Genomic DNA, 70,658 nt, shown 5'->3' on the forward strand with positions numbered 1-70,658 from the left:
AGAAATGGGAACAGTGCTACATAATATAAGACGTCAAGTGTGAAATGAAGGTGCTCCCTGGCCTGTTCTCACACATGGCTGTGAAATCTTACTTATGGGGAGATTTAGCTGTATTTTGGGGACAGCACATATGGCAATTTCTTTCTCCCCGGTGAATATATCTGGTGTCTGTTTTTGTGAGAATAGATGTAAGAAACGTTACTTAGGGAAATGCCTATAATGAGGCAAGTGTAATTCACAGTTCTTTTCTTCCAGCGTAAAACAACTTCTGGGTGGTCAGATAAGAGGAACAGATCTGTGGGTGAGATTTGTCTCACCTCCATTATGGGTCTACTTTACTATACCTGAATGAACCACACTGGTCACCCCATATAATCAGTGGATGCATTTTCAGGATGCAATTCATTCGATCTACAGCTATTTCAGGATGAGATGAATCACATCATAAGAGTGTCTGCTTTCCCCACTGATGGAGCCGAGCCAAAGGGTCCAACCAAGCTGCTGGACCACCACCATTAGCACTACCCTTTCTGGTGACAACCACAAACAGCAATAATGTGACCCGTGTGCATCCCTACCCCTGTACCTCACGGTGTGGTGCTCTCCATCCAGCATCCAACCACTGCTGGTGCCCTGGGGTTGCTACTTGGCTGGGCAGGTCCTTCCCCTCACGCCCTGTGCTCTGCCTTGCAGGGTTTCAATGTGAACCTGGTGACGACAGATCGGGTCTCGGCTCTCCACGAAGCCTGCCTGGGTGGCCATGTGGCCTGTGCAAAGCTGCTGCTGGAGAACGGTGCTCAGGTGAGTCTTGGGGCTGCTGGAGGTCTGGGTAAAATGGCTTATCCCTTGATTTTCTCTGTAACGATCATTGGAATTGCCTCCAGTCTTCCATGGAGTAGTTTGTGAGTCTCATATAAGTAAAAACAGACGTGCTTAAATCAATGTCACAATTCGTCTGTTAATAAAATACCATTTTGTCCAGCTGGAACTAGGGTAGAATACACATTAAAAATGGAGATACAGGGATAGGATGAGATATATGAGAACATATTTCATTTGACTGAGTTACAAGCTTTTCAAGCACAATTTACATGGCAAGAAACTGTGAAACACCAAAACAGGCAATCAAGCTATCCCTTGCAGAAGAAAATCCATTTATTAACTTCCCATACTGTGACATATTTCAGTCCTTTTGAAAGATGGGAGAAAAATAAAATAAAATTCTGTGCAGTTTTGGTATACAAACGGTGTTATCTTTTTTATAATTTACGGGATCACATCTGAACTACCTGTTGCTTACCTAAGAAAACAGCCTGTTCCTGATATAATATATATAGTCCCAGAATTTTGTTTTGTTTTTCCTTTCCCCTCCCTCTCTGTTCATAAATAAAACCAGCAAGCTGTTGTCTGACGTCTGGAAGAAAATGTTCTGTTTTGCTGCTCACCTTTATTGCTGTGCTCCTATTTTATTTATTTATTCATTTATTTTTTAACGTAACTATTTACTCCACAACAGATGTTTTATCCATCTTTCCTCTTTTACCAGTTAAACCAATGCCCAGTGGAGAGGGAAACCAAAGAAGTATGTTCTCTTCTTCAGTTATCTCCTTGCTTACCATTGCTATCAGCTTGCTTGAATCTCTGGCCCCGCTGTAAAACGATGCCAATGGACCTCCAGTGCCCCAGCAGCTCTAGCCAGACCTGCCCCATGAGAGTTTGGGGGGGCGCAGTGTAGTAGCAAGAGATCTGTCTGAAATATGGATACCCCAAAATACATCCATTCCTTTCCTTCTGCTGTTTTTGAAGCTGTGTAGGATGGGGGATTGCTTAGCTTGACAACGAGCAAGAGAGAAGGAAGATTGAGCAAGGGGATGGGATTTGCAGTGATAGTGCTGTTGAAACAGTCTTGGCCAGAGCCCTGCCATTTCACGAAGAGCAAGATGCATTTTGGGGCTCCAGAATCTGAGCAGACAGACAGACATCCTCATGCTGCAGTGCCTGGCCTTTTCCCCTGCTCTGGAGGAGGCACTGAAGGGTAGGGGCTGCCTTCTGTGCTGCTGCAGCTGCCCCAGGAGGAGCGTGACCTCCTGCCGGCTGCTGTGCTCTTGGGGTTTGCAGGAAATGGCCAGGGCTGAAGCACTGAAAGGGGCAAGGATGGGCCTGTGACTGTGGGAAACACACCTTGTAAGAAAAAGGGTTAACTTGTAAGGTGTCGTATACAATTCAGTAGGGCAAATGAACAAGGAAAAATAATATTTAGAAAGGTCTCAACTGCCTATGGTCCACTGCTGAATTACCCAAATAACTCAATAGTTTTTTAAACATCACTGCCTTTCTCCACTTTACAGGCAAAATATTTTGCAAACTGAGTATTTCTCCCCTGGTTCTTCCACCCTCTTGTGATGCTGCTCCTGTTCTTTGGCTGGTAGCAAACTTTGGCTTCTTTAGTGGCCCAGGACTTCTCCAGCTCTTTCTCTCCTATCTTTTTCCTCTTCTCACTGATTTGGAAACCACACAAACTGCCATGAGCTTGCACGATTCATTGTACTTTCTCAGTTTGCCACAAAATTAAAGGCATGCAGATTTGCTGCATAAATTGCCTCTGAGGGCCTGCTAGGCAGCCAAACCTGGCAGCTACAGCGCTGTGCACGGGCCTGGGCACTGTGCTCTCCCGGTGGAGAATGACGGATGGTGGCTCTTGCCAGGTATCTATGTCAGAGGTCAAGGACAGAAATTCTTTCTGTCTTACACACAAACACACACACTCACATGAACACAAACCCTTTTGGCCTCCTTTTCTGTTTGGGATTAAGACTGTTTTCGTGAATGTGTCATCTGCTGGAAATGTGTTTTCAGGTGAAAGTATTAAACATGAACTATATTTTCATTTAAAAAGCAAAGTCATCTGAGTGTATAATGGATATATGTTAGTGCAAAATAGATAGTCATAAAAACACTCAAGTTCTCCATGTAAAAAAGAAATAATCTGCGTTTTCTGAGCAACTCCCAGCAGGCAGTGTTGCTGCCTTACGGCACTAGCTGTCTGTGAGAGAGGGCAGAGCTCAAAGTAGAATGTTATATGTGCTGTCCCATAACGAATGACTCTGAAAATTGCAAACAAAATCAATTCTGAAATTAAACAAGGCAAGCATCTTGTTCTGGTGCATTTTCGTTGAGCACATGATGCACACCGTAAGGGCGTTCCTCCTATATTATTATTCTGAGCGTGTCCTGCTGTTTCAGGTCAACGCAGCCACTATTGATGGGATCACTCCTCTGTTTAATGCCTGCTGCAGTGGCAGCGTGGCTTGTGTCAACATGCTGCTTGAATTTGGAGCCAAGCCACAGCTCGGGAACCACCTTGCTTCACCCATTTACGAGGCAGTCAAGAGAGGTAATGTTCAGGGTGGGAGTGAAGCTAACAGCAACCCAATGAGGAATGCATCTCTTATTGACTTTAAAACATTCTCTCCTCCACACCCTCCCCCCCCCAAAAAAAAAAAAAAACAAGAAAAAAAAAAACCTACAGCATGGATAAATATGCTTGGCTTATTCCCATCTCTTCTTCCTCACTGATTGTATCTGGGTGTATTCTGCTCTGCAGCGCTGAAATTAAGTGGTGGCTCTTTTTCACCACACAGGTCACCGAGAGTGCATGGAGGTCCTTCTGGCCCACGAGGTTGACATTGACCAAGAAGACCTGCAGCACGGGACCCCGCTCTACGTGGCTTGCACGTACCAGAGGACAGACTGTGTCAAGAAGCTGCTGGAGCTCGGTATGCTTGCAGATAGGGGCTGGGAGAGAGCTGGGGTGGTGTGAGCCAACACAGCTTATCACCCTGGGTTGCCTCTCCAACACAAACATTACAGAGATTTCTGCAAGAGATATTTGGACAGCCTGAATCTGTGAGACAATTGAAATTTCACCTTTATTCATGAAAAACTTAGGATTTCCTTACTGGAAAACTATAGTTACAGAGACCTACCCGAGACCATCTGAATATGAAAGTAAAGCAGAGTTTGTTTTTTAGAATGATGTCAGGAAGCATAGAAAGTATTGGCCAATATTGATGACCAAAATCAAGTCTTCTGATTATGAAAAAATTAACTGCCTTGCTAAGCATTGACTTCATCTGCTTCTCAGCTGATGATGAAGATAGTAGTAAAGATGCTTGAAAGTATAATCCCTGTAGGGCCAGGCACAATTTAAGAGCCAGAGTACATTTTTGCTGTCAGTGTACATTTGCTGATTGACACCTGCTGGAAGCATGACCCTGCTGTGAATGGCAAAACCTAGGGCATGCATTTTGTTTGCTGTACTCCCAAAATTATTCCAATCAGATATGTAAAGAGTTTTTCCTCCCTTGCCTCTCCCTCACCCATCTCCCTGTAACTAAATTATAATATAACCTATGTTAGATTGTGTGATATTAACAAATTTACACAGCATGTGATAGCTTTTGATCATCTACTGGGTTGAAAGTCTAAGAATTTCAATGGTTGCTCAGCCCTACCTGCTGCAGACTCAGTAGACATTTGTAAAGCAGGTATTTGTTCTGATGAGTTCTGAACTGATGGTCCTGAGAGAAATTAGGAAGGGCTGGGTGACACTGATGTCCTTCAATTATTGAGGCTACTGGTGGAAGCCAACCTGTGTGATGCAGGGTCAGAAGGCTCCTGCCTCCTCCCAGTGCCAACCACACACTCTTGTTTTCCCAAGGAGCCAACGTGAATGCGGGGAAGCGATTAGACTCCCCTCTCCATGCGGCGGCAACAAAATCCAGCGTGGAGATAGTTGTCTTGCTGGCAGACTATGGTGCTAACCTGAAAGGCAGAAATGCAGATTTCAAATGTGCCCTGGACCTTGCTGTACCCAACAGCAAAATAGAGCAGGCACTCCTACTTCGGGAAGGTAAAGGTTTCCTTTCTTCTTCTTCTCTCACTCTCTCTCTTTTTATTTTAATAGAGCAGTATTTATTTCTTTTACCTAAGTACTTTTAATAACCGTTTAAAAAAGTAATCCGCTATGTAAGTTCTCTACTGATTTGAAGCTTGTAGCACAGGCCTACTATGCAGAAATAAGCAATACCTCTTTTGTTGCTACATCTGCTGCACAATATTAGTTTTAGTAAGTAAATTGATCGGTTATTCTGTGCTTTTCTTTCCAATATATGGAAGGAAAGTTATTTTTATTTACTAATCAGGACTCTAAGGACTGAGGATTGAAAATTGCTGGGAGAGTTTATTTACTGATATCAACACAGCTATTTTAGTAGCACCATCTTGAGTTCAGTCAAGCACTCTGACTCAACATTCAGATTCCTGAAGAAAAAGGTGCAATGAATGAACGTTTGTGGGGCTGCAGTCCAAGCACAAACCTGCAAGCAAGTGCAGCAAGGCTACAAGTAAGCTGCAGTGCCCTTTGTAGCTTACTTGCAGCCTCCCTACAATATTTGTATTTATCTCCCAGTCTACTGAAAGCAACCTCTGAGCAGAAATGAATCTAGCTCCTCTTGCGCCATTTTCACCTGTGCCACATATAGCCAAAACTTGGTGCATCCAATAGTAATATTCCCGCAATATGGACATGCTGGATTAATTCCTCTCCAACCATTTTTCCAGCTTGTTCATGCCCACTTAGTTGGCCTGTGCTCCTCGGGCTCTGCCTTTCCAGACACAGCTAGACACAGACACAGTGCAGACATGTATGTGGCATTTTCAGTATTTGCTCAAGAAAAAAGTCCAGAAAAAAACTATCTATGGATGCAGAAAAAAGTTTTTAGTGCTCAAAAGTTTAAAGTTGCTGAAACAGTTTAGACTTAATAAGTCAATAATAGTTTGATTATAGTAGATCTCTTTAACATCAACGAGTTGTTGTGTAGTGCTTGATCTGATTTTCAAATCTTGCTGCTGTTTGTTGCCTCTTGACTTATACTGGGGGTGGGGGAGCTTGTTCTTGCTTTTATTTTATTTTATTTTTTCCAGGTCCTGCCAGCCTTGCCCAGCTGTGCCGGTTGTGTATCAGAAAACATCTGGGTCGGTCGTGCTTATATGCAGTCCCTAAGCTGCACCTGCCTGAGCCACTTGAGAACTTTCTTCTATACCGATAAGTTTGTGACTATATTTACACTGGAAAAGAAAGAGGAACAAATGGTTGTTTACTCCAAAATATTATATCAAAGGAAAAAAAATAATCAAAGACATCATTTACTGTCTACTCTGGGTACCAAACATTGCTGCTGAATGTGTAAATTGAAGCCAATGGAAAACACCTTTTCACAGACACTGAATGGTATTATGGATTCAGTTCCCCCACAGTTTATTACCAAACCCATTTATTGCAGACTGAGAAATAATACATGAACAGCTCACTTGACGTGTGTTTGTAGATGTACATGCAGACATCCAGCCAGCCACAGACACATGCAGAGATTTCCCCTGCATTTAGTGTTATCTAATGATTATGTCTTGTTTTGTTTTTTGTTTGTTTTTCCTGTAATATCCGTGCAGCTTCTTCCTCTTTTCTCTCCAATCTCACCGTCAAAATCAAGGTAGTGGCTGTTACTCTTCCACTAGTGTGGGAATGAAAACCTTCAGCACTTAATGTCAAATGTATTTATATACTTGGCATCATTTGTCCTCTCTGACTTTGCTTCCTGTCACCTCTTTCCCGTGTCCTAGTGGAGTAGTAGTGACTTACAGCAGGCTCCATCTGTCCAGCTGCCTCATATCTCATCACCCTGGGCCCAGCTGTCCTCAGTGCTAACACATCTTTTCCTTCAAGGTGAGAGTGACATTACCAAGTCAAGTGCCGGGGCTTGGAGTAAACCCACAAAAATATTTGTAAGTCTGAAAAAAAACACTTGTCTCTTCTAAAAAATCCTTCTAAGCTATCTCACCTGAGATTAGGCTCTGTTTGTTATACAAATAATTTTTCTTAGCTTAAAATGAGGGCAGAACTGCAGGTGGTTTCGTAGCCACAGTAGGCCAGCTTTCAATGTCTGTCCTTTGCAAAGTTTAAGGAAAAGCAAAGGAATGAGTTGCTTCTCTCCTTTTTGGCTTTGAATGCTCTGACATTCCTCAAGATAAGTCCTCAGACCGCAGAACAATAGAGAAGCAGGGTCCCTAAGGATGGTTGTTCATCACTCAAATGTTCTCTTTGTTGGTTATTGTCCACCAGGAGAAGAAGTTGGCAAGCTTGTCTGCTCCCTCATCACTTACTCTGGAGTCTTTCATCACCTCCCTGGCAGAAGGGAATTTTAAACAGCGATTCTGACCACTGTGTTTAAATGGTTTAAATATTGTCAGGGTTTGTAGCTTGGACGCAGCAGAGCTAAAACCACAGACTTCTCTGAGGTGAGATACTTGGGATCCAGTGACTGGTGCAATGCCTGAGTGGTTCTGTAAAGGTTTGTTTATTTTTCATGTGGAGGTTGTTCTGAGGGCAGAAATGTTTCTGCACACCTGAGTTTTGGTGAAATGAAATGGGCAATGGCGTTTCACCAGCTTTAGTAAAATAGGACATAGAGGTTAAAGGAGAGTCTGCCTACAAATAGCTCAGCTATGTGTTGAGCCAAGAGGCCCGTAATTTTTCAGGCTATGAGACACAGTGGTTTTATTATGAGCTATGCATGCTAGTACCAGTTTTCACTGCCCATACATGAAGTCAGGGGAAATGAGCCTGCAGGAGATGGTATAGGAGACTGGCTTCCAGCAGGCGCTGAGCTGCTGTCCCAGCTCCAGCAGCATCAGCCTCTGGTCCGGTGCTAATCCCTTAATTTCACCGTGACAGTTTCCCTCTTGAGGCAGAGGACTAACCTTTCCTGTAATTTCTCACGAATCATTCAGCACAAGTAAGACAAATTGTGCTCCCAGCAGTTCATGAGACTATACCTGCAGTGTTATAACTGAAAATGAATGTAGTCTTCAGCCTGTGAAGTAGCCTGTGTTTGCACATATTGAATGCTATCTGACAGCAAGAACTATTGCCCATTAAGTCTTCTGTGACATGAATGACCTTGTATAGTACAGCATATCATGAATCTCAGAGATTTGAACTCTAAATTCTCAAGAGCCTCTGAAAATCAAATGCTATCAAGAAAGAAATGTCTATGTTAATTTAATGTCAGCAAATCTCTCTCAGTCTTATCTTTACTGCCAGCTCACCTACTCTGTTTATAAGGCGGCAGTCAGAATACCATCTGCTATCCAAATAGAGAGACAGAGCCTCAGCTGTGTGGGTTGTCAGGCTTGTATTGCAATCAAGGAGCGAAGACAATTTATGGGATCTATTTCCCATGTGTAATAATGTGTAATACCGAATTGATTTCCTACTGCGATCATCAATGAAAACAGTATTTCACTTGCATAGGATTTTAAATTGAAAAAATGTATCTTCATTAAGGAAATGCAAAGCCCATTCAGCCTCTCGGAGAGGTTTATGTTATGAAGTAGCAGAAGCTGCCCTATTTTATTGCTGATATTAGCTTTCCATCAAAAAATCACCTCACCTTTGCATCCTCCCAGAGACATCATTCTTCCTGAAATTCCATATGTCAGAGATTCCGGGGGAACAGAACTTTAATAAATCAGGAGTGAAGTTTAGAAGTCTTGATGTTAAGCAGTTTCATTGGAAACTTTACCTAAGCTTTCTTGTTCTTATCACAAGTGTGGTTCAGACTAAAAACTACACATTTAATTTTCATTGGCTATACTTTGTGTTGTAACAATGCACAGAAATATTACCATGGAAACAGTTGGAGGTTGTATTTTTTTTTTTTCAAATACACCATCTCATGTGAGGATAGGGAAACACTGGTTTAATTTACTAGGAGATTACTGAACCTTGTTGGTGATTTTTCCAAATGAGTTGGGAAAACATCTGTTAGGTGTAGATACAGCTTCTCTTTCCTAGGCAGAAGATGGCTGACTATCCTCACAAGGTCTGTTTTCTTTAAAATGGGTGACATCTTCCATGCCATTCTATGATCATTGACAGAAACCAGTTATTTTGGAGAAATACGTCTTTCCTGGGAATGTAAACATTTTTTCTGTGTTGCAATGTCCATTGCTATACCACATGCATATGACTTTACCCTCAACGACTGCCAGTACTATCTGCTTCAGTGAAGCATATCTCAACAGGAATTATTACACAATATCCTGGCTAGAGGAAAAGTTTTTTTGCAAACCACAAGCATTTGGTCGTTCTAAGTATGGACTCTGACTTGCAGCTTTGCAGCATGAGCTTGGGGTATGAATGCTCAGCAGCCGTAAAGTCCTTAGTCCCGAGTGTATTTTGCAGAAATGTCTTGAAAACGTTACTGATGAGCAGTATTAACCCCAAGGATTTCCTTTTATTCTTCTCAGTCTGTTGGACCACTTTCCAGTTTTATTATCCATATCTTATGAGTGAGCAAGTGTGGACTCAGAAATGCTGATGACGTGCACCTCACAGATCTCAGACTGATCAGATGTTGGCTGCAAGCTGTCACTCATAACCTAGTATGCCTGTCATTGGTTGTGATCCAAAGCAAAACAGAGTTAACTGGGCTTTGTATCAGCCCTGTATTTATCTTTACTCTAAAATAAGCCTTCATATCTATGTTCTTTCTAGGAAAAGATGCATTTCCATTTCACATACTCTAAGTATCTTTACAGTCTTTTTTCCTCACTGTATCTTTTCTCATACTACCAATCTCTTGTTCGTAAGCATATCTTTCCTCATCAGCTTCCTCCTGGATTCATGTCTTTCTCCTCTGCCTGTAAGAAAATGTTTTTTTTTCCTCCTTGAGCAACACGCCTCTTCATCAGCAGACATTTTAGCGAGGGTCAGCCTGTTTCCTTGTCGGATGTGTTATTTCTCTCACTCACCAAGCTGCTGTCTTTGGGTTCCCCACTCCACCCCTGCACACCTCAGCCCTCCCTTGCTCTGGGGATGGCACTGGTGTTTGGAGAGATGTCACCCCCTTGTCACATTGCTCTTCAGCTGCCATGTCCCTGTGGGAACATGACTGCATTAGCCACCCTCTTCAAGCAGAGCTGGAGCACGTCATTTTGCCATGCTGAGTGCTGTCTGGACTAACTCCAGGCATGGCACCACTATTTGCTTGCATGCTGGCTGCACATAACTGGTTTTCACCACGTCTGGTCACAGCAGGAGAAAATCTGCAGATGTTTGCAGTTTGCACTGGCTTGTGAAGGTGGTTGTGGGGATGCTCTTCTTGTTCCCCACCTTGTTGCTATTTCAGCACCTTGGCCCAAGACCTGGTTCCAGGCTGCCTTGTAGATTGAGAGCACTTTTTTCCAGAATCATCTGCAAGCAGTCTGGCTAATGAGCCACCCACCTCCCAAGGGACATATGGCAGTGAAAATAAATAGACCAACACATTCTGAAATGGTTTAATAAACGCTATTTATCATGGTAGGCAGGAAAATAAATATTACATTCTAATTTGGTCCATAAAAGATCCACATTCTGGTCTCCTGACCAAGCTGTGGAGTTCAAGCAACTCCCAGAAAATCCTCTCTAGGTCTCAGCTCTTCATAACAACTGTGCCAGTCCCTGATTTTCTGTCTATCCAACTGAATCTCCCACTCTCAAAGTGAAATTAAAAAGGGAGGAAAACGTTAAGCTGCTGCAATCGGTGGCCACCCCATAGGAGCTGAAACTCCCCACATATGCCTTGAGGTGCAGACACCCCCCTGCCTGGGCACATGCAAGACTCAGAGGTTGTCTGTCCCTCCCTCCTCTTGTGATGGGACATGCTTGTGCCCCTTTGGATGGTGGTACCAGGGGCTCATATCCCCCCAGCCTTGTCTTCCACCAGGGAACTGCAGCCTGGTCAACATCCACCTCATGGTATGTAGTCTTCTGTTTGCCTCTGATGTTAGATATTTGTGTTGTGCCAACAATGTCCAAATCTTTGTGAAGGCTGTCCAACACATTTCCATCCCAAATCTCACCTGTCTCCTCCAGAACAACTCTGCTGTTGGCACTTAACAACCCTCCAGTCCTCACTGGGTGAAAAACATCAGCGGTGTGTCCCAGCAGGGCGTTAGGGCAAGGCTGGCTATTTGGCCCCATTCTAATGAAAATAAAACACATTCACTGACTCTTTGCTGAAAGATTTGGCTGACCTGTATGCTGTACTGACAGTTTATGATGCCTTTGTATATTTTTTTCTGGAAATTAACTTTTTTTGCACAAGCCAATTGCTCCTCATTGTGATTTTTTTTTTTTTTTTAATTTTCTGCAAGAGATATATACTATGTTAATGTCAAATACAGATTATTCCAAACAGACCTTCTGTCTAATTTGCTTTGTATTTCTTGAAAATCTCTTTATCCTTGAAATTCATACCATTTGCAGAAACTCGTGATATGCATTGCAAACAAACGGAAAACTACACCCGTTTTGGAATTGAAAACTGTTCAATAAAAGGTATCAGGAATTGTGGAAGAAAACATAATTTACATATTCAGCTTATGTGTATATATATTTACCAACAGTGGATGAAGTCTCATGTGTGGGAGATTCCCTTTTCTTCTTATTTTTCAGTTGATTAGACTTATGTGTGCAGAACTTTCTATCATGTTAATTTGAGCAACACTATTGCATTGTAAATGTCAAAACTTAGCACATAGTCAATGTAACAATTTTTGTCATTACACACCTAGTTGGTGACATTGTCTTCTGCAAGTATGGGTTTCCAAAATCACAGACACATACTTGGCTCACTCTCATTCAAGCACAAAACTGAGGTCTGAGAAATACAATTAAGTTCCAGCTATGCTAAAAAAAAAAAAGAAAAAAAAGAAAAAAAAAGAAAAAGGAAAGAAAGCAGATATTTGGTATAGAAGCATGGAATATCCCAAGTTGGAAGTGACCCACAAGGCTCATCAAGTTCAGCTCCTGGATTTAATGTTTTTAGCTGTAAGATGTACCAGGCTTTATGGTGACTCGGAATAGGGGAAAAATGAGACTCCTAAGCCAGTCTTTGAGGGCAAGAGAGGGCATGAATAGGGTTTAAACACATGCTTTCCTGAAATACTCTAATGGACTAATACACAGGGCTCTTTAGTTTCATCTTTTCTCCCAGATGTAGGGATTCAGCGGAAAATATCTGAAGACACAAAGAGAAGAAGAAATATTCCATCCTGTATTGCCTTTTCAGGCCTGGAGGCCGTGGCTATTTCATCTGAACTCCTCCGCAATGCAAGCTGCAGAACCTCACCCACCAATTGCGATAACCCAGACTGTACCCTGGGCTACGGTGCGCTTTACAAAACCTGTAGGCATAGCAAGCTTCCTTGCCTCACCAGCCTCCCAGGGAGCCGTGCCACTGCTGATGCCTCCCCAGGCCAGGGGAGGATGAGGATGGGAGGCTGCCTCCTCCTTCACGTGCATTTGCTCTTGCCCAGAGCTGGAGATGCTGACAGCTGTGTGAGGCAGTGCTGGAGGTGCTGCATGGACAAAGCCAGATGAGTTTGTGTCTCAGATTCTGATAACCCAAACCTTTAGAAAAGAAGAGGACACATTAGGTGAGTAATGACAGAAACTGTCATACCGAGTGTTGGTTCGGGGCATTTGGTAGGTGAATTTTGCTGCATCCTGACTTTATTCAGATGTATGTTACCTGGGACTTGCTGGCAGTACATTTTTTGTAGTGGATGGTTCATTTTTCTGCCAGGTCTAGCTGCTGGTTATAAAGGTTAATGTGCTGTAACAACATAGAAAATAGACAGGATGGGAAGAAAGGGAGATTTAGAGATTTCCAGAGAAAACTTGTTCTAACATTTGTTTTATGGTCTAGGAGTCTTTGTGAGTAAAATATGTTTGTTTGTTTGTTTGTTTTCTCCTAGTAAGAGCAGAATTAAAGGCTCCCCGGGCCTTATGACTTATTCATTTTGTGATGCCTATGTCACGTTCCACCAACTTCACAAGCATTAATCCCATCTTTTTTTTTTTTTTTTTTTTTTTTTTTTTTTTTTTTTTTTCCCTATGATGGTGAGGAATATTCATTTTGCTTTGTATTTGGAAAGTGGTAATGTATGAACTAAGTCCCAGATAAAGTTAGTTTAGAGCTAGGATGCTGAACATTGTTGTTTGTTGCATTTTTCTTGCATCAGATGCTGACTAAACATTTGTTTTACCCCAGTCACAAGGAACAAATGGGTATAGGTGGTGACAATGGCCCGATTTACTTGAAGGAAGGTGTAGCAATGCCCATGAGGGTGTTAGCTCTCCATAGCAGGGTTTTCAACAGTGGAAACACAACATACTTCTTCATATTTAATGAATTCATCAAAAAAGTAATGACTATTTATGTCAACTGTGAGCAAAGTACTAAATGAAGAATACTAATAGCAGCGTAACACTGAGGACAGGGCACATGATGTGGGCATGTCCAGCATTTTACAGCATTTTCAAATATTAAATCAGGGTACAACTCTTCCAAAATCTGTTTATATTCATATGTCCATGTGGACCTTTGGGAATTGCTGTTGTTTAAAGATCGTGTAAACAGAGCTGCTACTGTTCCCTGTTTATGCTGTCTCCACCATAATGTAAGCTGAAATACTTTAAGGATACTGCCCAGAGGCACATTCTTTGCTTATTGTTTGTATCTCATTATCTTTCAGGGAGACTCTTGCTTTTAACTGTTTCAAAAGGTTAGCTCCTGCTGCCTGTAGCCTGAGGTGTGTGTAAAGAAACTTTGACTTTGTCCCAGGAGCTTTGTGCCTTCCATCACTGAGCACTTGTCAAAGTCCAATCAACCCCGAATATCCGAGCTGGCTCCTAATTAATGAGAAAGATAATTTAGATTTGCTATTTGTGCTTTCAGTGTCACTACAGATCTACAGCAAGGCATATGTATGTGACATGGGGTCCTGAATAACGACAGTTACTGAGGAATATATTTTTGGGTCAGGGTTTGCCGAGGTTTCAGTGAAAAGTTTCCGCTGAAACAACATCAACTAGTAATGCCAGCTTATTTCCAAAAGCAGGTTCCCATGGGCTGTTGGCTTAGATAGGACAAGAAATTCCACTCTGAGCCTAGTGGTGTATTTTTTTTATTTGTATTTTGTTTTATCTGTATTTTTTTTTTCCTATAAATTAATGTTTTCCAGTTCTGCCCCTGAAGCTCTCCCCTTCCACCCACCATGGGGGCAGGCATGGCAGGAAGGCACCACAGCTGCTCTGTGGGGTGTCCATGGGGACAGCAGTTTGTTTGACATTTATTAAAGCATTTGTGCTGAAATGACTCGTTCTGTGCAGAATTTTTCCCTGTCTGCTACTCTGCCATTGTACATGGGTGAGAAATACCTAGGCTTTTCTTGCCTGCAGCAACTTGGGAACAAGTATATTTTGCTACTGACCATGAAGTCACATGAGGGTTTTTTATTTATTTATTTGGGGGGGTAGGGGGGTGGAGGAGAAGGGTGTCTCAGGTATTGCAGCTAAAAAGGCTCATCCCTGAGCTATTTTAACAAGACAATTCTCTTCACCAGTGTAAAACTCAGGCAAACTCAAGTTTGTTATCAGAAGAAACAGCAAGGTGAGGAATGAGGAGGTACTCATCTTCAGATGTCTGCCCCAGTGCTGTTACAAGGAGAGAGGATGAGAAAACAAAATTTGGGTGTAACATGCCCTAACATGCCCACTTTTTCAAAATGGAGAATGATCTGGACAACTCTTCTTTTGTGGTCTGCAGCTGAAGATAACCTCCAGGTCTGCTCTGAAGATGCTGCATGCATGGAGATCTGTCCCATGTAAGTGGCCTGAGGGAACGCAGAAGCACATGGGTCTGGCCTCTGCCACCCCCCTGCATCAAGTCCTCTCACCAGGATGGGAGCTGGGTGCATACCTTTTCTGTCCTGCCACCAGACAAAGGGCAGGCAGGGTCCTGGGGAGGCTCTGCCATTCCCGGTCATGGACACAGGGGACAATTCCTGGTCTTTATGCTTCAGCTTTGGGTAAGCCTTGCAACTGGTATGTCAGTTTCCAGAGGTGATTTCCCTTCTGTCACAGTATCAGACGTTCAGATAAGTGGCCAAGCTGGATGGGCAGTAACTAGGAAATGCCTGCACACTTGTCACTGTACTCAGGTCATAGTCTGTTAGGAAGGGATACAATATCTACAATATTCTACAATATTCTACAATATCAGCTTTGTGAATCTGCATTCACTAGCTCTTTCAGAGGATCTGCAGCCTCGTGCAAAACAAAAGCGAAGATGTGTTTGGGGACAGCAAAGGAAACATCTACCAAGGCACACTACTGTTGTGGATATTTGCTTATTATAGTCCTGGATTTACATTTTTATCTTTCAAGGCGGAGAATATGGATAGCTCCTGATCTGATCACCTAACCTGTCAGTGCCAAGCCATATGGATTTCTTTGGACTGAAGACAGTGTTGGGAACAGTTCAGATACTAAGGGTTTGACAGGCTATTCCACAAGGCCTCCTTTTCCACAGCACCACATGCTGTCTTCCAGGAGAGGTGCAGGGAGACAAGTGTGGTATTTGGGAGAGTTTAGTAATTTCACGCACCTTAGTAATTTGCTAGTAACCTTTGCGAAAAGAAAATGGCAGCACCTGCTAGGTGAGTGGGATGCTAAAGGGAACAGAACCGCATGAAATGTCCAGGGACATTTTTCCTCTCTGCTGTCATTGTCCAAGCATTTGAGCTGACAGCATAGCTTTCTGCAGGCCATTTTTGGAGGCCAACAGAAGTCACAGTTCAGGACATGCACTGAGGGATCACAGGATGTTTTTTTTTTGTGCAAGCTCATGAATTGTGTTTTTCAGTAGTGACAAGACGTTGGTAACTTTGGGATGCCATGGAGAAGTCCTGGGAGGCCATGTGTGAGAACAGCTGGGGCATACTGGCTGTTCCCATCACAGGCAGAAGTGTGGGGACATATGTCACATAAGGGAAATTTCTAGAGGTAACCTCTAACAAGGTCCAGAAAACTGCCTGTGACTGTGGGTGGAAGAGCTTATTGCAATGTAATGTGCAAGATGGGCAGTGAACATCTAACCCCAAGGAGGCTGGGGAGGAGAAGCACTAGAGCAGAGGTGCTCTGAATTAGAATCTAAATGCCCTGAATCAGATACCTCCAACCCATAAGCTCTTGTCACCTTCTTATCAGCCTTTTTGTTAGTCCTCAGCTGTTACTGCTATTGCATCCTGGTATGGCATAGGTAGTGGGAAGAGAGAGCAACTGGGTGGAGATATAGAACATCACTTGATTTGGTAAGACCAACTGTGGGCCTTTGGGCCTGGAAAGGCAAGATGTTGGCTGGCAGTCAGTGCACTGAGGAATATGCCCACGCAGGTCTGAATGGGGCCTGGCACCATGAGGACTGCTATACAGGACCAAATCTGCTAATCTAATCAGTGGGAGTGGTGGAAAACTGTCTTTTTTTTTTTTTTTTTTTTTTTTTTTTTTTAATGGAAATTGTTCAACAGTTGTTGGGACAAAGCTAATGTCTTTGTGGGAATTGTTCAGCTTTCTTCAGGAATGGTTATGTCTCACTGGAAAGTCTGGGAACCAAAAAGATTTACCAGCAAAACGATGAATTCCCACTTTTTTTGTTTGTTTGTTTTTTTCAAAATTAATAAAGAGAATTTAGAAAAGAGGAGAGAGAAATTGAAACCTGCTTTATGCCTGGATTTGGATTTCACTTAAATTTGGTATTGCACAAAACCACCTTACAGTTCATCACATTCTAGGAGACTGTGGTAAAAACAAACAAACACACACACAAAAAAAACCACCACCACCACAGCTCTCAAGTACTAGGTTGAGGTTTTTGCTGCAATTGCACCTACCATCTGCTTACTGGTGTGTACTTGCTACATGAGATCATTTCATCATATTAGAAATATAGTGGTGTTGATAAACTCTGGTTACAACCCAGAAGACAAGCCAAAAAATCCTAAAAAAGGCTTGGAATCATGGTGATTTAAAAAAAAAGAAAGTTTCAGGGTTTGAATTCTTTTTGCATGGTCTGTAGTGCAGAAGTTTTAAAGCCAGTTCAGCAAACAGTGCCAAGATTTATTTCTCAGCATACAAAAAAAAAAAAAAAAAAAAAAAAAAAAAGCAGGTGTTCACTGAGAGATGTTTGGCACCAGATGATGAAACATGGAGTGTTACTGCTCACCTCTCCATGGGGGAGATGCTTGAATCCCCTCTTTGCCACAAAGAAAATACAAGAAACTCATGTGCAAACTCATGCTAAGTTTGTCCTGCTCCCTAGGAAATCACGATACTTCTGTACATCCACAATAAGTTAACACACAAACCCAGGTGCTACTGACACCAAGACGTGTTTGCTACTTCTCTCAGAGTTTGTTGGCTTTGATTTAGATGGTGGTTTGTGAGACTCTTGTTAAGTAAAACCGCCAACCTGCATAAGAGGAACAAAAATTCCTTGCAGAAGTCTATTTGGTCCTCAATCAAGCCGATGGCATGTTTGCAAATGGAAGTTTCTGTGAGAGTGAGAGGAAGGGAATATGAAAGCTTTGCATACTCAGAACAATAGTAAGAAAAGGAAAGCCTCTGGAAGAGAGACTACATTTGAGGAAAGGAAAGTAGGGATACAAGAACTGGACAATATTATGAATTTCTTCAAGGAAGGATCTCTTCACTCTTTGTCCACTAGGAAATTTTGCAGCAGCTTTGCAGAGAACACTCAGGTACCGCTGGAGATGGCACTGGTGATTTAGTACTCTTGAGAAGAAGCTCTGGCAGATTTAACTGCTGTGGTTTAAAACATGACTGTCCCAAATGTTTGCCTTGCTCATCAGTTGGAAATTACTTCCCTGGGGGAGAGGCAGCAGAATATGATATATATTAGTGTCTCTGGGCTCAAGTTTACATGCTGGAATAGAAAACTGCTTTAGTTGGGTGTTGAGCTACCATAACAGACTATATACAGGCAGCTGAGGTCTCAATTTTTGGACAGTGCTTCCATCCCTTTTAAGGTCACAGATAACCCCTGCTGAAAATGGGGAACAGGGCAGGCAGAAACAGATTAGACTATTGCAGCTAAATCTGTATACCTGTTTGTCAAAATCCTCCTCCTTGAGGTGCAGGTACCATAAAGTCAAGGTCTGTGGGCTCAGGCATGGGACAACATGGACTTCTGCTGGAGGACTCAGCTTGGAGAGGATGTGCTTCCCACTGCACATTGCCATACTTACTCCCGGTGCTCACTTAGGACTGGGGGAATCCCTGGGGGTATGTGTGTGAGGGGGTGCATTTCGCTTCTTTAAATGATCCTTCCATTTTAAGAAGCAAAGACTTCATCCTGAGCTGTTGCAGCAGAGGTTGTATGGTACAGAGGGCACAGCAGTGCTGATGTGCAGAGTTGGGTCATTTGGCTGTGAATTTAGCCAGGCTTATAAGGTGGGTTTCAGCTGATTACATGCACACACCTACACCTCAGCTTGTTGTTTAGACTCAGCAAAGGCAGGCTCAGTTCATGCCCTCTCAAAGCAGAAATCTAACCTATGCCAGATGAATCACGATCTCAAAATGCATATTTCTCTTCATTAGCTCTAAAGCAAACCTAGCGATGTCTGGCTTAGATTCTGAAGTTAAATTGAAAAAAATCTCATGTTTTGTGTCCAATTTTCCGAATATTTTCTGTAATTCTGTGGTTTGTATCCTTAGAAATCAAAACTGAATTTGTATACCAATACAGATTTAGCAGCAGTCTATTTCACTGTTGTAGCAAATATTTCCTCTAACAATACAAAAAAAAAAAAAAAAAGGCATTATATTTGCCCAGAATAGTAAATAATAATAAAGTCTTTTCTTCAATGAATAATTAATATGCACAGTTTAAAAACTGATTAGCAAGTAGGAGAACAATCAAGATAGAAGAATATTTCATTGAACTGCTAACAACAATTTACATCTTTGAAAGAGAAAAAACCACAAGTGATTCGGTTTATGAGACATTCTGTAAACAGAAAAAGTAATATTGAATGTCATAGTCTCAGCTTTACTGTGCACTTTTATCCATGCAGGATGGTTGCATTTGAATAACGATGAAGTGATTTCTGTAGCTAGCTTTGTTTATGTAGAACTTAGAGTTTTAGGTGCTATTTAAATGGAAAATAGTATTGTAATGACTAAAAGCTCTGTGTTGTGTAAGCTGTTTCAGGTCTGTATTTGAAGTTGTGTTCTGTTTATCTTGAGATCCAGGCTGATGTTAAAACATGTTCCTTTGTTGTTGGAGAATTTTCTGCTTGCATCCAAAAAGATTTGCAGCTGAGGTAGCTAATTGAGTCAAAACTTTCTTTCATATTCTTGGTTCCCAGCAAGGTTGTATAGGCCCCATAGAAATCCCCTGACTTTGGGATATTTTAGTTATTTTATACATTTAGCTTGATGATGCCATTTGGACCAAAGTGATAATAGAAAATAAGTGGCCCTAGATGGTAAAATATTTTTATTTGTTATACCAGGCCAAAGATAACACACCACCTCTGTAGGCAAATCTGAGCTATTAGCTGAAACAAAAGCCCAAGAGACAATTAACATCTATCCAATTCTTGATTTATGTATTTTCTGGGTATTCTTTTCTGTAATCTGGCTGCACATCAGCATAAGGGCATCTACAGTATAATCTGGAGGAGCACAATTCTTGGTCAGCAGAGAAGGTGGCTACACTCTGAGCATGCCTCACACATCCAAATGTAATGAAGGAGAGCCTGAGCTCCCAATACAGCAGAATTTCAGGGCTTGAACCTTCCCTCTGAAACTCTCCAGAGCTCCAGTGACCCATGCATGGTTGCCAACATAAGCATAATCAATATGGCTTCAATGTTGGGAGATAATGGTATGTCTTATAAGTGTCTTTTTAGGAACCTCACATGCTGATTTCCTGGTTGCCCATACAATGGTGGAGAACACCACAGCAAAGGGAAAGGAATGCAGTTTTGCAATTGGGAAGAAAAACAGTGTTTCTTTGTTTTTCACTCTGTTCTCTGTGTTGCTAATTCATTATGCCTCTATTACAAACTCGTTTAGCAGAATTCAAAACTAGACTCCTCACAAGTGTAAAAAGTACCAGCCTTCTTAATGTATGTGACACAGAAAATCTGGCCAAACAGAAACTAATACTCTGGGGAGAAGGTGTGCATGTGCTGGAGAGAGACTGTGGTGAGACACCACACGGGACAGGGTGTGGAGAGTCAGGAATTTGCATTTTCACAGAAAGAAAAGTATTAATGGACCTGTGCTGCGCTACCCTTGAACTGCCCTAACTCCACTAAGATCCACTAACTGAGTCCTGATCACGTGGTTTTGCCCAGGTCTCTGCCTCTTTGGTGCTGTCAGAAGACCAGTGTGATCAAACCAGGAGCTCCTTTTGTGATGCCTGTGACTTTCTACTCCATGAGATACAAATACATATGGACCAGGACACCAACAGACTAGAGTAAAGTGTCTGTGGACTACCAGCCTGTTGTGGCAATCTCAGGGGCCTCCCTTTCAGAGAGGGTGATGGAGACAGGAATAGTTAGAGGCTTCCCACCATCGTGGGGAAAGTTGTAGAGTGTTAGATGCTCTCTGCAACATTATCGGCTTCAAGAAAGAGCAGTCTGCAGCTCCTCTGTCGAGACATATATAACAAAACATGACCAAAATATGTGCAATTAATACCATATAATTCAAATGATTACCCTAACAGTCAGCAGGTCTCTTGATCAAAGGATCAAATGGCCAGTCTCCCTGTCCATGGATGACTAGCGACTAAGAGATTTCTGTCTTGTAGGCCCCTTCTTACTAGTGTTGAATTTAAAGATCTTAGATAATGCTTCTTCATTTACAAGTCACATCATTGCATATTTGGACATAAATGCTGATCCATTTTAGCAGTAGCATTGCTGACATGTTTGCGAATACTGCTAAATAAATGATTAAACATAAGATACAGCAATCTAGCCACTACACTTAAGCAGTACTAAAGAGAAAAATTGTTTTTCCATTCCTCATTTAACATATTAATCATCAAACCCTACATATAAAAAAATTTTCCACTTAGATATATGCATTTTTTTCCAACAAGATTTTAATGCTGTGATTTCAATGGCTGACATAAATTTAATTTCCAGTCAACCCAAAGTGTAAGTTTGCATCCAGAATGTGTTGCCAAACTCAGATGCCAGGAGGGCATCCGGCAGGAACAGCCCTGGAAGGGGCAAACCTTTCCCCTATCCATGTTTTATCAGCAGTTCTGTACCAGCATGTGTCCAGGTTGCCTTCACAGCCTCCCTGCTGGCAGGGTTTGTGGGTGAACTTCAGCTGCTCTTTGTGTCTTTAAATAAAACTATTTTTTTTTAAGGTATGGGGGAAAAGAAAGAATCCAAATCTCTTGCATGGGTTGAAAATGAAACCCTGCTGTTTGGGATCAGCCTAGTTAGGATTTGGATTAGCAGCTCTGTATCTCCAAATACACACATGCAAACTCTGCTCTAGTGGACAATTTTTATTTACATGGGTGAGATTTTTATGTGGAAATTCTGCCTACTTGCTTTTATGCATGAATGAACAGATATTCAGGGACAGCAAAAGGAGTTTGCACTTGTAACTTATACTCACTGGGAAAGAAAAAAGTATGCAGAGATAATCTGCGAGGTCAGGATTTTTGCAGACAGACCTAGAGAAACGAGGTGGAGGTGCTCTGGAAAATCTGCTGCTATTTGTTCATGACTAGGTTTACAATTTTGGTTTTAGACTGAGAAATAGCTTAAAAATAAAAGGACAGTGCTTGGATATGAAACTCCTGGTGTGACTGTAACCAGATTGAAACAGGGGGAAGGAAATCAGCCCGCTCAGTGCTGCACTCTCCATGCCATGGAGACAATAAAGGGCTTCCAGTGGAAAGCGCAGCCCCGCGAACATGTGGTTTCAATATCCGTACAGCATGCGTCGACCACCGCCGCGTGGAAGGAATTCAGTGCCTCGCTCCTTGCTCAAGCAGGGCGGTGGGCTGCTGCGACAGGAGGGTGGGCTCACACACCACGGGGCAGCCTGCAGAGAGGAGCGAGGCACGGCTGCCTGCAAGCCGCTCGCTTGGGAGTGGTGCGGATCTCACCAGTGTCTCTCTGGGTTTTCTTTGCAAATCCCCCGCAGGCAGAGTTTGCTCAACTAGTTGAACTGGCTCTTTCTCTCTTGTTTTTTTGGCAAACCAAGGATTTCCTTCCTGATAAAAACAGCCGGCCAGCGCCCCGATTGGGTGCAGGGTTGTGGAGGATATGACATCAGGCACATCTCTCGCTTCATGCAGTGTGGTCTGCCTGATTGCTGGCTGCCTACCAGTGGAGCCGGGGAGGTGTTTCCCTAAACCCCATCCCAGGTACTTGAGTTTCTGCACAAAGTGGTGCTGCACCGAGTCCCAGCCCGCTGCGAGGTTTGTTGGAGTGGTGCACAAGCAGTCTGCTCGACAGATCACTCACGTGTGCAGGGGCTCGCCGAGGACGATGGAATTTGAACCCTCAAGAGCAACACTGAAGTGAGAAAACAGAAACTGGGCAGACAAGGCTGAGATGGATGATGAGGGAATGAGTCAAAATGCCAGTAAATCACAAGGAGTCGGGGGCCAGGTGTCTGCAACGTCTCCATCATTGCTGCTGATGAGGGGTAAGTAACGCTCCTGCCTCACCACTTGCCCTTGCCTCTGCCAGCAGACGGAGAGGACAGGGTCAGGCTGTGGCTGTGTGCTCCTCCTGATGTCCCGCTTCCAGCACAGGTCCACAGCCTGTCCCACATAATGCCCTTTTACTTCAGAAGGGATTTTCATAAGCTATTCATATTTGGCACTGATTTTTATTTTTCCCCCTGTGCATCATGTAAAAGAGTGTCTGATTCTGTAGTGCAGTTTGTGCAAGCGGAAACAAATGCAGTATTTGAACTACAGCAAACTGAAAAAGGAGTTGTAATGTGGCATGTTGAATTTAGATTGCTGCTGGCTGGAAGCTCAGCTTTGGCTCAGTTCCTCTTTTCTTTTTATTTCCTTTCCTTTCCTTTTTATTTATCTTTTTTTCTTCTTCACTTCGTCCTACCTTCCCTCCTTCACTTCTGCCTCTTCTTTTCATTTTTCTTAATTTTTCTTTTACTTTCTTTTTCCTTCTTTTTTTTTTTAATTTTTTATTTTTAATTTTCTTTCTTTCTTTCTTCACCTCTGCCTCCTCCCCCCTTTATTCTTTCCAATGTGCAGACCCAAGTTCTGTTGCACAGGCCCGGCCACCATTCCTAGTGGATTCTTCCACTACTGCCAGGGCATTGTGGTCAGCTGTGACCAATGTTGTTGTGGTCACTAGTGAGCTGTTATTCAGTTATTTATTATCAAATGGCCTCACTCTGATCATTGCTCTGTTGTCTGGCCCAGGGCCATTGAAAATATGACACGGTGACAAAAGACAAGTAATTTAACCTCACATAACAGTTTAGCTGGATGTGTTCCCTGTAGCCCTGTTTTCTGAGACACTTCTCCTTCAGTTCACGGGCAAAGAAGAAGGAGTAGGGAGATAAATTAATATAATACAACTTCGTACCATCCATCTTCTTTTCCTGGGCTATTCAAGACACTTCCATTCTTACCAAATAGAAAAACAGGACACTAAAAAATATACAGAGGCAAGCTATGATACAAAAATGATCAGTATGTTGGCTGTGTTGTCTGATGCTCCTCGTGTTTGTGTGTATACACACTGAGGCTGGGTGGGACGGAAGGGATGGCAATGTTGTTAACAGTGTGAACCAAACCCGGTCTGCACTGGAGGTGAGCTCTGCCAAAATGGAGGCTGGGTGGAGGCAGCCCACAGACAGCACTGTTGCACATGGGTGGCTCAGTCCCTTGGATGCTGGAGCTTGGTGTGTTCCTCTTGTGCTTGCCTGGTCCTTAGCAGCATCAATAAGCTCTGCTGGTGACTTACAGCAGGATTGTATTTGGCAACATGTATCACAAACATTAGGTGAAAGCTTTTTAATATGAAAAATACCATTTGTGGTACTGTTATACATAATGCCATAGGCTTATGTGTATGCAAGAGCATACCTCAGCTGAAAGGATTTCAGAGCCCCTTGTGAGCTGCACTGTGTGAGTGCACCATGAAAGGGAACCAGCCTTGGGATGGGCACTGAGTGCATGACACCCTCCTCATGATCAGAGGCTGTAGAAAGATACTTTCAGCCACCATCAGAAATGAATGCTCTCCTAGAAGGCTGCTGTGAAGGCTCTGTTGTCCCTAGGCTGCAGTCAGGGCTTGGATGTTCATGTGCTTACGGGTAAAAGGCTCCCCCTATACACACTCCGCCAGCTCAGGGGCCCAGGTGGAGGCAGCGCAATCAAGGAAGACCAGAGGTGTCATGTAACCTCTGGGTTGCCCGGGGTTTTCAGTGGTGAAAGGGGAACTGGATGGCCCAATGCCAAGGAAAACCAGTGGGTTTTGGATGTCTAGAGGCTGAAAGCCTTAAGGCCTGACTCAGCTTGCCTGTGGATTAAGGTGTGGGTACATTTCAAATTTGGATAAACAGGCTCATTCCTCCATGAGAGAGCAGCTGTATGCATTTTTGGCAATCAGAAATCCACATTGCTGTGGTGGTACATGCAGCGAACACTTCACCACCTGTGTACAATGGTCTTGTTCCTCCATGGACAGCTTGGTAGGCAAAATATTTTGAGTACTTTCCTAAACAATGTTATCTGAGGATTTAAGAAGTCCATGGTCAGTTCACTTTGGCACTTCCTAAGGCTTTAATCAGATGCCTATATGTGGTGAAAATAGCAATCATTTATATTACTGATGCTGTACTTACTATGCCAGGCACCCTACAGGCCCTTAGACCCCCTCTGCCCAATGTATCCAAGACTGGCTTAAAGCTACTTGAGGCCTTCATTTCCATTTACGATAAGGGCCTCAGCCCCTCTCAGAGGCTTAGGACGTCTTTGCACATACCTCTTTTTATTTTTCACTGACGCTTATCTTTGACATTCTTCTAGTCACTCTTCTAATCTGATGTTAAGAGTTCATAAAATGACAAGCTAATGGCCAGTTCATGGATGACTATGGTCTGGTCTAGCTCTGGTTTAGAGTCTCAGTGGAAACCTGCCTTTTCTCAAGAAAGCACTGAATGAATAAAGGCTGCATGTGGATATGGTGACATGACCATCCACCTCCTTTGTTGTCATCAAAATACTGGCATGTTGATATATCATCTTGGTAGTTCATAAAAAATTCTGCCTGTATTTTTTTGGCCAAAAAGTGATCAAGCACAGCTCAGAAAACTTGTTCTTCAATCTAGATTTTTAGCATAACTTGTAAACACGGTTTCCTTGCAACCCATGAAGACCTGGCAATGGTGTTGGTTACACAATGGCACTGGCTACACATCCAGTGGTAACAGTGGCAGGATCAATAAGAAAGACAGCATGACAAAGGCAATACCACCGGAGTGGATGCCTGTTAGAACTGAGCTTGGTTCAACATACTGGGAGCAAGATGAAGGTTTGAAGGTGTACTACTACCCTCATTTCAAAAAGCTTCACAGAATCAAGGGTCTTTACTTAGTGATGTTTCTGGGGGCTGGCTTTCACTCGCTCTTATCAATGCTGATTTGGGTCTTCTCACAGGACTGCTTAAAACAGCATGGTGAGGGTTGTTGTCAAAGCACAGGGAAATGTGGGACAGTAATCTCAGTGCACCACAATGCACTGTGCCTGCCATTCCTGAGGTGGACAATGAAAACAAACAGAGATGCTTTACAGCTTTGCACCCTAGAAAAAATAAATATTTAACTTTACACAGTTGAATGTAATTTAACAAGTATCATTTGATACTCACCACTTTCAAATAAAAGCTATTTTAGTCAATTAATAATACTGTGCTTTAATAATTGTACCATGGTTTGGCTATCCTTAGGAGATGACATATCCTTATGAGAACAGAACCATAGCTTCTGGAAATAGCTGTCCATTTGTTAAAGTCAAAAAATGTTTGTAAGCTTACTGCAAACACATGGTTATTGTGGAACACAGCCCATGGGATGTAGAAGGAGGCTGGAAGCGCTCAAATGATGACATTGACAAAGAATATAACTCTCTTTGAAAGCTAATTAATATACAGTACCTAGACTTCCAGGTCATTCCTCTGTTCATTTCATGCTCTTAGTACTGCTTGTAAAGATGTATTGGGGTTACATCTCTTCCTTTGGCTTCCTAATATTGAGGATCCTCACAGTATGGATCACAACTGAGTTGCTGAATCTGTGCCCATGAATTCTGGATTGTTTCTCAGTTTCTTATTTTTTTTTCCTTTCAACTCTCACAGTGATAGGAACATAAGGCTTGAAAAGACCTCTTGACTCATGGAGTCTAGTTGTCTGTATCTATGCTGCTAAATAAAAGAGACTGGGGCCATTTCTGCTTTTGAGACCAAATGGTTCAGGCTGACTTGCCTTCACATTTTCATTTGCTTAAGGCTTGTCTCCTCAAGAGAAGACTGGCTACATCCACACTGCTGGGCGCTGATTTCTCTGAGACATTCATATTATTTTCTGTATATTTTTCCAGTTCAAAGTCTCTGATAAAATATCAGGGTCATGTTGCAGCCCAACAGAATGGTGTTTTAAAAACATGAAGCTGCGGCAATGTGTTGCATGACTTTGAGCATGGCAGGAAGGATGCTTGTGTATACAAAGCCTGTTGGGATAGTACTGTTGAGGAAGGCTTGTGTAGAGTGAAGAGCCAAAACTGGCTCAGCTTTTTCTACAAGTACCTTTGGGAATCTTCTCTGATACAAAGTTCTTCCCTGATCTGTGTCTGAGTCTTGTTTTGGAGTTGGCTGGACTAATCTACAAAAAGGCTTGAAGCTCAGAATTGGACATGGTTTGAGGACTGGCTCAATGCTGAGTAGTCCTGCTGGATCTCTTTATCTAGCACTATAAAGTCCGCCCAATCTCTGACAGTATCTCACAGTCATGGAATAGATAGTGATTTTCAGTGTCCACCGAACACCTAGTCTGTAGGCATGGTCACCAAACACTTTCCCCATTCTCTGGCAACAAACTTATGATTTGTAGAAAAAGACCCAAACCCCACAGCTGTAATAAATACATATCAAGAGCAGGAGAAAGAGTCAAAACAGTTTTTTTTGTTAAAAAGAACACCCTGGTGAGCACAGGACGGAGACTGTGCCCCAGGCTTGGAAGAGGCACAGCCGCAGGGCTGATGGTCCCTCCCAGCCTTCTTTCCAAGCATCTCTTCTACAGATTTCAAAGCTGATAGGTTTTAACTGCACCCATGAGCAGGACATACTGACAGAGTAATAGATCCATCTGCTAGGTCTGTGTCCTGTCTCCAGCTGTGGTCAGTCTCCAGTGGACACAAAATAAATCTCTTTTCTGACCCCAAGGAGCACCCAGTGTTGTCTTTGACAATTTAAATGTAAACCTAGCATAAAACAATGAATTACCTACTGTTTTGTACAACCCCTCCCCCTTTCCCTTCTCTTAACTATGTGGCAGTCATAACTAGAGACAGGGGAATAAGGAGAAATGGTGAAAATCCTTAATCAATTGTTTGTGTGACCATCCTTGAAAGGACTTATTTTCCTAAAGGCCTTTTTTTTTTTTTTTTTTTTATTTGCTCACAACTCATCCACCTTTGGGCTTCATACCTGTCCTGAGGTTATTTCCAGGATGTCACTGAGATTGTCCTATAAGCCAGGAGTGTGCTGGAGCGCTGTTAGGGAAGGGTTATCTTGGGAGAAGATTAAGCCTTGACTGCCCCTGTAGATTTTTTCTTCATTCATTTAAGAACTGTCACAAGGGCTTCTCTCCCTCTCTGTCATATATGTGTGACTGCTGCCAATTTGAATTGTTATTTGTATTATGTTGAATGTTTGAATTGTTGCTTTTTATGGTGAACCACAGTTTTTGGGTGCCCAAGAATGGAAACACTAAAATTTACCCATGTTTAATCCATCAATGAGCCATAGTTCATAGACAGTCAGATGCAATAAGCATATATTTGCAAAACCGTGCTATGCAGATAAACATTAATATGAGCATCTAGTGGCTTAAAAATGGTGTGCAGCAGAAGTAGAAATAAGCTTTTGCTTATACGAATAACTCTAGGAAAATATGCTCTACAGGTATAAAGGATTCTTGCAATAATACCTAAATCTATAGCAGGCCTTTTTGTGGCCATTATAACAGCAGAAGGTCACACTCCTGCCTAACATAGCTATGTAGGTGAAGGTCTTTTGTGTGTAGTAGAGACAACACATTTCAGATACAAACATCTTCAGTCACAATTTATTTAGTGCAGAATATTTCAAACCCAAAGACAATACAAGTCTTGTTATAGTAGATCTTATCTTGTTTAAATCTGTTGTCCCTTATTGAGCACTCTGGGAGGTGAGACAGCAATGGCCCAACAGGGTAGGTGATAGATCACCCCATCCTGGCACACTGTGGCATAGCCACATAGGGCAGGACATCAGCTGTGAGGGATTCAGAGCTCCCACATGTGCTTATACTTGAGACAAAGCAGGATATCCAGACCTTGCATAAGCACTGACATCATCAACTAATCTGTGAAAGTTATTTAAGAAATTACAGTGTTTTGTTGGGTTTGTAGTTGAAAGCAGACTTTTCACTGTTAAGTATCCTATTCCACTCACATAATAATTCACAGAGGTCTAGTCCCTGAAAACCTCAGCAACTTGCCTAAGATGGTCATTGGGATTCTCTCTGTAGTTAGTGGAAGGACAGAGGGACATCGCCAGAGAGCAGCAAAATGTGTTTGTAAAAGAAAATGGGTGAAATACCATCTGGAAATGCTTTTCTCCCTTCCCAGGGGTACCTGGGCCATTAACATAGAACAGTCACTGAGTTTTGAGGCAATGAATACTGAAGGAAGTAAATCTCGCCCAGAGAGATTAGTGTGGCCCTGAGCCATATATATATATATATATATAGCCATATCAGCTGGCTCTGAGCCATAAATATGTAATACTAAAGAGACCCTCTGTTAATATTTGAGTAGTCCTCAGTACTAAACTAGTTTGTTTCGCTATATTGAAATAAACAACAGATACAGCAACTAGGGAAATGAAGTGTAAAGTTGTTAGCACTATTTCCTCAGACCCCACTGGGTAATCGAAGAAAGGTAGGTATATCTTGTAAAATGCATCAAATAATGCTTTTGCCTGGACAATAAATCTTTCTAAAAAACACTCTATGTGACTTGACAGGTTTGATACCAAATTTAACCAAATGGGTTCCCTCCTACACCTCCCTCATCCAACTATAACTATGCTGACTCATTTGCAATACTTATTTTTGGCATGTGGTATTTTTCTGAACATCAGTTTCTAAATATCAAGTTACTTGGAAACAGGAATTAAAACTCTGTTTCTGATGCAGACCTTTTGTGCCTCTTAAGTCACCCAACAAAGTGACGTTAAGTCAATCTTTTACATTAAGACCTAACGAGAACAAATATGAATCTGTTTGCTTTATACAGGCACTTTAAATGTCAATGTGTTTATCACAGTAGTAGAGTTTCTTTATGACCTCCTTGTGTAAAATTGCTCCCTTCTTGGCCTGGGATTGTGTCCTTACTGCCATGCAGCGGGCATCCTGTCCCATCCCCTGGGAGCTACTTGTGTCTCAGTATGTGCTCCCTCCCTGCCTTGGGGGTTTCCACACATTCGAGGAGTCTCATTGCTTCAACATCTGTGAGCAGGTCCCCTTGCAAGTCCATATGCTTTTGTTCTTTTTTCTTGCACTAGGGAGGCAAAGCAGCAAATTACTCTCTCCACATGTTCTTAAGATGAAATCCAATCTCTTTCTTAAAATAAAAATAAAATAAAAAATTAAATATAAAATAAAATAAACAACTTTCTGGAAATAGTGTTTTCCACCAAGTCTACTTTGGCTAATCCTGTGTGCTTTCCTTCCTCCACTAAATGTTAAAACTAAAAGCTAAGGCAGACCCTTTCTTTGAGCTTCCCTCCATACCTGCCTTTTTATGGTTTCCATTATGCAGAGTACAGATGTTACTTAAAATGCACCACTGCACAGGCTAACAGCAGACACAAAACAGAGACAAAATCAACAGGTAACACAACTTATCTCCTTGTACTTTGGTACCTTCTCTAGTTACCTATTATTGACTCTAGCCCATCTCTGACCAGGGGTGAATGACTGAGCAGCTGTACCCTTTTCAAAACATACTCCTTTAGAACTAATTGGTAAAATGTAATGAGCTTGTGAAAACAAAGTCACTGGAAATCATTCAAAGCCAGGCACAAGCTCAGTCAGAACAAGGTAGTGTTCTGTAAATCACTCTCTTATCCTCTGGATGGGAACACAGCTGCTCAGCACTAACACGGGATGAATTAAAAACACACCCAGAGTGAACCCATCCTGTTTTTTCACTCCCTCCCTGTGGCTGCTCCAAGAAAAGCGTGGCAGTTCAAGTAATAAATTAGAAGAAGAGAGGTTTGCTGGGGTCATGTAGTTGAAGTAAAGTACACAAAAGAAACAGTCCATGGAGCTGTTAACCTTTTTCCTGTCTTTCTCTTTGCACAGACTTTGTTTCAGACTGGTCTCCTTTACACGATGCCTCTATCCGTGGGCGCCTGCTTACTCTAAAGAAACTCATCAGCCAGGTAACCCTCTGCTAGGTTGATATGATCTCTGATGGGTTTGTATGGTTGCTGAATGCAGTTTGAGTTTCACTGTGACGCATCCAGGGTGAGAAAATTGCTTTGACCAGAATGCAGTGAGGTCTGCCTGTAATGCATTTTTTTATTTTTTAACAAACGGTTCCTTGCCTTGCACAAGCTCTGTGCACTGAGCCAAAGACATGCAGAAACATCCTGTTTCTGATACCATCCGAAGTGCCTGAGGGTACCGGGGGCCCCTGTCCCCCCTGCAAAAGGCCACAGCTGGGGAGAAGCAATTTCTGAACCTCACTGCTCCATTCCCTCAAAACTCTTGGATTTAGCCTGTGGAGAGTTATTGGAAACTCTTCCAGCTTAAACTTCTGGAGCACCAAGGCTGCTAGAAAGAAAAGATCCTGTGGTAGAATCAAGCCAGTGGTTTCTGCTATAAGGATATCTGTATTGTTCCATTGGACAGTCCCCTGCCTGCAGCTTTCTGCATTGATTAGCAGTGGGTGGAAGGCATAACCTTTAGTATGCTCTGACTGTACCTATTCCAGCTGAAGCAGCACAGCCTCTTTCCTTGCTTGCCAATTGAGATGAGATGAGTAACTCCAAGCTGTTGAGGAAACTGTGATTAAATAAAAATTTCAGGATCATTGAAAAAGGGTGGTGTTTTTTGTTTTTGTTCTTGTTGGTGTTTTTTTTTGTTTGTTTGTTTTGGTTTGTTTTGCAGTTGCTTGTAATGATATTTTCTATTATTTCTTCAGGGGAGTGATGTTAATCTTGTTACAACAGACCAGGTGTCTCCCCTCCATGAAGCCTGCCTAGGTGGTCATGCTGCTTGTGCCAGTGTCCTATTAAAACATGGTGCTAAGGTAAGTACACCTTGGGCAGGTCACTGTCTCCAGCGTTAGTATGTTTTATAATGACAAATTAATGCTAGGTCATAGGATCACAGAATGGTTTGGGTTAGAAGGGACCTTAAAGACCATCTAATTCAGCCCCCCTTCCATGGGCATGGACACCTCCCACCAGACCAGGTTGCCCAAGGCCCCATCCAGCCTGGCCTTGAACACCTCCAGGGATGGGGCATCCACAGCTTCTCTGGGCAACCTGTGCCAGTGCCTCACCACACTCTGAGGGAAGAATTTCCTCCTTATATCCAATCTAAATCTTCCCTCTTTTAGTTTAAAGCCACTACCCCTTGTCCTATCACTACAGGCTCTGGTAAAATGTCTCTCCATCTTTCTTATAAGTCCCTTTCAAGTACTGAAAGGCTGCAGTGATATTTCCCTGGAGTCTTCTTTTCCCCAGGCTGAACAGCCCCAGCCCTCTCAGCCTTTCTTCACTGGAGAGGTGCTTCATCCTTCTGATCATTGTGGGCCTCCTCTGGACCCTTTCTAGATGGTGTACAGTTTCACTATTTACATTCTGTACTTATTTCATCCTAAAGTACCTATGTTATAAAAAGTAATTCTTAACAAAGCAATCCAAAAAGAGCAGCTATAAACAGCAGCTATTTTTGTTTTTTAGACCAAGGTGCGATATTTTCATAATTTACTGAAAGAATAACTCGGAAGTTCCTCTTGCAAATGATTTATAATCTTGTAAAAATCAGTGCATATTCTATATTTTGCACACAGTAATCCTGTTGGCATCAATATGCAGAGTCTTAAGTAGAGGTGTAATAGTCAAAAGATAAGATGATGATACTATGTGAGGAAAATGGAGATATATGTAAAATAAAGTGATGAAATGAATGTGTCTCGTGGCCTCTACTTTTCAAGCTAATGGTGAAATTTATAGTGAATAAGAAAATTAACTCATTGTACATATATTACTCTTCAGTTAAAAAAATATTAAAAAGGGCTGCACACTTTTAGCTAAAAATGGATGGTTTAGGACAGGGCAATAGGCAGGTGAATTTCAGCTGAGGTAACAGGAATGGACACGCATGTCTCAGTAACTCCCAAGAGATCTTGTAGCAGCACCAGCTAAACATTTTTTTTTTTCAGGAGGAAACACTTGGAGGCGAGATTTTTATAGATTTGTTTAATGTTTGTTTTAATACAAAGTTTTAATCCTCAGGGGCAGTAGGCAGTTTTTGCCAAGAATAAAATAAAAATTATTGAAAACCCTGTTTTCTGTTGAGGGCAAATCTCAGCTATTCTGAAACAAACAAAAAGCTTACTTGTGAGTTGTTTTGTCTTTTCTTTTCCCAGGTGAATGGAGTGACTGTTGACTGGCACACTCCTTTGTTCAGCGCCTGTGTCAGTGGCAGTGTGGCTTGCTTGAATTTACTGCTGCAACACGGAGCCAGCCTGCACCCGCCCTGTGACTTAGCATCCCCCATCCATGAAGCTGCTAAGAGAGGTAACCCCATGGGTGTCAGCACTGTTTTACAAGTTGCTAGCAGCTAGATGAAGTGAAAAAGAGATAAAGAAGATCCTTTTTGTGATTTAGGCCATGAGTTATTCCTCCCTACTTGCTCTCGTCATGGTGCAGTTCCTCCCAGTCGTGGTGCTCATCAAGAGCTGCTCAGCTCAGCTCTTGGGGCCTCTGGGTTCATGTGGTGACACCTGGCAGGGGATGCATTGTCCAAATCAGCTGTTTTAGATGTAGACATCTGTGAGAGTTGTCTGGCCATCTTCAAGAGCAGTGGAGAGAAATATGACATGATTCGTCTCATCTTCAGTAGATATCTGAAATGAGTCAGATAAAATGTGGGGGCTTTAGCCTGTTTTCTAACTGTGGATTTGCAGTTCTTGTTTCATGGTTAAAAACACTGGATTAGGGGAGTGGATGAAAGTATTACCCTATCACCTCTTGACAAAAGAGTGAGTCTTTGCCAAATTACACTGCTGCAACAGAGAATTTGGACTGCTGCAAAATGCTTGATCTCTGTGAGTTGACTCTGCCTTTATCCCTTTTAAGGTCATGTGCAATGTGTTGAGATCCTCGCGTCCCATGGGGTGAACATAGATTATAACATCAAACATCTGGGTACTCCGCTTTATGTAGCTTGTGAGAACCAGCAAGTCAACTGTGCCAGGAAGCTGCTTGAGTCAGGTAAAAAGGAAAATAAAGGATGGTGTTCTTTCCTTTCCTGTAGCATCCATCATTGGATTCTCCTTGCATCAAAGATTTAGAGCAGTACCTGCTTTTGGACCTGGAGATGTTTTGCTCTCAGTGGCAGTCCTGGATAAACAGGGTAGCAGTGTAAGACAGGGCATTCATGACACAGGAACTGAGCTTTACAGCTCCCAGCAAAATGATGGGTGTTCCTGGATTTCACGCTGCCAGTGGTGCCTAGGACAACAACTTTTCTGATGTCCGTGTATGTGCTGCTGTAGTGTTTGAAGAGGATAGGAAGAAACTTCCTTTTTTGTTCCTTTCTCTTTATCCAAAAGAAATGATTCAATGACTTTTACATACCATTTTTGCAAACATTTTAGTTCTCACTAAGTTCATAAAAAGTTTGCAACGTTTTCAACACAGAGTAAAAACATTCAGTATTGTATTCTTTGCCTCAGACAAACCCAGCTGCAAATCTAAGCTCTTGGGTTCAAGGCCATTTTTTGTTATCTACGGTAGTTCATCTCTTCTAACCAAAGGAACCATATAACCTAATGTAACCACATAGCTCATGCAAAAAAGATGGACCAACAAAACCCCCTTGAAAAACAAACAAGCAAATAATGACACTTAAATGACCTTATGTTTTATATATCACAGTGATTTTTGTTTTAAGAAATCAAACACAATCTAAATATAAATTTTTGTCTATTGTTTTCTGTTTTTTTCTTTTTTTTTCTGTTCTCTACGTACAGGAATGCGTACTTTAAAAATGTTATAAATAGTTTGGAATTGGTTCTGCAGCTCATCCTTGTGTTTTATGAACCATTAGCCCAGGCTTACAGATTGGGAGCACTTGGGAATCAGAGAGTACTTACACTCTACTCTGTCAAGGGCCTCTAGAATTTTCCATCCTCATGTTTTTTCCCCCAGCACATTGGGTAACTCAGAACTTGGAAATCCCACCAGTTTAAGCCTCCGGTATAGAGCAGATTGAAATACTGCATGTATTTTAAGGGAATGGTTTGCTGGGGTGGGGAGCAAGGTGGGCCATAGGTGGAACTACATCTTTGCCCTGTTTCAGGAGGGTCTGTGGGCTGGGCTGTGGATAAAAGACTTCCTCATGTACTGGTTTTCTGGGATAATTTTCTTGGTCATGACCCCACTAGCTTCCCAAACAGCACAAGTCATGTACGTGCAAGCTGTGGGACCAACCCCTAAAGCAGAGAAGTCCACATCTAGGTGGACACTACAGTCTTTAGAGATTATTCAGAGAAATAGCAGCAGGAAATGGAAAGAGGTTATGCTGTAGTCATTATTCATTGTCATCTCTTCATATTCAGGAGCAAATGTGAACAGCGGCCAGGGCCTGGAGTCCCCACTGCATGCAGCCGCCAGGAGTTGCAGTGAGGAGCTGGTGATGCTGCTGATTGACTTTGGAGCAGACATTTGGGCAAAGAACGCCAAAAGCAAGAGGCCGATGGATCTGGTTCCACCTGGAAGCCCTTTGGGTCGTCTGTTCCTGCAGAAAGAAGGTGCCCTTTAGCACTTGTTTTGTTCATTTAATGCATGTGATTGTGTGTGTGTGTGTGTATATATATATATATATATATATATATATAGCTACACAGATCTTCTAGTTTATTGGTCTTTACTTTCATTTTTGGGCCAAAACCTTGTGTAGATGCAAAAATATCGTTAAAACAATAGACTCTGTGTTAGCTGTTGTTTTGTGGTGATTAAGGAAAACTAAACAAGAATGATAAAATGAATATATATATACTAGTTTTTGTTTGTCTTGTTTGTTTGCTTTTAAAGGCCAAAATGATGTGCTTGAATAATCCAGTATTATCAAGCTGTAGGCTTGACCCTTAGGAAGTGATTATTTTGCAGCTGTAAATGAAATAGTCTCCAGACCCTTTTATTTTATTGGTTATGAATACTTCAATGAATTATGGAGAGAAATTTTACTTACTATTCTTGAGGAAAACTAGAATAAATTCTCTAGTGTCTGCTTGTTGGAGTACTTATGTTCTACTTTAGCTGTTCTCATTCAGTCAGTAAGCTATACACATTGCTAAATAATCTGGATTTTGATCGTTTTAAACAAGTTACTCATGGTGTGGTCCACAATTCTATTATGCCAGTTAATATTGACATGACTGTTGTCATAAACAGATTTACACCAAGGTAAAACTGGCAATAAAGCGATGAATCAGGCCCTGCATGGAACAGTAATATGAAAATAATAGTGTGAAAACAACTGAGCTGTGCATGGTATGTTATGTGCAGTAGATATTTGGTTTCTCAGCCTAATCTATGATGCACAGAGTGGTGATCTTTTCAAGCTCAAGTCCCTGCTGCATTAGACTCATGACTCCCATGGTACCACATGTGTCCTGTTTATTTGAGATAAAAAAAAAAATATTTCAGGCACACCCTGTGGAGCTTGCATGAGAAACTCTTATGCAGCTGAGCTGGCAGCTTGGGCAGTAAGGATCTTTTCTAAGTGTAATTCAGCAACTGAAATCAGAAGCGATGAATGCCTGAAGGGCATTTTACAACTGACTGGTGTTTTCTGCTGTTCTCCAGCATTCCTTTTCCTGAATAGGGTCATGCCCGATCAGCAGCTGATGTCTGATTCCTTTGGCTGGTTGAATGGCTGCAACACGTGAGAGGGCTGCACACGTTGCACCCTCTGGCCTCACGTGGAGGTTTGGAAATGTGCTGTGGGTTCAGAGTCACCTTGCGAGGCTCACAGCCCCACAGCATCATCACGCACAGCTTGTGCACCTCCTCCCCATGCACACCACCACATACCCTGCTGGCATTGCAGCGAGGGTCCTATGTGCAAAGCTCAAGGCTAGCTAACAATGCAAATTTGCAATGTAGTTTTGAAGAGTTCACTTGCACTTGCTATTTCTGTTGCCATACTTGTTCCACACTTCACTCCTCCACCAGTGTTGACACTTCAGCTCCTCTGCTCACTACCACCTTGTCCACCATGCAGACAGGCATCGCTGGTAGCACCTAAGCACCTACACCGTTCCCTCCCAGCTCCCTCTTGCTTTCTACACCATTTCCTCTTAATCTCCTTCCCACTCCTGTCTGAGTCTCCCTTGTCTGTGCTCACTGCCTGCCTGTATCTGCCCTTCTTATCTGCCTCCTGAAAGTTCCCTCACTGCCCTTGGTGCTGGTCACCCTGCATGTGGCACGTGGCCGTGCAAATGACAGGCTGGGGGGCTGAATGGTAGCGGGAGCTGCAGTAAAAGCACTGCACAGGATCTACCTTTCATAGAAAGGATACACCTCCCAAATAAGCCTTTAATGCCATTATACTTACATAAATTAAAAAAAAATAAAAGGCACTACGGATTCTTCAGCAGGGATTGTATTTATTGTCATGGGACTGGTTAATTGGAAGGTTTAAATTAAGGATTATATAGTTTTTCTTTTGCTATGTGTTTGCCACTATTATGAAATAAGTCTCAAGAAAGCAGTGGACTGCAAACTTGGATCTCAGTAAAGGTCTGGGTGGAAAGACTGGAAGGAAGCATCGATCATCTCTTCTTAGCACAAGCTGCTTCACAGTTGTGTGACTTAAAAGGGAATGATGCTGTTAATACTAATTATGTCTGTGTAATGACAGAGAGTGATGAGGCTTGAACTGTATCACAGGCAGGCTGACGTTCTTTGGTAGACATCAGTCTGGCTTTCACTGCCAAGTGTGCTGGGGGGGCTGAATATCAATGGTGGATCTTGGCGTGATAATGCCATGTGTGTAACCTCTCTCCTGACTCTCTCTCCAGGGCCGCTGTCCTTGATGCATTTATGCCGCCTGTCCATCAGGAGGTGCTTTGGACATAAGCAGCACCAGAAAATAACTGGTCTTCTCCTCCCAGATGAGCTGAAACGTTTTCTTCTCCATGTTTAAGCCTTTCAAGTTTAAAGTGGTGCCTTAATAACACAGCAAGGTTTGTTGAGGAAAGACTTCCCATCAGTAGTGTTGCCAATATGCAGTGTTAATTTATGATAGCTGTTGGTCTCTAGTAGAGCCCTCAGTCCAGGAAGGATGGGAACAACCAACTTGCTGAGTCCTCCCAGCCACCACCCCCAGCAAACCAGTAACTTGAAAAGGAGATAATGGCTGACAACACCTTACCAAGAAAATTCATATCCCAGCCCAGCAGGAACAGCATTTTGTGTGCATTAAACTCTAAGGATAGCTGCACTTTTTCTGTGTAAGCAGGGCTTACGGATGTGAGGGCTGCATCCACACCACTGTAGGGTACGGAAAGGGAACCCAGCTGAACCTACTTTCAAAGCAAGCAAGGCCCTCTGGCAGGTGTTATTTATTTTCTATGTATATCACGCTGCAGATAGATGAGCACCAACCACCAATCATCTGCATTTAGGCCAGGATCTGAAATACACATTTCTGCCATGACAGCAAGTAAGTCACTGCTGCTGGCAGCTCCCCACAGTGTGGTAATAATGGAGGAAATGTTTTTAATCATCCATTTATATCACTTATTCCTGTTGCTCTGAGACATAAGGGAGCCCCACCTCACTATTACATATATTTTCCTTGTAGCATATTATTTTTTCAAGGGCACAGGCTAACAGGCTATTGCTTGCAGGTGTTAAACACTCCCCCTTTCTGCCCTGAGTATTCAGCGACATTTCCTAAGTATTTCTCAGCATGCATCTGAAAAACAAGAGCTTCTATCTCCCTTCCCATCCAAGAAAAAAGAACATCTTGAAAGTAAGATAATTTGTTTTTTGAAAAGTTTCTACCTCATTCATAGCATTTTGTATGGCAGTAATAATAGCAGGACCTCTAGTGAGTGGTTATAAAATGAACAATATAAATAGTGAAATTAAAGTCCATTCCAAATTAAAAGTACAATAGATAATTTCTGCCCCTCTCTCCATTGCTGAGCTGCAGGTGCAGTGTATAAGACTCACAAATGCACATTATGTATGCAGTTCTTATTCGACTGAGGTCATAAAAATGAATATTTCCTCCAGCTAAATTTCAATAGTGGCTGTTTTTCTTTCCCTCCCAGAAAGCTGTCCTGCTGCCACAAACCAAAGCGCAGTTACAATCACTCTGTGCTCTCCTGGATTCTCCCATGGGAATACTGACTATCCAACAGGCACGAGACTGAGGATGATGAAGGTCTAGTTCTTCCGCCACCAGCCTCATCCTACCTCCATCTCTGGACCACTGTGCACCTGCAGGGTTAGTGCCACGTTGCACGTGTGCCAGAGGGGCAGGCCAAGCACTTGGGTGATTTTGGAGATCCTTTTCTTCTTCACTTAGCTGTGAAGACTCCTGCAAGAGTGAGCTCGGTGTGCACAAACTGCAGTGAAATCATCAGCAATGAGATACAGACGGTCCTCATCTCGTGTTAGCGGAGAGAGCAGCAGCCTTCAAATACACACACAGTTCTGGTGTTTGCTGGTGTGCGTGTGTGTGCAGAGCCAGCCTTCCTTTTGCTTATGAGAAGTATGAGAGGAGGGACCAAAGGCTACACCTGGGTACTTGTATTTGTTGTAAAGAACAGTTCAGATACTCAGCTGGACAACACAACTACTGGCTGCAGGTGTTCTCCGGTATAAGCGTTTAATTGTTGTGCTGACCAAACACAGCAGGAGCAGTTCCTTTGGCTTGTGGGACACTAAATTGTACCCTATTGGGACAAAATGAGAAGTACAGTCAGGTCCTTACAATTCCTTTTTATGGGATATGGACATCTAGACATCTTCACTGATCTGACCCAATTCATCACATGTTATCTGAGCCATATAAAAAATCACTGGCTGGTTTAAGATGGCCATCTATACTCTTTCTTTCCTGCTGGGGGAAAAAAATAGACATTTGTCTTCATATGCTGATTGAAAGGTGTCTTGTATGGGTAGATCCTTTTAAAATCACTATCTTGCATAAGCTGAATCTCCGTTGAACAGGCAGGGAACAGACAGCTAACCCAGTGCTTAACTTTTTGAAGATGAAAGTGAAGTATGAAGAATCCCTGTTTTGGTCACACACCTGAAAGTTGAAAATACAGCTTATTTTATTTTAGATGAAGATTTTCTTTTTTTACCTGCTATTTTCATTATTTACCTTTAAGGATCTTATTTTGTAGCATCACTCAATGGGTTTACCAGAGTAGTACAAGGAGAATATTGCTCAGAGAAGGTGGTGAGATCATTGTTTCTAGATTGCTTTTCATTTGGAAATTTCAAAGCTTGACTCTGCTTACTTGAATCCCTCAGATCATGTAAAATTAGGATGAATTCTCTATGCTTCATTTGTATCATCTCGATATATTTGCTTATTTATTTTAATAAAAATTGTGATCAACACTGGTAAAGTATATCTTTATGCATCAACGCATGTCCATTTATAAACTGCAAAAGTTGTACAAGATGCAAACCAAATAAGCTAAATATAGGTGAGATTTAGACATTTTTCTCTATTTGAAACCAAATGTAATTACAGGATTTGAAAGATTGTTATGAATATATTTTATCAGATTCTTTGCTGTTATTTTGCTGGCAGTTTAGTGAATATCAATGCACAGTTGTATAGGATATCAGCTCAAAAATAAATGGTTTATGATCTGTTTCCATTTTCTTCTTTTTTTTTTTTTTTTTTTTAAATGATAGCACTGATTTTGTGCAGTATTTGATAATTTAGTAAATTAGCAGATGACATGGAACTGGGGGGAGTGGCTGGTACAGCAGAGGGCTGTGCAGCCAGCGGGACCCTGACAGCCTGGAGAGGTGGGCTGACAAAAATCTCATGAAGTTCAGCAACAAGAGGTGCAAAGTCCTGCACCTGGTGAGGAAAAACCCCAACCACCAGCGCATGCTGGGGGGCACCCAGCCTGAAAGCAGCTCTGCAGAAGAAGACCCAGGAGGACACCAAGTTGAATGTGACACAGCAATGTGCCCTTACCACTAAGAAGGCTAGCAGTATTCTTGGCTGCATTAGGCAACATGTCACCAGTAGGCCAAGACAGGTAATCATTCCCCTCTACTCAGCTCTGGTGAGGCTGCACCTGAAGTACTGTGTCCAGTTCCAGGCTCTCCAGTAGAAGAGAAACATGGGCATGCTGAAAAGAGTCTGATAGAGAGCCACCAAGATGATGAAGGGACTGGAGCACCTCTCCTGTGAGAAGAGACGGAGAGAGCTGGGACTGCTCAGCCTGGAGAAGAGGAGGCTCAGGGGGGATCTCATCCATATCTATAAATACCTGAAGGGAGTGTGCAGTGGAGACAGAGCCAGGCTCTTTTCAGTGGTTCCCTGTGCCAGGACAAGAGGCAGCACTTCTGTGCTGTGTGGGTGGCAGAGCGCCGGCACAGGCTGCACAGAGGGACTGTGGGGTCTCCTCCTTGGAGATCTTCAAAAGCTGCTGGGACATGGTCCTGGGCAGCCTGCTCTGGGTGTCCCTGCTTGGGCAGGGCTTGGAGCAGGTGATCCCAGAGGTCCCTGCCAGCCTCGGCCTCGCTGTGGTTCTGTCCTTTTTTGTATCTACTGAAGTTAAGTCTTTTAAAGATGACTAAGTAAATATGTTTTACTTTACTAGTTTAGCACAATGGGACTGACCAGCTACAAAACAGCAGATTAGTGGTGCTAAAAGAGAAACAACAGAGAAAGCTTGCATTCCTAAACATGGCATGTACTGAATTCCCTTCAGCACTCATGTATCCGAGTGCCCCAGGTCCAGGACCTGATGCTGCTAAAGGCAATTTTTCCTGATACTCGTGCAATATATATGCCAAAACAGAGACTGCCTTGCTCTGTGGTCCCAGCCCAAATTCTGATGGCTTTGAATAAATGTTCCTGGGAGTTATTTCTCTGCATATTGAGTGATTATTTGTCATTTTTTGATACATTGCTCAGCTCACTGCTCCAAGGGATGGAGCACTTTCATGCACATAGGCAACATCTGATGCAAAAATGCTCCCTAGGATGTCTTGGAGTGTCCAGTTTTCTCTAAAATGATAGCAATGAGCTGTTTCTGTGAAGACGGATGTTTCACATTCTTGTATCCCTACTAAACATGGTAACCCTTGCTCTGAGTGAGTGCTTAGATAGCACAACTGGACCACACCTGGGCCATGTCACCTTGTAACAAGATTTTTTTCCTTTTCTATGCCAGATGAAGCCTTTACTTTCTGATCTATCACCCTTTGTATTTTTAAAGGGCTTGAAACTCTTTACTCATCACCAATTTGAGAGAAACAAGCCTAGATTCCTGGCTTTCATGTCTGTGAAGTAAAATTGAGTTTGTATTCGGTCAGCTGTCTCAATTCACAAATTACACTGTGGAATCTCTGCTGGGTCTGGGGCTTTTGAAATCCCTAGAGATTTCTTTTCTAAAGCCTGAAAAACACAGCAATAACAGTCAGAGAAGCTCTTTGTCTCATGAAAGTGTGCTGGCTCTGAACCCTGAACGTCCATGCAGGCCCTGTAAAATGTTATAAAAATGATAAATATAGGATTTTCTCCATTAATTTCAAATGTGTTTTTTATTAACTTATTTTGGGGAATGGGAGTTGTGTTGTTTTGTCTTCGTCATTACAATCAACCCAAAACAAGAACCGTCTGTGCTGTGAGCTTGTGCTCAGAGAGAAGCCTGCAGCATCCAGTTTGCTGCCCCAGAGCTCCTGAGGATGAGCCGCCCCTGTACACAACCCCTTCTGTGCTGCTCCCATGAGTGCCAGGACTGGGGCTGACAAACCCTTTATTCGTTCTAGCCGTTTATATATAATTCTTCCTATAAGCTGGTAGGTGGCACCTCTGCCTTCCTGAGTCTCTCCAAGGAAACCGACAGGCTTCCCCTTCAGTAATAATTGTTTTTATACTTATGGGTTCATAATAGGCAACAAATGTACTTCTGCTCCTGAACTAATTAGGCTTAGTGAGTGCAAGCATATCACAGCTTCCCTGGAGTTAAGTTTATTAACTCATCCCGTAGAAAAGGCAAAGCACCTCTCAGGCCCTGGGAGCATCTTGTGCTCTTTGCTCACTGACCACAGGAGGGACAGCAAGAGGCAGCTTCTGGGCTCCCAGACATTTATTAGCCAGCCAAACACTGGACCCTAAACCTCTTTCTCAGAAAGCAAAGGTTAAAAAAATAGCTTTTTCACTTTTCCAAACTATAATTAAATGTACTATTTATGAAAGTAGAAGGTAAATGGAAACAACCCCAAATAGTTCAATGCACATGAAGCAAATTGCTATTTTTTTTTCTTGCAGAAACAGAAGAAAACATGAAAAATATTATCCGCCAGTTGGGCTATTCTTGGGACACTTTCTGAGGAATATATTAAAATGTGGCTATTCTTGGTTATTGGGACCTAAATTCTTTAGAGGTGATAGAAGCAAATTCAAATCCCCTCACAGGATCTAACACATTCAGTCTCTCTCTTCACTCTCCCTGGTGCTTTGGAGTTAGATCTTTCTCATTTTTGAGCCTCTCACTCAACTTATCCAGCAAGACTGTCCTGAATTCACTAACAGTTTCTCACTGATAATGTCTTGGTATGTAAGAGCATAAGACCAGGTGTTCAGACGAGGGCCTCGCTGGGGCAGGGGGTGACAAGGAAGGGCTGAGGGGGTGCCCTCAGTGCCCAGACAACTTGTTAGCCCTGAAGAGCTTCAGCATCCATTGGACTTTATTAAGAGAACCGTGGCTCTGCAACATATTTGGGATATAGCTAGTTGCTCTCATTTGTTCTGAAGGGGTTTCCAACTAATTTTATCCAATATTCACTAACTCCTGAACTGTAGGAGAAAACAAGCAACTGTCCCTGATTCTCTCCTTGGTACCCCCTTGATGGTTCTGTGTCATCCCTCCTAGATTTCCTCTTTTTTTTTTTTTTTTTTTTTTTTTCCAGGCCAGAGACTCCCAGCCTCTTTAGCCAGTCCTTGGAAGGGACTGACAAAAATATTGCAGTTGTACTAATAAATTAAGTATTACTCCTACATTCTCCCAGAAAATGGCCAGTGCTATCTAACGCCTGCTGGCTGCTTTCCTTGCATGCCTTGTAGTGTTTCTCAGATACTGCCTGTTCCTGGCTTGTATAGCCAGACAGCTTAATCCAAAAGAAATACCTAGGGAAAATAGCCTCTGCTTAGTTTCTGAAGGGGTTTTGCACATGCTCTCTCCTTTCAGTTACCCCAGTCCATAAAAATGACCATGCACGTTTACCCTGGATTTAAGGGTGACTGCTACATGCAAGGCTCCAACCAAGGGCGCAGCGCTGATATCTTCTTTCCCTGAGACATGAAAAAAGGGAATGTGCCTGGCCCTTGAGCACAGCCGGGTCTTCGTGTCTGCTCTTCCTCGTGCCCAAGCAGCCGAGTAGAGGGACAGGCAGCCAGAAATTTCTTTCTTCTGAGCGTGAGGCTCCCCGCAGCCACCCTCCGGCCATGGAAAAGCAGCCGGCTCCAGGTGCCGGCGGTAGATGGCACTGCCGGCACACAGCGATGCGGGAAGGTTTCACCCCCAAAACAGCCGGGGAAGCCGAGGGAGGAGAACCGAGGAGAAAACACGAGCTCAAAAGGACCAGGGCATCGCCCGACATTGCCAATTCCAGCAAGAAGCTGTGCAATTTTCAACCTTTATTATTATTATTAATATTACTATTATTATTATCATCATCATCATTGTCATCGTCGTCATCATCGACGTCATTGTTGTTGTTATAATTATTTATTTTTTACAATCCTCTCATTTCCCAGCTTTTCTGCACCAATTTTCCAGAAGTGGGATTCAGCAGCATGCATACAACTCCCAGGTTGATGGGTCAACTGTGCTTTATATTTACTCTGTGGTGAAGGGTAACACTCTACCAATCGTATAGATGTCATGAGGAAAGAATCAGGGAGCTCTGGCAAAAATGCAGATGGACACTCTCGCTTGGTTTGTCAAGGACTTGGCAATTCAAGGTAGCCCTCAACGTTCCCAGTCCTAGAAAGGTCTGCTCAATTATTTCATTTTTAAATTAGAATTTTGCTAAAGATATTTTTCCCCCAATATCCATTAACACTTGACAGAAAAATGTAAGAGCTAGAGAAGCCTAAAATGGAGCACTCCTTCCTACTGAAATTACATATAATTAACCAATTAGACACTCGAATCTGCCTTGGTGCTCAGGATGAGTACTTACAGAAGTACAATACCCTTCAGAGCCCCTTCTTTGCTCCAAGGAAATAATTCTAAATGCCATCTTCCCAATTTCACAGACTGCCTGTTACTACTTTCTAGACAGCACCTCTAGGCAAGAGATCTTCCTGTAATTTATTTTGGACAAGAGTGTACCTTAGAGCCTACTCCTAAAACACATCCAGTACATAGCCATTCGATGTCACAGGCAGGATTCACCAGGTTTGTTCCCTGTGCTGTGCAGTGACTGATTTCATGGGAGTGTCTTTTTCTCATGTCCTCTCTACTTGCAGTGCTTTCCACAGTTTACAGCCCAGCAGGTGTATGCATTACATATGACAACCTAATTCAGTGTTGTGGTTTAACCCTGCCGGCAGCTAAGCACCACACAGCCGTTTGCTCACCCTCCCAGCTCCTTCTCTGGGATGGGAGGAGAGAATTAGAAAGAAATGAAAGCCTGTGGGTTGAGATAAAGACAGTTTATTAAGACAGAAAAGAAAGGAAAATAATAATAATAATGATAGTAGTACTACTAATAGTAATGTGTACAAAACAAGTGATGCACAATACAATTGCTTACCACCCACTGACTGATGCCCAGCCTATCCCCGAGCAGCTGCCCCCCCCCCCCCCCCCCCCCCAAGGCTAGCCACCCCTATATATTGTTTAGCATGACGTCAGATGGAATGGAATACCCCTTTGGCCAGTTTGGGTCAGCTGTCCTGGGTCTGTCCCCTCCCAGCTCCTGCTGCACCCCCATCCTGCCCGCTGGCAGGGCAGAGTGAGAAGTTGAAAAGTCCTTGGCTTAGTGTAAGCACTGCTCTGAAACAAATAAAATATCATCTTAAATCCCAAACACAGCACCATACAAGCTACTAGGAGGAAAATTAACTCTATCCTAGCCAAAACCAGGACTTTCAGCTTCATACCTTAGAAATAAATGCCTTCACATACTGACTACATGTAGGCTAGGCCTTTCAAGTGTAATACACGCTCTGAATTACTATGGCAGGTCTTCACACATCCTTCTGGGTAAGGCAGTTTAGTAGGATATACAAGTGACTGCCTGAAGATATGCATTTGCCTTGCACAAATGGAGGCATTTACCTTGGAAGTGAGCTAATTTCTCTGACCCTTATATAGGAGCTGCCTAGAATATTGCAAATATCAACAAGAAAAAATGTAAGGGGTAGGAATGGTATCTCCAACATGGTGTGTTTGTGCAACTCCAGTGCAGCAACTTGCAGCTGACTGGTGTATTTATAAGATGCACAGCTCCTTCACCAGTTTCTTCTGTCTCCACAAAAGCCATAAAAGAAAGGAGACAGAAGCTCTGTTCCACTGTTGACTGTGTGCCTCTGGGCTTGGTGTATTACAAACCACCCTTGCAGCCTGAGCCCACAAGAAGAGGAGTGTAGTAACCAGCTGTGTGGAAACCATGCACCACACAGATGTAAGTGCCAAAGAGTTTCTGGTTCACTTAGCATGGGTTCCATTAGAAGTGATGCATCTTTTAACATTAAGCTCCAGCTATGGTCATCCTGAGGCTGCTTTTCCCTCAGCAGCACTGATTTTTGTGTGCTGGTTGATAAAGCAATACAGGCAGATGAACAACCTCATTTCATAGCATGTCAACACTCGCAGTTCCTTCATCTGACTGTAAGAGCATATAGTGTTTTAACTACCATTTTTGGCCTCCTCAGACTTCTAATAAGTGCAGATATTCTAATATAGGCAGAAAGAAAAAGATTTCTTGGTGGGATTTTGTGAATATGATTTCTGTTCTCTTTTCTGATCACTTTAACCAATTTTCTCTCCAAGACTCCATTCTTCCTTTCACTAATGCACTTATTGACTCATATCTATGGAAGCACCTTGCCTCCTTGCTCCTTTTGATGGTTCGTTACTTGTTTTTATTGCTGCATTTCTCTGAAGCAATTTCATTAAATTCGGTTTTATGGTTATCCCAGAAATCTGCCATTAGTATACAGTGCCCTTTCGTGTTTATAGCAAAAGCAAGATCATTCTGTCTCTTAAGTTTTATTAACGTCTTTCAATCATTTAAAAATGAAAAACAGTTAAATTACTGTAGGATCTTGCCTCTTTCTATTAGCAGCAAAATAAACCTACTTTCCTCCAGCTTTCTGCCTTATAGCTCAAACCTTTGGTGTGGATTACTTTTCTGAGAGCTATTAAGATTGCCCACAGGCAGAACATGTCCAGTAAAATATCAGCGGTTGGATTGGTTTCCTTAGAGGAAACAATCATTTTGGGGAAAGCTTTGTTTGCAGCATTTTATAGTTACTTAAGAGACCTTTCTGTTCCCTTAAACTCATGAAAGGTGACCATTATCATTAGTATCACTAAAGTGCCACAAGTATGAAGCATGAATGTGAACACTGTTGAGGGATTTGGAAAGCATTTTTGAGAGTTCAAAAGGCAGATTTAATAAAAAATAAAAATAAAATAAATAATAATAAAAAATATTAGAGTATTACATTATTACATTAATATTACATCAAAACCACTTTTGCATCCAAATCCAATCAAGATTAAAACAACAACAACAAAAAAAAATAGACAAGATTTGGTAATTATTATGCTCCAAACAACATAGTCACACAACTTCACTTGACATTTAGCTCCTCAAAGCTATTTAGATGCTATGGTACACAATTTTTGCCTGGAACACCCTGATTTCTGCTCCACCCATTGTCAACATCAGGAACCAGATTGGGAGTCCTTTTGACCTTTAGACCTTCCTTCAGACCACTGTGGCTGGATGTCTTTCCCCTGAGGAGGAAGGAGGGTGCAAAGCAGAGAGAGTTTACCTAAATCTCACCTATCATAGACGCAGAATGAAGTTTCATGTGTATCTAGACCTGAAATAGAGCAGCCTGGTCAGATTATAGAGGTTGTTCTCAGAACAGCTGAGATCCATAGGACAGTCGTTATCTATCTAAAGAGTCCAGAGTTTTTCTAGGTGGGTGAACAAGGAAAGGGTGCCAACTTACTGTTAAAGGAATCAAACAATTGGGCTGGTTTGTTTCATGAAGAGTTGCAGTGTAGAAGTACTAGGTGTTGTGCTTCTTCCAGAGAAAAGATGTGAAAACTTGACAAAATATTATGGTAGAGAAATGAAAAACAAACAAACAAACAAACAAACAAAAAAAACACAAAATAATAATAATAAAAAAAAACACACATACACACACAAAAATCCTACATCTTTGTTGAGAAGGAAAATGTCAACAGGATAATAAGCATGATGTAACACAACCTCCCACCCATCCTCTGTGTTTCTAAAAGGAACCCCTGGAGGCTTGGCTGGTCATTTGTGCTTTGTACAAAAGCTTTAGCTATTTCTCCAAAACACATGCTTTTACTCAAGATATCACTGACTTCAAGACAGGGGTTTGAATTAATGCACTGTGTAATGCAGTCCACTGTGTTTGGAGAGTGCTCAAGCTACAGCTGCTGCAAGGTACAGTTCCACAAATGTTCAGCAAGAACTGGACACTGCCAAAACATAATGGCACTTCTTCTGAGACAGGGTTGCCTTCACCTGATCTCCGGCTGCAGTTCAGGGCTCTGACTTTGGTGTTGGAATCCTTAGGAGCTGAGGCCCCAGCTGCAAATTGTGCCTGGTGTGACTGTTCCTACTAGCACCAGTTGTTTTTGGCCACCAACAATGTTGTGAAGCAGGTCCTGCAGAGCTGACACCTGGAGGTATTGTCGCACAAGAACTTTTTTGTGAGTAAACCACAGTAGTTCAATAAAAGGAGGGTGATTTATGGCTGTTCTTCCATACTTATGGTGAACTACATCTTTAATGGGGAATATTATATGAATCTTGAGTGAAGGGTCTTTCATTTTTAGGTTCCACACCACAACAGTCTTTTAACACAAGGATCTCAGAGGGCAGGGACCCCAGCTGGAATTTCTGGTCGCCCACCTAGACAACATGTGCTGATCCCTCTGAGGTGGATTCTCTGCTGTCTGACAGCGGTTGGGCAGCAGCTTGCTTCTCTGAGTGTTTAGGACCAGCCCCTCCTGGTCTGTGCTAGCTCTCAAACCTATCCCTGTGGAGAATGCTGCTTTTCTAACAGCTCATCAGTATGGGAGGAGATTTTGAGCCTGGATTTCTGGAAATTTCCCTCTATAATATACTGATATAGATGTAGTCATAGTTTCTCTACTCTGCCTAGCTATAGTTTCTTTAACATGCATAAAGCAAAAGAAAGCCTTTGAAATGGTTTATCCTCCTTTTTTTTTTTTTTTTCTCCTTCTCACCTGACCAAAACAGCCACAGCTATTGGGAAACATCTAAGGTAAGACCTCTGCTTTGGAAAAGAGAGCAGCACAGAAGGTATTTCCATGTCCTGGCCTCTGAGAGGCTAGCTCTTAAATCACCAGTGTCTTCTAATGCATTTTTACTTACCCATATGAAGTTATTGTAATCACTACAACTAAAACTTTAAGATGAATCCCTGAAATGATAGGCAGCGCTAGGAGTAATACTGCCCTTCCAACCTCAGTTTACTTTCCTTGTACCTATGAATCCTTCTGTGGTCTTTAACAACATGATAGCTGTTCTTCCTCAAAACCCTGCATCCTCAAAATGCATGCAGTAATGCGGTTCCTTATTATTTCTCAGTGTGCTGCCTCCATACCTCATTCATTGTAGGCTATTCAAAACATGCCCTGGTGTGAGTTACTAATTACCTTCAGCACTTTTCTCTGGGGCTGGTCACTGCCATGACCTTCTTCTTCCCAAGCAGTAGTCAATGTATTGTTGCTTTTCCGCACCAAGGCAACCCTACTGTGCAATTAGGGAGCAAAGTCACAGCAAGATTCCTTTTAAAACAACCCTCTAATTCTAGATGCCCATTCGAGGTTTCTGACATCATTTTTTCCCCAGCTGTTTAGTATTAAACACTGCAAATACTTAATACACATCTGTTGTGGGTTTCAGTTGCAGCTGTGGGAAAGTTATTGATAATTAAGGTAAATGCAGAGAAACTGTATGCAGCTTGACTACTTCTGTTTCAATGACATGTTCATGTATTTTGCCTGGCAACACGTATGGACCGGTAGGTGAGGGAAAAGCAAAAGCCACATCTCCAGGACATGCCACATCCTGTGCCAGGACCTCATCTTTCCCTCAGGAAATGTAGCCTCCATCTCCTGTGAGAATTAGGTTTTACAGGACCAGCAGCTCCTATGAACTCCAGAGAACAAGAAGGACAGGGTCTGAATGCTGGAGAAGGAGCTGCTGCTTTCTGATATCAGGAGATGTTGATATCCTGCCATGGCTGCTGCGGTCTCAGCAGGTAGGCATCAGTACACTTTCCTCATTCTCGTCCTTCCTTACCACTGCTTCTTTGCATCCTCTTCTCTGCCACCTTTCTCTTCTTTTCCCTCTCTCCTCCTCCCTTGCTCCTCTCTCTCCTTTCCCTCTACATTTGGCACTGACTGGAGAAATACAAACCAGTTGCAAAATGTAAAACAATAATCCCAGCAGACATTAATGGTTTGACCTCTGTTTCAGGCCATGCCACGTTTTCATTGCTGATGTATCTCAAGGGCTCCTCCCTGATGGTCCAGCCTGTCCTGCAACTCTTCATCCTTTAACTCCATCACCAAACTCATCCCTGTCTTCTTTCTCCCTCTCTCAGTAATCTCTCACCTGTCTACCCACAGATTTCCTATATGCAGACTCCATTGCCATACAGACCCAGTCTTTCTCTCCCCAGCTTTTTTATCCCCCTCTGGGCCCTGCATGCCCTGATTTCCCTCTGAGCATCATCTCTGATTTGTCTTGCCCCATCTGGTCTCTTTTTTACAGTCATTCCCAGTCTCCTACCTCGCAAGTCTTGTTCTCATTTAAACAAGGTGGGTTTCTGTTGTACCATACTTAGGAGCCAGCAGAGAACACACAAAAAAAGGTGCTTTCTGCTGTCTGCTCTGATGGTTAGCCCACCACAGACATGAGCATTTAAGAAAAGCAACTGAAAGGCAATTCTTCATCACCTGAAAGTGGGATTGAAGTTAATAAAGATCTTATTTTTATGCTCTAGTTTCTAGATGCTAACAGCTCTCTGCAGACCGACACATGAAGGACAAGAAGATGATTGGGAGTAGTCAGCATAGATTTATGAAGGGGAAATCTTGCTTGACCAACTTGACAGCCCTTTATAACAAGATTACTGGCTTGGTGGATGAGAGGAGAGCAGTATGTGTTGTTTATATCAACTTTAGCAAGGCTTTTGACACCGTCTCCTGTAGCAACCTCATAGACAAGCTGTTGAAGTGTGGCCTAGATAAATGGGCGGTGAGACGAAGTGTAAACTGGCTGAAGTGCCAGGCTCAAAGGTTTGCAATCAGCAGCATAAAGGCAAACTAAAGGCCGTTCACTAATGGTGTGGTCCAGAGACTCATACTAGAGCCAATGACCTGGAAAAGAGGGTGAAGTGCACCCCCAGTGAGTATGTAAGTGATACAAAACCCTTGCAGAAATGTCTCGGGCGTCCTGGTGGACACCAAGTTAAGCATAAGCCAGCTATGTGTCCTTGCAACAAAGAAGACCAACTGCCTCTTCGGCTGCTTTAGGAAGAACCTTGTTAATAGGTCAAGGGAGGTGATCCTTCCCCTCTATTCAGCCTTGGTGAGGGCACATCTGGAGTGCTGGGTACAGTTCTGGGCTCCCCGAGAGGATCCAGTGCAGGGCCAAAAAGATGGTTAAGGAACTGGACTCTCTCATACAAGGAGAGGATGAGAAGCCAGGATTGATCAGCTGGGAGAAGTGATGGATCTGGGGGATCTTAACCATGTCCATAAACACCTGAACAGAGGGAATAAAGAAAACAGAGCCAGCCTCTTCACATTGGTGCCCAGTGAGAGGACAGAAGGTGATAGGCCAAACTGAAACAAGGCTTTCCACTTAAACATAAGAAGAATTTTTAACTGTGAGGGTGACTGAGTGAGTGTTGGAGCAGGTGGCTCAAAGAAGCTGCGGAATTTATATCCATGGAGGTACCCAAAACCTGATAGATGTAGTCCTGAGAAACATGCTGTAGCTGACACTGCTCTGAGCATGAAGCTGGACTAGATGATCTCCAGAAGTACCTTCCTGCCTCAACTGTTCTGTGAATTTGTGATTTATTCTGCTAGTATAAGTAGCTTCCAGAGGGGAAAGAGTTTTGTCCACAGTCCACAATTTGCTTATATTTCTCCATACAATTACAACAACAACATTCAGTTACCTTCATGTCACTTTAATTTTGCACTGGCACTAATGGGAAGCATATTTACGAGTGGAAGCCTGACCTTTCTTTCTGTCCCTGAAAGATAGTTTCACAGAAATTGAAGGGAATGCTGCTATTTTTTATTTATTGATTTGGTAGGGATGGTGAACTCTTCCTAGAGCAGGTAACACCATTTGACTGCTCCCTATTAGTTTCTTTCTAGCTTTACAAATAGTATAGAATTATATTTTGTAGGACAGGGAACTGCAGATGTACATGTACATGGCAATAGATTTTAAGGAAATTTCCTAGCTGTGAAAGATATATTTCTAGTGGCAGAAAGAGCCCAAGTATCATCAACAGAGGTAAACTGTTCTTCATTGAGTATTTTATTTGAAAAATATGTAATTTAATCATTTTTTAACCAAGTAGTTCTATAGAATGATACTGCCACGGCTAGTCATAGGATACAGTCTTTGTACTGACTTTGCAAGGGCTCAAGACTGAAGCTTATCAGGCTTGCTTTGTATAAATATTTCACAATCTTCCTGCAATATTGTTTGGTTTGGTTTAGTAGTAAAGCCTTTTTTTTTTTTTTTTTTTTTAATTGTCTAGGTGTCTGTAGCTAATGAGTAAATGTATAAAAGCATGTTAGCAAACACAAAAATGACCCCAGGTGGACGCTAGGGTGAGGAAGAATAAACTATCAATATGAACATCATATTCTTCACAGAAAAAAACTCAGTGCTGATGACTTGTGCTTAAAGCTCCCACCATCATCAGAATGAAACCACCTACAATAGGAACCAGAGGAACAGGAAACTGGTCTGCATAACACCTCAAAAAGAGTAGAAAATGTATGTTTGTATATCAGTTCTGACAGTATTGTTATTCTTTCCTTACCTGTAATGATTACACTGATAAGACTTCAATTATTCTAACAAAACAAGCAAACAAACAAACAAACAAAACCCTATTGGCTTTATATGTAAGATGTGTTGCTTCTTTGTATGTAAGCAAAATTGAGTGTAACAATTCCTAGATTAAAAATCTAGATAGGAACATGACACTTGATACACAAGCAGTGCACAGAGAGTGGATGATCTTAAAACTCTCATGACTTCCATGAGTTCAGTCAACTCTAAACCAGGCTGTGGTAGTTCTCTCAAGTCCTCCAGCAATGCAGTTCCCATAGTTGTCCTACATATCCTCTAAGATCATTTGTATTACGTATCTATGAGACACAGCCTTCCTGATTCAAACTCAGTCCATTTTAGCTCCCGTTAATTATTTTAACTGACAGTTAACATTTTTGTCGTTCACAGCAAAAGATTTTTTGATGATTGATGCAAGGACTAACTTATTTTCTAAACCTGCCAAAACATTACTTGGGTTTCTGTATCATTTGGTCACCTTGTTGAGCTGTCAAGAAGGAGCAAAAGGTGGTCTATAAACCCAGTAAGTCTGTTGCATGTTAATATTTCCCAAGCAGATCGGCTTTGGAAGAGTTTAGTGCTGAACCCTGTTAAAAATTGTCATAGCTTTCCTTTTATTCTTCTCCTTGGATGGCAAGAAATAAAAACGTAGCTAAGATAGGATAGCTAACAGAATATATATAGAGAAATCAAAACTTCCATCTCTTCTTTGACCTCAGTATTTCGAGAGATTAATGTCCTCATGCCAGGGGAGCAGATCACCTTAGCAGACTGAAAGACTTACCCTAATAAGTTGCAACATTTCTATCAAGGACTTTATCAAGTTCAAGTCATTTAGCTGAGAAATTGCTGAAACTGCTTCTGTCTTCATAAAGCAGAGATGTACAATCTAGCTAACAACAGAATTGATGTCTATCTTCTTCTAAATCATTGTCCTTGGTGTTACCTGAAATGGCATGGGGAGATTCTTTAGTGTTTAAGGGTGTAGAACATAAAAATGTATTGGTTGTCCTAGTAGCCCTGTGTCCATTTTTTATGCTATAGTTCCTTCTTTCCCTAACAATAAGGTGAAATCATTACCATTGGGAAGTTCAGACTCTGTAAGCAGTTTGATATCTGAATCATTCTGTGGGATGAAGGCCTTGCTAAGTATTATCTTTCTGAAAGATATTATTTGCAAGAAAATGACTGTAACTCTGTAAGATGTCCGTTCATACAAGAGATTTTGGAAAAAAGCATCCCCAAGGACAGATCATGAGTCACGTGATACAAGAAGCTTTGGAGATACAATCTGTTTTTTGTTGTTGTTGTTGTTGGTGGTGGTGGTTTTGTGTGTGTGTGTGTTTGTTGTTGTTGTTTTTATTTTTTAAGTAAATATGATGAATGGGGATTGTTCCAAATGGGGAAATTATTATTTATTTATTTTTTTTCTGTTTGTTCTCTTCCTTGGGGGGCATGCATTAACTAGGCAAGGGCAGAAGGGGATTTTTCTCCAAAACTGGGCACTTTCTGATAGCAATCCCCCCAAAACTCCTTTACAATTTATCCGAAGACACTCAAAACACTGTGTGCCTTGCAGTATAGACCTCTCTGGACTGCCTGCACACCCAGGTTTTTTTTTTTCTTTTCCACTTTTTGGAAAACAGACCATTATACATTTCTCAGTTAGTCTATAATTTACTCTGCCACTGAGGCAATAGGCAATAAACAGGCGTAATGTTGAAAATCTGCAAGAGTTTATTCACTGAAACTTTAAGGTCAAGCTTCTCATTGCAAAGTAGGAAACAACAGGTTGTAGGTTAAACAAATACATACAGTCAGAATTGTTTCTTCTCAGTGATCATTTTCTTTTACTTCAGTCACAGAATGTACCCCAGCCAAAAGAAAACTGGAGGTTTAGTACTAATGACAAGATTCCCCCTCCAGAATGGAGAGTTCTTATTTTAGGGTTTCCCACAAGGCAGCCACCTCAGCATGTTCCTTCCCCTCTATTTTATCATTCAGATTGGGAATATGAATGCAAATTTATTTGATAACTCTGTGGAAGAACTTGAATTTTGGGTTCTTCTCTCAAAGGTTTTATCACCCAGCATTCATCCTTAGAAGAACAGGGGGATATGAAGCATGAAGATAATGTGAAAACTCTTGCTAGAGGTGGCTACAGGACGTTATGTCACCCTCTTCAGTCTTGTTGTCTGGGTGCTTCTTCTTGACTATGAATTGCTCTATTTGTATGGTCTGCTGGTGCACTCACACTGAATGTCACACAGGCTATTGGTTATGAATATCTTCAGGTAAGCTAACAATTTCCATTATGTTATTAGTTTTCTATACAGAATGCAATTGGGCATAGACGACGAGTTATTAGTTACTCTTCCTGAGCACATCTATAGGACAGCAAGCATCTTCTGTTCTCCACAACAGTTTCTTGAGATCCTGTTTCATGACAACTCATTTGCTTTAATTTTTAGTCTCCATAACCCCGTTTCTCATCTGAGAGCTAAAGCCTTCAAAATCTGTGGAACACTATCTGAGGCCAAACACTTCTTTCCACTTTCCAAACAGTGGAAAACACTATTACCTTGGAATATGTAGCAGAGGTGCTAATTTAAGCAGTATTTGCTCGGTCTCCTCCTTGGAGATCTTCAAAAGCCACCTGGAGATGGCCCTGGGCAGACTGCTCTGGGTGCCCCTGCTTGGGCAGGGGTTGGAGCAGAGGGTGCGGAGTGATCCCATCCAACCTGAACCATGCTGTGATTGTGTGATTCAAGTCCCTGCTCTGCCTGACACAGACAACGACTAAGACAGGCTCTTGTATGGATTTTCCCAGTTTAAGGCCCAAGTATTCCAGTATCTTCTTTGCTCCCAGCCTTGTTTAACTCTGTACCGATATGTAGTATTTGTAGAAGGTGCGATCAGACTCTGTCCCTTCTTAGTTCTCTCACCATGCATGTGAATCTTCATTTGTGAAGACAAACGGGTGAAGGCAAAGGGGAAAGTGTAAGGTCCAGCAAACTGGACTCCAGCAAAGTTGTGAGGAAATGTTCACTCACAAAAAGAAACAAAAAAGAGAGACAAGAAAAAGGGGTATAGAGTGTGGCAAAACAATTTCTAGAAGAAAAAGAAGAAAAAAAATGTCTGAATTGAATGGGAATACTAATAGCAATTATAGCTACTGAATGACAAATAAAGTTGTATTTCCCTGGAAGGGCATACTCTGAGGAGCCATTAGAGGTTCTGAAAAGAAACACTGGATGGTACAGAATGGTACAGAAGGTTTTGAAAAGTCTTTAGAAGAACAACAGCTGTATGCTCAAGAACTGAATTTGAGTTTTCCAGTGGCAAATACTTCTGACAAGGTAGATGTATTTGAATTGAGCTGAATTTGAATAGAGATGAATTGCTCTATTGGATATTTTAGGTAAAGATGTACAAATTTGGATTATTAACTAATGTCCTAATAAGAGACAGTAAAAACTGCAGAAAGAGTCTGCAAATGTTTGTGAAGGGTTTCCACAGTGCAAATGCACAAACAACAGGGCTATACCGTATATTAGTGGGTCATGGACTGAGAAAGCACTTATGTATCGTTGCTATGGTAATTGTGTTGTCAAATATGATTACAAGCAACTATGCAAGAGCTATCACTATGGCTCCTTTTCTGTCATTTTACAGCTAGCTTTAAGGCTGTTTTCTAAGCTATATTGAAGCGAATCATGGCTGATAACTGATAGCTAACAAGTCATTGACCAAACAGAAGTCTCACAATTCATCCTCTTCTGCCTATTACAGCAAGTAGCACTTGCTGGCAGGGTATGTAGCTTCTTGGACACCCACAATTTCTCAAGTGTGTACATAATTATAATATTTTTTAACTTGAAAAATAACTAATTGGTAAGAATGAGCATAGCCTTCAGCTGTTGAAAATCAGTGCACTCTGCATCTGCATCTCCTCATCAAAACGATCCTTCTGTTGATGGGGAGGCTTTTTACATATAGGTTATGGTGAGGAAGGGATAAAGGATCTTCCTTTTTATCCAGCACAACACTCCTTTAGGCCAATATCTGAGGATAAAGGTGACCTGGGCACACTCTCCCATCTCATGGGATATAAATCCTTCAGCTTTATCTCTTTGGATATATCAGCTAGTGCGTGACAGAAAATGATGAGTGAATGGAGGAAAGAGAACATGGCTTGCTTCATACCTAGCAACTGTCACAGGTACGAGCTGTTAAATCTGGGAGAAATAAAGCAGGATTTTAACAGATGACATTTAGTATTTTGGTCAATAATTAGTGAATGTGCCTTTTATAGCTGGAATTAATGTTATTTTGTCAGGCATCTCTCAAAGTATTATCCAAGGGTTTGTCATTCAGCTCTGTTGTCAGCTAGGCAGCTGAACTCAGGAGGAAGTCCTGATGCGGTGCCAGCACTCCTCAGCAGCAGGCACAGCATTGGTGTGATACCAGTGCTGTTCTAGCTCCAAGTGCCCAGATAGGCGTCCAGGCGGGTCTTGAATATCTCCGTGGAAGGAGACTCCACAGCCTCCCTGGGCAGCCTGTTCCAGTGCTCCGTCACCCTCACTGTGCAGAAGTTCTTTCGTGTGTTGGTGTGGAACTTCCTGTGCTCCATTTTGTGGCCATTGCCTCTTGTCCTGTCCCCACAAACCACTGAAAAGAGGTTGGCCAAATCCCTCTGTCTCCCACACTTAAGATATTTGTAAACATTCATAAGATCCCCTCTCAGTCTTCTCTTCTCAAGGCTGATCAGACCCAGATATCTCAGCCTTTCCTCATAGGAAAGACGCTCCAGGCGCCATACCATCTTTGTGGCCCTCCACTGGACTCTTTCCAGGAGATCCCTGTCTATTTTGTACCAGGGAGCCCAGAACTGGATACAGTACTCCAGGTGAGGCCTGACCAGCGCAGAGTAGAGGGGGAAGATCACCTCATTTGACCTGGTGGTCACGCTCCTTTTAATGCACATAGTTGTTGGCTATTGGCCCCAGTGTCCCAGCATCGAAGCAGCCAGGTGAGGATGTGCTCACCTGGGTGTTGACTGAAATCTTTTCGTATTTCTCACAACTCACTCAGGGATAGGGATTGGGTGGTTTCTGATTCATTTATGATTTCCATCTTCTCTGCCTGCTGTTTTTGCGATGGCTCTGCTTTAGAGCTCCCTGCCTTTCCCCCTTCTCACCTCTTCTTAGGAGAGTCTTCTTCCCTTACTAAATGAGCTGACTTCCATTTCCATTGTTTTGTCTTGACTACAGGGGCGACTGATACCGTAGTCGATCAGTCCCCTGGATTAGCCACAGCGTGTGTTATCTGGTCATCAGATTCAGAGACCTCCTCCCTCCCTTGAGGGTGCTGGGTGGCATTAAATAGTGTTTGATAGGCGTAAGCCAGGACCCAGCACAGTGCTGCAGGCTGTCGTTCTCCAGCATTGCCAGGGTCAGGGCATACGACTCTTAAACATTCTGTCAGGTTTTTAGGATTTTGCACTTGTTCAGGGGTGAAGTTCAAAACTATTGGAGGAGACAACCGTGACAGGTACCTGCCTATATCCTCCCATACACCTCACCACCCGCCACCAGACTGTTTCGAGACAAATTCCCAGGTAAGATTTCTAAACAGTCGATTAACCTTAGAGAGAAGAGGAAACCCATTATTCAGAGATAGCAATAGGATTTTATGGGTTACACATGGATTTCAAAGCACTCAAAAACTGTTGCAATTAGCCCACTGTAAAAGAAGGAGGTGGTACCATTCCTGATCTTATTCATTAACTGACTTCCAGATGAGGAAAGGAAGGCAGTGCAATTCTGAATGTTCTCTAAAAGAAAGTTTCCATCAGACCCAAATGATGACAGTGCAGAGCCTGAATGCCAGATTAAACTCAAGGCCAGTGCTTGACAGCACAGCGAATTAAAAAAAATAAACACAGATTTTAGCACGCCCTGGGATCGGATATAGAGGAGAAAGGAGAACATGACACAGATTACATGACACATGATCAAACAGAAAAATATTAAAAGGAAACTGAACATGGTGACTAGCAAGTAAGTGTGTTAGTTGTAGGAGTTTTAATAAATTCTATCGTTATCTCCACACCTCAAGCTCCCTGTTCGGCGCCAAAAAGGACTGCAGCGGTTTTACCTTGCTAGGCAGCTGAACTACACCATAGCTGACCTCTCACTCCCCCTCCTCAGAAGAGGACTGGAATAGAAGAAGAAAAGGAAAGAAACAACTCACAGGTTGAGATAAGGATAATTTAATTAAAGGAAAAAATAATTATTAAGGAAAAAGTATTATTCATTTATTTATTTATTATTAATTATTAAAACAATTTAACTAAAGGGAAAAAAGGGAAAGGGGAAAATGGAGGGAAAAAAAAAAAGCAAAGGCTGTGTGGAAGTGCAGAGGAAAGAAATTACTCCCTACTTCCAACAAACGAGTGATGCTTGACCATATCCTTGAAGCAGAGCCTCAACGCACGTAGCCGTTGTACGGGAGGACAGACGTTTTCACAATGAGAGTCCACCCCTTCCCTCTTCTTCCTTTTTCCAGCTTTTCTTGCTGACTGTGACACCATATGGTACGGAACATCCCTTTGGTTGGGTTAGGTCAGCTGCCCTGGTGATGTTCCTTGGTCTCTTTTTCAACAACCCCAGTCTGCTGGCCCTGGGAGGGGGGTGGTTGGAGGGAGTCCAGATGCGGTGCCAGCACTGCTCAGCAGCAGACACAACACTGGTGTGATACCAGTCCTGTTCTAGCTCCAAGTGCAGAGCACAGCACTCTATGGGCTGCGCCCCAGAGTGGCTGCGCCCTCATCCCAGCCTTAGAAACCACCCTGGGGGCTGGCGTTTGTGCCCCTGACCCTGCCCTCGGCCAGCCTTCCCCCCGCCTGCCGCACTCACCGATGGCCTGAAGCGCACTGCATCACAGAGCCCCGGTGACAGTCCCCATGCCGACTCATCCCAGTTCTGTTGTGGGCACCAGAGCACCATGGTGACCACCGCAGCCCTGGGAGGCCCCAGTCCATGTCCCAGTCTCGGCTCAGCATCACACGGCTGCCCCGTGCACCCCAAACCCCAGCCCTGGCCACCGCAACGTGCAAAGCACAAACCCAACAAGCCGGTCATCTTAGGGTCCTGTCTCTGCCTGTGTGTGTCTTGTGCGTCTCAGGGATACGTGCTCAGCTTTGCTACTGCTTGAACCTAGAAGGGGAAAGCTGCAGCCCCATTCCCCAGAGCGGTGGTTTTACCTTGCTAGGCAGCTGAACTCCACCACAGCTGATCTCTCATTTCCCCTCCTTAGAAGAGCAGGGGAAGAAGAAAAGGAAAGAAACAACTCATGGGTTGAGATAAGGGTAATTTAATTAAAGGAAAAAATAATTATTAAGGAAAAATAGTATTAATTAAATAATTTAAATAAAGGGAAAAATGGAAAAGAGAAAACAAACAAAAAAGCAAAGGCTGTGTGGAAGTGCAGAGGAAAGAAATGACTCTCTGCTTCTCACCAACAAGCGATGCTTGACAACGTCCTTGAAGCAGGGCCTCAACGCACGTAGCCGTTGTTTGGGAAGACAGATGTTTCACAATGAGAGCCCACCCCTCCCCTCCTCTCCCTTTTTCCCCTTCTGTACTTTTTCCCACCTCCATCCTGCTGGCTCTGGGGGAGTTGGAGGGAGTCCTGATGCGGTGCCAGCACTGCTCAGCAGCAGACACAACACTGGTGTGATACCTCCAAGTGCAGAGCACAGCACTGTATGGGCTGCTGCAGGGAAAGTTAACATCCCAGCCAGAGCCAGCACACCCAGCCTGGGCAGAGACCCCGGATCCCCAGGCACTGCGCTGAGCCCCTGCAGCTGGGCAGCAGCACTCCTGAGCAGCAGCGGCTGCAAGAGGCAGCGGTGCGCTTTGCACTTACCTCACCTAACAGCAGGCTGCAGAAATCCTGCTGTTGTCAAATGACTACTCAGAAATGTAACCACTGCTAACATACAACCAAGCCCAAAGATCATCTCTTTATTACAGGGAAGAGATGGAACCAAAGGCTAGCGTCCCCCAACAAAGTTTCTCCTAGACAATCAGGAGAAGACACTCAGGGACAGTGTTCAAACAAGATAATTTATAGTTTATTATTATATAACAAATATACTTTATTTTTTTTTTACTTAAACTAACGGTTCTAGAGGGGATCCACTCCCCCAGCAGCATAGGCAGCTGCTGTCCGGGTGGTAATGGTGGTAATGGGAGGCTCTGCTGCAGGACTCCTGGGAACAGCATCTTCAGCTGGATCAGGTGAGACGCTTCACTTCACAGGTTTGCTGGAGTCCTGAAACCCAGCTGCAGGGTAGTCCTTGTAAACTACAAATCTATTTCTATTCAGGTGACTAATCGATATAGAGAACATCTCCTAACAAACAATCTTAACTATTTTGACTATTCTTATGCGTCTATGCATCTAATTTTTGCAGGTATTCCTCAGTGGAAGCTTGAAGGAGAACCATTAAGTTGGTCCTTGGAGCAAATGAGGGATGAAATAGCTAGGTTGTTCTCAAAGAGAGTTGCAAACAACCCCATCTCTGCCTGCAGCTCGCTCATGAAAGTGGATCTCTGAAGGGAGTTTGCTGATGCAGAATTTGTCCCTGCCATCTCTTCCATTATGTTCTCCATCTCAAGAAGCTTTGGCAGCACAGCCTCCCTGAGCAGACCCACAAGCAGGCCTGGATCGCGTTGGTCGTTGAAGTGCACTTCTTCCCACTCCTCCTGTTCCTCCATCAACTCATCCTCAACTTTTTCATCCTCTTCCTCTCCTACATCCCCATCCTCACTGGTTGAGCTCCATGGGTCAGAATCACCATTGGTGTCAGCTTTTCTCTGCCTGGGCAGCCAGTACATCCCAAACAGAATGAGAAGCACTTCGGCAAGTGCCCAGAACTGCCAGTGGTGGCACGCAGCGAGGAACACGAACGGTGTGCTGTTCCCACTCTCCAGCTCGCTTCCTTCTTTGACCTCCTGCAGCAGCCACGACATCTCCTCCCTCAGCATCTTCTCTTGTTCTTGAATGAGGTCTTGGGTGACCTTGTCGGGCTGGTCCCCAACCTTGAGAGTGAGCTGAAGGAGGCCCAGCACTGACAGGAGGTGAATTATACCGATAGCCATGGTCTGGAGGAGATGGGAGAGAAGGGGGCTCAGCAGGGCTGGGTGTGAGGGAGCTGGTGGCAGGGGGAGAAGGGACAGGAGCCAGAGAGACGCGAGGGTAGGTGGGAGAGGGGGCAATGGAGCTTGGAGGCAGCAAGGGCAGGGTTTGTGAGCGCTGCACGTACACGGCCACGGGCCATCCCAGGCAAGTGTTTGTGCGCAGCTGTCAGGTGTCCAACAGGGCCGCGAGCCCTGGCCAGAGGTGGCGTGGGGACCATCCTGCAAAGCTCTCCCCGTGAGCAGCCCTGGGCTGGGCTTTGCCCCGGGCAGGGGTGCTGAGAAGGCAGGTGGCACCACAGTACGCTCTCCCAGGCCCCATCCCCTGTGGGGCAGCAGCGTCTCCTGGGGCCACAGGTGCCTGCCACATACCCGAAGCCTCTGGGCACTTGCCCTCGCTGGGGCACCTCTGTGCCCAGCCCAAGGCCCTCCCCGGAGTGGCTGCGCCCTCATCCCAGCCTTAGAAACCACCCTGGGGGCTGGCGTTTGTGCCCCTGACCCTGCCCTCGGCCAGCCTTCCCCCCGCCTGCCGCACTCACCGATGGCCTGAAGCGCACTGCATCACAGAGCCCCGGTGACAGTCCCCATGCCGACTCATCCCAGTTCTGTTGTGGGCACCAGAGCACCATGGTGACCACCGCAGCCCTGGGAGGCCCCAGTCCATGTCCCAGTCTCGGCTCAGCATCACACGGCTGCCCCGTGCACCCCAAACCCCAGCCCTGGCCACCTCCCCAACCCAGTACACCATTAAAGTGATAAAATATCCTGGTCAGTTTTTGTTGCCATTTGCACTTAGCCTATTTCTTCTGTTCAGTATTGGTGTCCTTATACAGATGACTTGTGTATGAAGCTCCATGTACCTAGGTTAAATGGTATCCCATACATCTATATTGTACAATCAATATACTGCAAACACTTGGTAAGAAAAAATGTGTAATTAAAATTGAGGCGATTTCCCCTAGCACTTGGTTCCAGCAAAACTCTGAAAGTGCAGTAGAGACCAAGAAACTGCAGACAAGATTAGCATTCAGGGAAACAAATAAAGAGGATGGTGCTTTGCTTTTCGTACATCTACAAGCCATAATGAGAATGGTTAATGGAAACCATGCTGACCTTCTACGTGTTTTCCCTCCTGCTCTTCAATTTCCCCATAGAATAGGCATCTAATTACTCCAAATGACACGGGAATTGAGCCACAGAAGGCTTTTATTACTTAAATCTTGCTTAAGTCTGAAGTTGTGATCCTTTAAACCCTGTCTCATCTGGAGCTGAAAGCCTGGAAGCACATACACATATTTAGTTCAGTGTCTGTATAAATCCAAATTAGGTTCAGTAGAAATAATGTTTCCAAGCCTTCAGTGCCCAGATCCTCCCTTCTCAGCCCACAATTATATCCTTCCAACATTCACAAACTAGATATCTTTCTGTGCTGGTGGAAAGCACAATTCTCCAGATAACCACATCCATGTCAACTCAGGATGGTCACAGCACGGTGCAGTGATGGTCAGTCACTCCGGATGGCAGAGCCTGCATGCAGGACCTGTGTTCATGTGGCTCGGCCTAGCCCTTCCCCTCCAAAAACAGCCCTCTAAACACCAGATGGTACACCAGCTCAGGCTTGCTGAACATAGAAGAATTTCAATGGGCATGTCTCCCCTCACATCCAAAGCATGTCTCGCATTGCAATATAACCCGTAGTCTGATCATTAGGACACTCTGATAAAACAAACAAACAAACAAAAAACAAAGCCTCTGAAATCTATGAGTTTTATTGCCTTGGAGAAAAGAGTAAGCCTTGATAATCCCAAGTGAGTTCTTATGGCAAATCTTGGCTAAGTGTGTATTTGGGGAGAAGGGAGGAGTGGAGGGGTGGGTTCGATGTGCTTTTGCCAGGGACTTGTGGCCAAGGTGCCCACACCCACAACGTGACTCCTCATTTCTCCACTTCTGTACTCTGTGAAATAGTAGATGCCATTCTGGCATCTAAAAAGTCAGGTACTAGAGCTTGCTGCCCTGTAGCACCCCCATTTTCTCATTGTCTTCATTTTTGGCATTTTCACAAGATGAGAACTGAGGTGGAGACATAAGCTGCATTTACCCATGACCTTGGATACAACTTGATTGATGTTTATCTAATAAAACATAATCTCTAATGAAAACAGGCTTACAAAGCTTTAGCCTACTGTGAGTATTTAAATAGATGAGGAAAAGATTAAAAAAATAAAAAATAAAATGCTTTTCTGAGTCTAAACAAAATTGGCAAAAAAATAAAAGTAAAAAACCTAAAAAACCCACCGAAAAATCCAGAAAGGTTATCCTTTGTATGGTGACTCCAAATAAAATAAAATAAAATAAAATAAAATAAAATAAAATAAAATAAAATAAATAAAATAAAATAAATAGAATTTCATCTTTAAGATGACTGCACAAAAATAGGAAACAGTTTTAAATTCAGTATATATTGCCAGGTACTTCTGAAGACCTTCTATGGCTTTGTATATTCATAGCCAAAGGAACCACCATGTCCAGCTATGAAACAGATGGTATGGGAGGGAAGAGAGGTGGGAAGGCACTAAGTGCTAGCATCTTCTGAATTTTCCACAGGTAAAGTTACCTGCTCTCTGCCCAGAGACATTTGACCCTTTTGAACAAAAAGCCCAGGAGTAACTTCTCACACTGAACATGGGGCAGCTCTTACCCTGGATAAAACCCTGGAGAAACCTTGCAAGCTCTGCTGAGTGCTGATGGCACCATGCCAGCACCAATACGGCACCAGTACCCAGTTCAGGATGACTCCCCTGAACTGGAACTGGGGTTCATGGGTCTACCCGGCAGCATGGTATGTGCAAGGAGGGGATGGAGCCTGTTTTGCCTGGAATGGCATGGCTTGTGTCACCTGGGGAGCTGGAAAGCCACTCTTTGTTCTGTGATCAACCATTGCTCAACACGTGTCAGGTTCCACGTAATGTGCTTTTGTGGCAGGGGAGAGAAGGGTGTCACAAAGCTAGCCAAAAAAAGAAATAAAGAGATTCAGACAACTCCAAGTGCGGCACTCTCTGCCAAGATTTTCTGCTTAATAAACAGCTGAATTAATTCACACATGGATTCACCCACTTAATAAAGCAAGCAGTTTTCCATGCTCTTTCACTGGGGATTATTGAAGGGCAGATTGTCATTGATAATGATGACAGTGTAATGAGGCAAGCATGAACTCACAGTGGTTCAGAGTGAAAAATCACGTACACATATCAAGAGCAGGCAGGGGAACTTTCTTAGTTTGACTGCGAGTAAGCCCTTGATGCACCTTAAAAACACAGGTCCCCGCTGGAAGCTGCGCAGCAGAGCAGATTGGGTTGGCCCTGCAGAGTGCGCTTCTGCTTTTCAGCACTGACACAAGCAGCTTCCCGTGGACGGTCTGATCCAGAGCATGCCCTGTGTCTGGTGTTCTTGCCCTGTTGTGAAGGGCTGAGCCTGAACCACCCACCCTGTTAACAGTATGGAAGACGTCCATGTGCAGAGCCATCGCAGCCACTGTGCACCCAGGGAGAGGGTGGCTCATTGCCTGGCAGGAACGCACGTGTCCCTGCATCCGTGTTTCTCCATGTACTGGTCTGGACACAAGGAGCCATTGGTGCTGGGACTAGGGATATGAAGAGGTTTTCCTTGGGAAAAAAAAAATATTAACAAATAATCCTTTTTACCTCCCCCCAGTTTCCATGGGGTAACATAAACCTGGTAAAACACTGTCCTGTGGCTAGATGCTAGCCACTGAATTGGCGATGAATTACAAAATGAATTGCTGATATCAAAAGCACCAGTGTAATCTTAACCTTGTGTGCATGCAACATGATCCAATCTTCACTGGGATGCTCTTTTTTTTTTTTTTTTTTTTTTTTTTTTTTTTTTTTTTCAGAAGCTTCCCTGACTATTTAGCCTGGACATCCAGAAAGTTGTCCCTTCCCTCTGCTCTTGCTGTTTCCCTGGGAGAGTGGGGAAAGGAGTGTGAGTAGCCCTGTTACCCTACGGTCGCAAGGGCAATGGTCATACCTAGCAGGAAAATCAGGTGGTCCTGACCAGAATTTTGTAAGAGCTGCTTGCTCTATACAAACACCATTGAAATCATCAGAAAGAGGCTTCACTTTTCCTTGTCTTCCTGCACCTGAGTGTCTGGCAAAGACTTTCCCTGTTCTGTCTGAATGACAGGACTTGCACAAAATCTGTAGTGATGCTCATCTGTAAAGGCAAGTCTGAGCAGAGCAGCAAATAGGGAAAAAGTCAGAGCTGCAACTCACAACGTTGCTACGGTATGGCCAGGGAAGGTCTTGGAGCTGAGGCTGCAGTATGGTGTGCCATCCCTGAGGTCAGAGATCACTTTCCTTCCAAGCACACACTACTGATTGCTCCCCACCCCTTTCAGTCCCAGCATCTTAAATAACTGTTTTGCATTGGTTACTAAAACAAGTAATGGGCAGTTTCTAGAAAGGGCCAGTAACCTTAGGAAACAGATTCTTCTGAAAGCAGAAGCTGGGAAAATTCAACTTGAAACTGAAGTGCAATTAATCATCACTGAGGTATTGTGGCAATTCAGCTAGAGATGTGACAGATTCCCTGACATTTGAGTTATTTTTCCTTGGATTTCAAATCTCTTTGGAATGGACAATTTAGTGAAACCTAGCCAAGATTTTTCTTGCAGGAATTATTGAACAAATTCTCAATATGGTTTGTTAAGGTAAATGACCATAGAAGTTATTTTGTTAATTTAAAAAATACTCTCTTTTTGAAAACATTGCAAGTTATCCCACTGGGAAAAAAAGAAAAAAAGAAAAAAAAAAAAAAGCATGTTCAGATGAGTCTAAGAAAAGTAACATCAGTTCATTTTATTTAAGTCAGAAAAAATACATTCTGTTAAACCTGCTTGTCCAATTTCATATGTCTCATTTCCTGACTCTCTGCAAGACCTAGTGGGCACTCAGGATACTTCATTGATACTGCATTGTCTGTCTGTCTGATGCAAACAAAATATGCACTTACTAATGACTTCTGGCTTAGTGTAACCCCTGCCAAGAGAGTGAGGCTCCCCTACTGTCCTCTGCCTTATGTCTGGTTATTTATATCTGCATGTGCAGTTGATATTTAAGGTGGCCAAGATGTGGTAAAAGCATTAGGCAATTAAAACAAATGTATCATGTCTCTCTCCTAGGTCTGTCCACATAGCCAACATTTAATGAAGCTTAGCGTTATCTGACAGTCCTTCAACTTTCCTCTAATTAACTTGCAGCACTTCGAACAAACCCTTTGAACACAGTAGGGATGTCTGTGAATGCAGTGCTTTGCATGCTACTTCAGAAGACATTGACCTTCCTGGCATGACTGTGAGGCGAGTTCTTTAGTTTCTTTCTCCATTAATTGCTCTTTCTCTTGGGAGTTGTATCGGTACTTTTCCCTAACAAGAAATTATGTCACACTTTCATGAGAAGACATAGCGTGGTACTCTACATTCTCCAGAATTCAGAATATTGATGTGTGGCTTTATCAACGCCTGTTCCTTGTTTTTACCAGCTACAGGTCACATTCTCCCTTCCAAAGAGTGGCCAAAATAATGGTGAATGTCTTTAAAATCAACCTGGAGTCTCTGGGATCCACTTTTTTTCCCAAATGTGTGTCCTTCTCCATTCCAAACAGATGTACTGGGTCTGGCTGGGATGTTAACTGTCCCTGCAGCAGCCCATACAGTGCTGTGCTCTGCACTTGGAGCTAGAAGAGAACTTCAAGGACGAGGTCAAGCATCGCTCATTGGTGGGAAGTAGAGAGCAATTTCTTCCCTCTGCACTTCCACACAGCCTTTGCTCGTTGGATTTGTTTCTTTGTTTGTTTGTTCTCCCTTTACTCCTTTCCATTTTTCCCTTTATTTAAATTATTTAATTAATACTATTTTTCCTTAATAATTATTTTTTCCTTTAATTAAATTACCCTTATCTCAACCCATGAGTTGTTTCTTTCCTTTTCTTCTTCCCCTGCTCTTCTAAGGAGGGGAAATGAGAGATCAGCTGTGGTGGAGTTCAGCTGCCTAGCAAGGTAAAACCACCGCTCTGGGGAATGGGGCTGCAGCTTTCCCCTTCTAGGTTCAAGCAGTAGCAAAGCTGAGCACGTATCCCTGAGACGCACAAGACACACACAGGCAGAGACAGGACCCTAAGATGACCGGCTTGTTGGGTTTGTGCTTTGCACGTTGCGGTGGCCAGGGCTGGGGTTTGGGGTGCACGGGGCAGCCGTGTGATGCTGAGCCGAGACTGGGACATGGACTGGGGCCTCCCAGGGCTGCGGTGGTCACCATGGTGCTCTGGTGCCCACAACAGAACTGGGATGAGTCGGCATGGGGACTGTCACCGGGGCTCTGTGATGCAGTGCGCTTCAGGCCATCGGTGAGTGCGGCAGGCGGGGGGAAGGCTGGCCGAGGGCAGGGTCAGGGGCACAAACGCCAGCCCCCAGGGTGGTTTCTAAGGCTGGGATGAGGGCGCAGCCACTCCGGGGAGGGCCTTGGGCTGGGCACAGAGGTGCCCCAGCGAGGGCAAGTGCCCAGAGGCTTCGGGTATGTGGCAGGCACCTGTGGCCCCAGGAGACGCTGCTGCCCCACAGGGGATGGGGCCTGGGAGAGCGTACTGTGGTGCCACCTGCCTTCTCAGCACCCCTGCCCGGGGCAAAGCCCAGCCCAGGGCTGCTCACGGGGAGAGCTTTGCAGGATGGTCCCCACGCCACCTCTGGCCAGGGCTCGCGGCCCTGTTGGACACCTGACAGCTGCGCACAAACACTTGCCTGGGATGGCCCGTGGCCGTGTACGTGCAGCGCTCACAAACCCTGCCCTTGCTGCCTCCAAGCTCCATTGCCCCCTCTCCCACCTACCCTCGCGTCTCTCTGGCTCCTGTCCCTTCTCCCCCTGCCACCAGCTCCCTCACACCCAGCCCTGCTGAGCCCCCTTCTCTCCCATCTCCTCCAGACCATGGCTATCGGTATAATTCACCTCCTGTCAGTGCTGGGCCTCCTTCAGCTCACTCTCAAGGTTGGGGACCAGCCCGACAAGGTCACCCAAGACCTCATTCAAGAACAAGAGAAGATGCTGAGGGAGGAGATGTCGTGGCTGCTGCAGGAGGTCAAAGAAGGAAGCGAGCTGGAGAGTGGGAACAGCACACCGTTCGTGTTCCTCGCTGCGTGCCACCACTGGCAGTTCTGGGCACTTGCCGAAGTGCTTCTCATTCTGTTTGGGATGTACTGGCTGCCCAGGCAGAGAAAAGCTGACACCAATGGTGATTCTGACCCATGGAGCTCAACCAGTGAGGATGGGGATGTAGGAGAGGAAGAGGATGAAAAAGTTGAGGATGAGTTGATGGAGGAACAGGAGGAGTGGGAAGAAGTGCACTTCAACGACCAACGCGATCCAGGCCTGCTTGTGGGTCTGCTCAGGGAGGCTGTGCTGCCAAAGCTTCTTGAGATGGAGAACATAATGGAAGAGATGGCAGGGACAAATTCTGCATCAGCAAACTCCCTTCAGAGATCCACTTTCATGAGCGAGCTGCAGGCAGAGATGGGGTTGTTTGCAACTCTCTTTGAGAACAACCTAGCTATTTCATCCCTCATTTGCTCCAAGGACCAACTTAATGGTTCTCCTTCAAGCTTCCACTGAGGAATACCTGCAAAAATTAGATGCATAGACGCATAAGAATAGTCAAAATAGTTAAGATTGTTTGTTAGGAGATGTTCTCTATATCGATTAGTCACCTGAATAGAAATAGATTTGTAGTTTACAAGGACTACCCTGCAGCTGGGTTTCAGGACTCCAGCAAACCTGTGAATTGAAGCGTCTCACCTGATCCAGCTGAAGATGCTGTTCCCAGGAGTCCTGCAGCAGAGCCTCCCATTACCACCATTACCACCCGGACAGCAGCTGCCTATGCTGCTGGGGGAGTGGATCCCCTCTAGAACCGTTAGTTTAAGTAAAAAAAAAATAAAGTATATTTGTTATATAATAATAAACTATAAATTATCTTGTTTGAACACTGTCCCTGAGTGTCTTCTCCTGATTGTCTAGGAGAAACTTTGTTGGGGGACGCTAGCCTTTGGTTCCATCTCTTCCCTGTAATAAAGAGATGATCTTTGGGCTTGGTTGTATGTTAGCAGTGGTTACATTTCTGAGTAGTCATTTGACAACAGCAGGATTTCTGCAGCCTGCTGTTAGGTGAGGTAAGTGCAAAGCGCACCGCTGCCTCTTGCAGCCGCTGCTGCTCAGGAGTGCTGCTGCCCAGCTGCAGGGGC

At 43.3% G+C, this 70,658-nt stretch overlaps 4 protein-coding genes across 5 annotated transcripts in view; 3 read left to right on the top strand and 1 right to left on the bottom strand.

The window, feature by feature from the left end:
- Positions 1-6,176, top strand: part of ASB11 (ankyrin repeat and SOCS box containing 11) — a 10,803-nt gene extending 4,627 nt beyond the window's left edge. The window contains exons 3-7 of the mRNA XM_040566041.1: positions 694-801; positions 3,244-3,394; positions 3,642-3,776; positions 4,721-4,912; positions 5,986-6,176. Coding sequence (XP_040421975.1) covers positions 694-801; positions 3,244-3,394; positions 3,642-3,776; positions 4,721-4,912; positions 5,986-6,110 — 711 coding nt within the window. The 3' untranslated portion in view covers positions 6,111-6,176. The remainder of the gene's footprint in view (positions 1-693; positions 802-3,243; positions 3,395-3,641; positions 3,777-4,720; positions 4,913-5,985) is intronic.
- A 15,798-nt stretch (positions 6,177-21,974) lies between these two features.
- Positions 21,975-40,411, top strand: ASB9 (ankyrin repeat and SOCS box containing 9). Of its 2 annotated transcripts, none has more exons than XR_005814062.1 (8): positions 21,975-22,666; positions 30,626-30,705; positions 31,470-31,577; positions 32,925-33,075; positions 33,637-33,771; positions 35,121-35,312; positions 37,587-38,065; positions 38,847-40,411. XR_005814062.1 is itself a non-coding variant. In XM_040532998.1 (8 exons), exons 1-7 carry the CDS (start codon positions 22,573-22,575, stop codon positions 37,709-37,711), a joined length of 885 nt encoding a protein of 294 aa, XP_040388932.1. In that variant the 5' UTR covers positions 21,975-22,572; the 3' UTR covers positions 37,712-37,751; positions 38,847-40,411. The 2 variants fall into 2 exon arrangements, 1 of the variants encoding a protein (XP_040388932.1); XM_040532998.1 differs by having other exon boundaries at positions 37,587-37,751.
- Positions 40,412-61,519: 21,108 nt separating this feature from the next.
- Positions 61,520-63,057, bottom strand: LOC121062067. The gene is made up of 2 exons (XM_040541699.1): positions 62,891-63,057; positions 61,520-62,318 (listed from the first exon to the last, which is right to left on the bottom strand). The coding sequence occupies exons 1-2, from the start codon at positions 62,978-62,980 to the stop codon at positions 61,635-61,637; spliced, it is 774 nt and encodes a 257-aa protein (XP_040397633.1). The 5' UTR covers positions 62,981-63,057; the 3' UTR covers positions 61,520-61,634.
- Positions 63,058-68,378: 5,321 nt separating this feature from the next.
- Positions 68,379-70,340, top strand: LOC121062133. Its single transcript, XM_040541818.1, has 2 exons — positions 68,379-68,773; positions 69,346-70,340. Exons 1-2 carry the CDS (start codon positions 68,549-68,551, stop codon positions 70,027-70,029), a joined length of 909 nt encoding a protein of 302 aa, XP_040397752.1. The 5' UTR covers positions 68,379-68,548; the 3' UTR covers positions 70,030-70,340.
- Positions 70,341-70,658: the final 318 nt, after the last annotated feature.

This window comes from Cygnus olor, chromosome 1, assembly GCF_009769625.2.
Source record: "Cygnus olor isolate bCygOlo1 chromosome 1, bCygOlo1.pri.v2, whole genome shotgun sequence".
NCBI classification, from domain to species: domain Eukaryota; kingdom Metazoa; phylum Chordata; class Aves; order Anseriformes; family Anatidae; genus Cygnus; species Cygnus olor.

Coding starts and splice junctions, on each gene's coding strand:
- ASB9 (XM_040532998.1), top strand. CDS start 22,573: ATGGATGATGAGGGAATGAGTCAAAATGCCAGTAAATCACAAGGAGTC. Junction 30,706..31,469: donor TAAAGAAACTCATCAGCCAG/GTAACCCTCTGC, acceptor TTATTTCTTCAG/GGGAGTGATGTTAATCTTGT. Junction 33,772..35,120: donor CAGGAAGCTGCTTGAGTCAG/GTAAAAAGGAAA, acceptor CTTCATATTCAG/GAGCAAATGTGAACAGCGGC.
- LOC121062067 (XM_040541699.1), bottom strand. CDS start 62,980: ATGGTGCTCTGGTGCCCACAACAGAACTGGGATGAGTCGGCATGGGGA. Junction 62,319..62,890: donor CAGTGCGCTTCAGGCCATCG/GTGAGTGCGGCA, acceptor CATCTCCTCCAG/ACCATGGCTATCGGTATAAT.
- LOC121062133 (XM_040541818.1), top strand. CDS start 68,549: ATGACCGGCTTGTTGGGTTTGTGCTTTGCACGTTGCGGTGGCCAGGGC. Junction 68,774..69,345: donor CAGTGCGCTTCAGGCCATCG/GTGAGTGCGGCA, acceptor CATCTCCTCCAG/ACCATGGCTATCGGTATAAT.